Raw genomic sequence first — 69,879 nt, forward strand, 5'->3', positions numbered from 1 at the left:
CCTACTGGGAGGTGGTACTGGGTGTTACTGGGAGTCACTGGGCATTACTGGGAGGTAGGTATTGGGTGTTACTGGTAGCTACTGGGCTTTAGTGTGAGCTACTGGTCATTACTGGGAGGTGGCACTTGGGCCTTACTGGGAACTATTTGACCTTACTGGGAGGTGGCACTGGGCCTTACTGGTAGCTACTGGGCCTTAATGGGAGGTGTCAGTGGGACTTAGTGGTAGATACTGGCCCCCCCCCCCACCTGCAGGACCCGCCTGGACTGTGAGGCAAAGCAGTGGCGGTGAGTCCCCGCCCCCCCCCCCTTCCCCGCGGCCCCGCCCCCCCCTTCCCCGCGGCCCCGCCCCCCCCTTCCCCGCGGCCCCGCCCCCCCCTTCCCCGCGGCCCCGCCCCCCCCCTTCCCCGCGGCCCCGCCCCCCCCTTCCCCGCGGCCCCGCCCCCCCTTCCCCGCGGCCCCCGCCCCCCCCTTCCCCGCGGCCCCGCCCCCCCTTCCCCGCGGCCCCGCCCCCCCTTCCCCGCGGCCCCGCCCCCCCTTCCCCGCGGCCCCCGCCCCCCCTTCCCCGCGGCCCCGCCCCCCCTTCCCCGCGGCCCCGCCCCCCCTTCCCCGCGGCCCCGCCCCCCCCTTCCCCGCGGCCCCCGCCCCCCCCTTCCCCGCGGCCCCGCCCCCCCTTCCCCGCGGCCCCGCCCCCCCCTTCCCCGCGGCCCCGCCCCCCCTTCCCCGCCGGCCCCGCCCCCCCTTCCCCGCGGCCCCGCCCCCCCTTCCCCGCGGCCCCGCCCCCCCCTTCCCGCGGCCCCGCCCCCCCCTTCCCCGCGGCCCCGCCCCCCCTTCCCCGCGGCCCCGCCCCCCCTTCCCCGCGGCCCCGCCCCCCCCTTCCCCGCGGCCCCGCCCCCCCCTTCCCCGCGGCCCCGCCCCCCCTTCCCCGCGGCCCCGCCCCCCCCTTCCCCGCGGCCCCCGCCCCCCCCTTCCCCGCGGCCCCGCCCCCCCCTTCCCCGCGGCCCCGCCCCCCCCTTCCCCGCGGGCCCCGCCCCCCCCCCTTCCCCGCGGCCCCGCCCCCCCCTTCCCCGCGGCCCCGCCCCCCCCTTCCCCGCGGGCCCCGCCCCCCCCTTCCCCGCGGCCCCGCCCCCCCCTTCCCCGCGGCCCCGCCCCCCCCTTCCCCGCGGCCCCGCCCCCCCCTTCCCCGCGGCCCGCCCCCCCCTTCCCGCGGCCCCGCCCCCCCCTTCCCCGCGGCCCCGCCCCCCCCTTCCCCGCGGCCCGCCCCCCCCCTTCCCCGCGGCCCCGCCCCCCCCTTCCCCGCGGCCCCGCCCCCCCCCTTCCCCGCGGCCCCGCCCCCCCCCTTCCCCGCGGCCCCGCCCCCCCCCTTCCCCGCGGCCCCGCCCCCCCTTCCCCGCGGCCCCGCCCCCCCTTCCCCGCGGCCCCGCCCCCCCTTCCCCGCGGCCCCGCCCCCCCCTTCCCCGCGGCCCCGCCCCCCCTCACGTGCGTGGCCCCGCCCAGGCTGGCTGCTGACGTGCTCAATGACTTGGCGCTGGTGCTGGAGCTGCTGGCGCCTGCCTGGCCCCCCATCGGCCCCGCCCTCCTGACGCTGGCGGCTGCTGTCAAGGTAATGCCCCGCCCCCCTTCCCCGCCCCCAGCGGATGGGGGAGGCGCTGGGGGACACGGGGTGGTGCTGGCGGGTACTTGGAGGCATTTAAGTGACAGTGTGGGAGCACTGGGAAGTGCTGGGGGGGATACTGGGGGCCACAGGATGATGCTGGGGGATACTGGGAGGCATTTGGATGGTACTGTGGGAATACTGGGAGCTGCTGAGGGGATACTGAAAGGCACTGGGGGACACTGGGGTGATGTTGGGGGCTACTGTGAGGTACTTGAGTGACTGTGGGAATACTGGGAGCTGCTGAGGGGATACTGGAAGGCACTGGGGGACACTGGGGTGATGTTGGGGGATACTGCGAGGCAATTGGGTGGTACTTGTGGAGTACTGGGAGCTGCTGGGGGGATACTGGGGAATACGGGAAGGCATTTGTGTGATACTGCCAGAATACTGGGAGGTGCTGGGGGGATACTGGGGGACATTGGGGTGATGCTGGGAGATACTGGGAGGAGTTTGTGTGATTGTGCAGGAGTAGTGGGAGGTGCTGGGGGGATACTAGAGGGTGCTGGGGAGATACCGGGGGACACAGGGTGATGCTGGGGAATACTGGGAGGCATTTGGGTGGTACTGTGAGAATACTGGGAAGTGCTAGGGAGATACTGGGGGATACTGGAAGGCACTAGAGGACATAGGGGTGATGCTGGGGGTTACTGGGAGGCACTGGGTATGCTGCTGAGGGTATTACTGGGAGGTGCTGGGAATATACTGGTGGATACTGGAGGGCACAGAGTGATGCTGAGGGGTACAGGGAGACACTTGTGGATACTGGCAGGCACTGGGGTGATACTGGGAGGTACTGGTGGGATACTGGGGTGCTGCTGGGGATAATGGGAGGCAGTGTGGGGATTTTGGGGTGATGCTAGGGGATATTGGGAGACAGGTGATACTTGGGGATACTGGGAGGCACCGGGGGGATCCTGGGGTGATGCTGGAGGACACTGGAATGCACTGGGGGGATACTGGCAGACACTGGGAGGCAGTGGGTGACGCAGGTGCCCCTGCCGCAGTGCATTGTGGGAGTGGCAGGTGGGGCGACGCGGGCAGCACTGGCTGTGCACCAGGCGCGGAGGGACAACATGGCCGACGTGGCCGCCAAGGACAGCAGCCAGGTGGGCACTGGGAGGGACTGGGAGGGGAACTTGGTGGGACCGGGCCATCACTGGGGGGGACTGGGAGAGACTGGGACAGTACTGGAAGAGACTGATCGGGGACTGGGACATCTTTGCGAGGGACTGGAAGGGGCTGGGAGGGGAATGGGGGGCACTGGGAAGAACTGAGGGTAATGGGGTGGGACTGGGAGGGCAACTGGGTGTTACTGGGAGCACTGGGGAGGGACTGGCAGGGGATTGGGGGCAATTGGGAGGGACTGAGAGGGCAGCTGTGTTGTACTGGGAGCACTGGGAGGGACTGCAAGGGGATAGCGGGCAATTGGGAGGGCAACTGCTGTACTGGGAGCACTGGGAGGGTCTGGGATAGGGGCAGTGGGGAGGGACTGGGAGGGCAACTGGGCTGTACTGGGGGCAGTGGGAGGCAGGAGGTGGGGTTACTGGTGTTACTGGTGTGTACTGGTGGGACTGGGCAGGAGACGCTGGTGAACGGGGCGGGGCTGCTGCTGGCACTGCTGCTGCTGCCACTGCTGGAGGGGCGGCCATGGTGAGCCCCGGGGCATGCTGGGAAGAGGGAGTGGCCTCTGGGAAAGGGGGCGGGGCCTCTGGGATGCTCAGGGAGAGAATTAGTGCTTCATGGGGAGGCAGGGCTTAAAGAGAGGGGGTGGGGCCTCGGGGTTTCCAGGAGGGGATTAGTGCTTCATGGGGAGGTGGGGCTCAAAGAGAGGGGGCGGGGCTTAGCGAGAGGGGGCGGGGTTTGGGTGTGGGCTCCTGGGCAAGTTTGAAGCCCCCCCAGGGGCTGATGGGACATTTTGACACGCTGCTACCCAGGGGGCTGATGGGATTTTGGGGATGCCCCAGGGGCTGAAGGGATATTTTGGGGTCCTCTAAAGGCTCATGGGAGTTTTTGCCCTGCCCCCCGCCCCCCCTGCCGAGGGGCTGATGGGACATTTTGGGCCATCCCCCAGGGCTGATGGGAGACTTTTCTCCCTCCCGCTTCAGGGCTGATGGGATTTTGCTCGCCCCCCAGGGGCTGATGGGAGTTTTTGCCCCCCCCCAGGGGCTGATGGGATGTTGGGGCTCCCCCAGGGGCTGATGGGATTTTGGGATCCTCTAAAGGCTCATGGAACATTGTGCCCCACCCCCCCGGGGTTGATGGGACATTTTGCACCCCCAGGGGCTGATGGGATGTTGGGGCTCCCCCAGGGGCTGATGGGAGGTGTTTCTCCTCCCCCAGGACCTCTTGGGAGTTTTTGGGGCCCCCCCAGGGGCTCATGGGAGGTTTTGCACCCCTGCCCCCAGGGCTGATGGGAGTTCCCCCCCCCCCCCCCCCCGGGTGATGGGATTTTGGGGGTGCCCCATGTGCTAATGGGATTCCCCCCCCTCCCGCAAGGACTGATAGGATTTTGGGGGGTGCCCCAGGGGCTGATGGGAGTTTTTGGGGCCCAGGCTGACCGGGCTGGTGGTGACGCTGCTGCTGGTGACCCACCTGGGTGCCAACGTGGGGGCGGTGGGGGCCCTGTGCCTGCCCACCCTCAACCGGCCCCGCCTGCGCTTCGCCCTGGGCGGGGCCTTGAGGGGTGTGGTCCGGGGGGGTGGGGGCTTTGGCCCACCGCCCCATTTGGGAGGACGGAGGCGTCATCAACGTCCCCAGCCCCGAGGATGTCAACCCCCGTGAGCCCCCTGCTGCCCGGTGAGTCACAGGCACCTTGGGGTCACCCCCTGTGTCACTCACCCCCACATGTCACCCACCCCTGGCACCCACCAGGTGTCACCCCCTGCCCCTGTGTCACACCCCTCTCCCCCAGTGTCACCCCTTGGTGTCACCCCCCCCGGTGTCATCGCTTGGTGTTACCCACCACTGTGTCACCCCCAGATGTCACCCCCTTGCCACTGTGTCAACGCCCCTCCCACAGTATTACCCCTTGGTGTCACCCACACTGGTGTCACCCTCATGTGTTGCGTTTCCCCTCAGTGTCACCTTGCTATGTCACCCACCTCTGACACCCACTAGGTGGCACACACACCCCCCTCCGCCCCACCCCCCCCCACCCCCCTCCCCTGTGTTACCCCTTGGTGTCACGCACGCTCGTGTCATCCTTCAGTGTCACCCACTGTTGTGTCACCGTCGTGTCACCGTCGTGTCACGTTCTCCCCTTGTGTCACATTCCCCCTCGATGTCACCTCCCCATGTCACCCACCTCTTGACAGCCACCAGGTGTCACCCCACCATCATCCCTCACTGTTGTTCTGTTCCGTGCCCCCCTCCTCTTGGTGTCACCCACCCTTTGTCACTGTCCACCGCCCTGGTGTCACACATCCTTGTATCCTAGTGTCACCCCCCTTGTGGGTCACCCATCCCTGCTAACCCCCAGGTGTCACCTGATGTCACCCCATGTCACACAATGTCACCCCATGTAATTCGTTGTCACCCCCATGTCACCCCACATGTTCTCCAGTGTAACCACTGGGTCACCCTTGTGTCACCCGGTGTTACCCCACATCACCCAGTGTTACTCTCAGTCATCTGATGTCACCCTCTGTGTCACCCAGTGTCACCTGCTGCCATCCCCGCCATCACTTGGTGTTACCCTGTGTCACCTCTATGTCACCCAGCATCACTGTCGCCAAGTGTCACCTGGTGTCACCCCATGTCACTTCCTGTGTCAGTTGGTGTCACTTTGTCACCTAGCATCAGCCAAATGTTGCTTGGTGTCACCCTCATGTCACACAGCACCCCCTGGTGTCACCCAGCTGTCCATGTCACTCAGCATCACCCATGTGTCACCTTTGTGTTACCCCACGCCCCCAGTATCACTCCTGTGTCATATAGCATTGTCCAGTGGTGCCTGGTGTCACCCAGTGTCACCTTGCATGTGACCCAGCAACCCCCAGTGTCACCCTTGTCACCCAGCGTTGTTCAGTGTCACCCCCACATCATCTGGTGTCATCTCTGCGTCACCCAGTGTCAGCATTATGTGACCCAGCACCCCATGGTATCATTCCAGTGTCACCTGGTGTCACCTCCATGTGACCCAGCAACCCCCAGTGTCGCTCCACTGTCACCCAGTGTTGTCCAGTGTTACTCTTAAGTCAGCCAGCGTCACCTGTTGTCACCCCACTATGCCACCTGGTGCCACCCAGTGCTCCCTGATGTCCCCTACTGCCACCCAGTGTCACCCCCATGTCACCCAGCATCACCAGGTGTCACCAGTGTCATCTGGTCTCGCCTGGTGTCATCCCCCCATATCACTTTGTGTACACCCCCATTTGTGTCCGTGTCTGGTGTCACCCTGTGACATCACCCTGATGTCACTCTGATGTCACCCGCTGTCCCCGCAGGCTTCAGCACCCGCCTGAACCTCCATTTGGGTGCCCCCTTGCACCGGCTGGTCAAGAGGTGAGGGGACCCCAGTGTCCAGGGGGGGACAACCTCAGCGTCTGAAGGGGGGGACCCCGGTGTCCGAGTCTCCCCTCTTTCCCGCCCCCCACTCCCCCGCAGCGAAGCAGAGTTCAAGAAGGCGCTGGAATGTGGCACCGAGGATTACATCATTGTGCTGCGGCCCTCCCAAGGTGGGACCCCCCCTGCATGCTGGGTGGGTGGGGGGTCCCAGAGACCCAGGTGTCTGGGGGGCTCCCAGGTGTCCCCGGGGTGGGTGGGGGTCCCAGGACCCAGGTGTCCAGCCGGGACCCAGGTGCCCCGGGGGGGGGTGGGGGTCCCGGGGACCCAGGGATCCGAGGGAAACTCAGGTGTCCCCAGGGTGGGTGGGGGTCCCGGGGACCCAGGCATCCAGGGGTGACCCAGGTGGGTGGGTGAGGTCCCTGGATGTGTGGCATGGGTGGGGGGGGTCCCGGGGACCCAGGCTTCTGGGGGGTACCCAGGTAGGTTGGGTGGGGGTCCCAGGGCGTGTCGTATGGGTGTGGGGGGTCACAGGGACACAGGCTCCTGGGGTTGGTTGGGTGGGGGCATCCCAGAGACGCAGATGTTCAGGTTTGGGTGGAGGGGGGTCCCAGTGGCCCAGGTGGGTGAACGGGAGTCACAGGGATCCAGGCTTCTGGGGTTGGGTGGAGGGTGTCCCAGTGACCTAGGTGGGTGGTTGGGGGGTCCCAGGGACCCGGGGTTCAGTAGAGGATGCCCTAGGTGGGTGGGGGGCTCCCAGGGACCCAGGAGTCTGAGTTTGCGAGAGGGGTGGGGTCCCAGGGCTCCAGGTGTCTGGGGTTGATTGGGGGGCATCCCAGGGACCCAGGTGGGTGGGGGTGGGTCTCAGCTCCCCAGGTGGGTGGGTGGGTTCCCAGGTACCCAGGCATCTGGGGTTTGGGGTATCCTAGGGGACCCCAGGGAGGGGCTGGTCACAGGGACCCATGTGCCTGGGAGGGACCCAGGAAGGGACCTAGCCATCCAGGTGACCCCCACCCCCTACTAGGGTGGGTGGGGGTGGGGTTACGGCAGGGGGCCCCCCCTGACACCCCCCTGCGAGCCTGTGCCCAGGCCCTGCTGCTGGAGGAGCTGCTGGGCCCTGACCTGCCCCTGGGGGCACCCATGGGTGCTGCCCTGCGCCCGCTCCAACGCCGCCTGCGCCACTGCCGTGAGTTGTCTGGGGGGTGCCCTGGGGGATCTGGGGTCCCTAGGGGGGGAGTGTGGGGACCCTGGGATGCTTTGGGGGGGCCATGGAGGGGTTTGGGGGGACCGTAGGTAGAGTTTAGGGGGTTTCTGGGGTGGGGTTTGGGGGTCCCTAGGGTGTCTGAGGGGGGCTAGCGTGGTTTGGGGGGTCCTAGGGGGGACTTTGGGGGAGCCTCTGGGATTATTATCATTTTGGGGGGTCCTGGGGTTGGTTTGAGGGAGGGCTGGAGGGGTTTTTGGGTGCCTAGGAGGGTCCCTGGGGTGGTTTGGAGGGTCCTGGGGGTTCTGGGAGGGGGGGTTGGGGGTCACTAGAGGGGTTTTTGGGGACCCTGGGATGCTTTGAGGGGATCCCTAGGAACTGTTTAGGGGGTTCCTGGGGGTGTCTGGAGTCATTAGGAGGATTTTGGGGTTGCCTGGAGGGGTTTAAGGGTCTTGCGGGGGTGGGTTAGGGGGACCCAGGATGGGTTTTGGGGTCCCTGGAAGTGTTTGGGGGGTCTCTGGGGTCAGTTTAGGGGTGTTTAGGGGGGAGCTGGGGGGCCCTGAGGTGGTTTGGGGGTGTCAGGGGTTGGTTTGGGCAGTCCCCGGTGGGGTTTTGGGGTCTAGGGGATTTGGGGAGACCCTGGGATGCTTTGGGGTGGCCCTAGAGGGGTCTTGGGGTCCCCAGGAGGATCTGGGTGGTCCCTGGGGTGGTTTGGAGGGTTTTTGGGTGTCTTGGGGAGGGGTTTGGGGTCCCTAGAGGAGTTTGGGGGGTACCCTGGGGTGCTTTTGGGAGTCCCCTAGGAACGGTTTAGAGGGTTTCTTGGGGGGGAGTCTGGGATCCCTAGGAGGGGTTTGGGGGTCCCTGGAGGGTTTTGGGGGGGTTGGGGGGACCCTGGGTGGATTTTGGGGTTCCTGGAAGTGTTTGGGGGTCTCTGGGGTGGTTTGGGGGTGTCTGGTCTCAGTTTGGAGGGTCTCCGCAGGGGTTTTGGGGGCCCTGGGGTGGTTTGGGGGCACAGTGGGGGGTGTTGGCATTTGGGGGTACACTAGGGACCGTTTAAGGGGTTCCTTGGGGGTTCTGTGGTCCCTGGGGGAGTTTCAGGGGGTCTTGGAGGGATTTGGGGGGACCCTGGGAGGTTTTGGGGTCCATGGGGCAGTAACGGGGTGTCCCTCCCCCGCAGCGCCGGGAATGGTGCCGTGGGGAGTCGTGGCTGAGAGCTCCCGCCTGTGGCGCACGCTTGGCCCCGCCTTCCTGCGTGGTACGTGTCATCACGCGTGTCATCATTGCGTGTCATCACATGTCATCACTGTGTTGCTTGTCATGACATGTGGCAGCGTGCATCCTTGTGATGTCACACATTGTCACCTCTGCTATCATCACATGTCACTATCTGGGTCCCACCTGTCGTTGGATGCCCTTGTGACATCATGCGTGTGACCTCCAAGCCCCCCCCCAGTGACATCACGTCATGTGTGTCATGTGCCACCACCCTGTGTCATCACATGTCACCCCGTGACCCTGCTGTGCCTGTTGCTACGTGTCACCATGTGACCTCACACCTGGTGGCGTGTGGTGGCACATGTGTCATCCTGTGACGTCATTGTCCCGCAGGGCTGACGGCCGCTGGCTGGGAGACGCACCGGCACCTCCTGGCCCCCGATGAATGGCAGCTCGAGTGGGCAGGGTCAGAGGGTGGGGCCTCAGGCAAGCCCTGCCCCTCACCCCACCCTCAGTAAACCGGCTCCACCCAGCTCCGGATTTACCCAAAATCGGCCCAAAATGGGGCAGGGGAAGGGCCAAAATGCATATTTTTGACAATGGGTCCAAAAAACCATTTTTCCATTATTTGTAAAAATGTACATTCTGCTGATGAGGCGTTTCCCAGCGGTTTGGGGCCAGGTGGGGGGTTCTGGTGTGATTTGGGGGGGATTTTGAGACATTTTGGGGGATTTTGAGGCATTTTGAGGGGAATTTGGGGATTTTGAGGCATTTGGGGGACTTTGGAGGCATTTGAGGGGAATTTGGAGGATTTTGAGGCATTTTGGTGGTATTTGGGGGATTTTGAGGCATTTTGGTGGAATTCAGGGCAATTTGGGGGATTATGAGGGGTACTTGGGGGATTTTGAAGCATTTTTGGTGGAATTTGGGGCATTTGAAGGATATTTGGGGACAATTTGGGTTTTTTTGAAGCATTTTTGGTGGACTTCGGGGCATTTGAGGGATATTTGGGGATTTGGGGACAATCTGGGGTTTTTTGAAGCATTTTTGGTGGAATTTGGGGCATTTGAGGGACATTTGGGAATTTCAAGACAATTTTGGGAATTTTGAGGCATTTGAGGGGAATTTGGGGGATTTTGAGGCATTTTTGGTGGTATTTGGGGCATTTGAGGGGAATTTGGAGATTCTGGGGCAACTTTGGGGATTTTGAGACATTTTGGTGGAATTTGGTGGTTCTGAGACGTTTTGGTGCCTTTTCAAGAAACTTGGGCTCTTTTGGGTCCTTTTTGGGCTCCTTTGAGGGTTTTTTGGGGCTCATGTGGGGGCATTTCTTGCTCATTTTGGGGGGTTCATTTTTGGGGTGTTTTTGGCTCATTTTGGGGCATTTCAAGCTCGTCTGGGGCCATTTTGGGATTATTTGGGGTGTTTTGGTATTTTGTGGGTTTGGGGTTCGTTTTGGGGCATTTTGGTGTCATTTTATGGCTGATTTGGGGGTTGGAGCATATTTTGGTGTGTTTGAGGGCTGTTTGGGGCTCGTTTGGGGGCATTTTAGTCTTTGGAACCAGTTTTGACTTGTTTTGGAGTGTTTTGACTCCAAAATCCCCATTTTGGGGGGTTTCAGGCTCATTTGGGGCAGTTTTGAGGCAGTTTGGTCTTATTTTGAGGCATTCTAGTCTTGTTTTGGGCAGTGTTGGGGTTGTTCTGGGCTCATTTTTGGGCGTTTCAGTGCATTTCGCGCATGTTGGATGAAGTACCCCTGGAGGAAGTTGGCGATGGCCATATAGATCAGGGTGTTGATGTCCACCATGTGGTTCCCTACTGGGTCCTCACAGGGTGGGGCTGGAGACTGGGTCAAGATGGGGCTTATTAGGGAAGAAGACATGGTGACCATCCTGGGCGACCACCTTGGGTTGGCCAAGGAAGGCCCATGGGCACCAGGGTGGCCATAGGGTAGCTGTGGAGGTAGTTCTGGGTCAAGATCAGTTTCCCAAGGGAAGAAGACATGGTGGCCACCTTGGGTTGGCCAAGGAAGGCCCATGGGCACCAGGGTGGCCATGGGGTAGCTGTGGAGGTAGCTCTGGGTGACAATCAGTCTTCCAAGGGAAGAAGACATGGTGGCCATCTTGGGCGACCATCTTGGGTTGGCCAAGGAAGACCCGTGGGCACCAGGGTGGCCATAGGGTAGCTGTGGAGGTAGCTCTGGGTGACGATCAGTCTTCCAGGGGAAGAAGACATGGTAGTTGTCTTGGGCAACCATCTTGGGTTGGCCAAGGTGGGCCCGTGGGGACCAGAGTGGCCATGGGGAAGCTGTGGAGGTAGTTCTGGGTGACAGTCGGTCTTCCAGGGGAAGAAGACATGGTGGCCATCTTGGGTGACCATCATGGGCTGGCCAAGGTGGGCCCGTGGGCACCAGAGTGGCCATGGGGTAGCTGTGGAGGTAGTTTTGGGTGACAGTCGGTCTCCCAGGGGAAGAAGACGCAGTGGCCACCTTGGGCAGGTCAGGGTGGGTGTGGGGTGATGCCGGGGTGGGTGACCAGGCGAGGGGATGAGGGTGGCCATGCCGGGCAGCACCGTGAGGAGCTTGGGAAGCACCTTGAGGTGCCACAGGCAACGCAGCCATGTGGCTGCTGCGCCATCACCTGTTGGGGGGATTTGGGGGGATTGCTGTGGCAACGGGGGGGCAGAGTCCCCCTATTCGCTCGCAGTGTACCCTCCCCAGTGCTCCCAGTGCCACCCTGGTGTGTCCCAGTTATGCTGCACTGCCTCCCAGTCCATTTCCAATCCCTCTCAGTGCCCTCCCAGTCACGTCCCAGTCCCTCCTTATGGCCCCCAGTCCGCTCCCAACACCTCATGTTCCACTCCCAGTCCTTCCCAGTGCCCCTTAATTTCCCCCCATTGCCCTCCTTGTGTTTCCCAGTACTTCCCAGCAGCATCCCCACCCTTTCCCAGTTTCTCCCAGTGCCTCCCAGCTCCCCTTGGTCCCCTCCCAGTGCCCCTCAATACCTTATCGGTGCCTCCCAGTCCCCTTCCAGTGTCTCCCAGCATCCCCCAATCCCCTCCCAACTGCCCTCAGTCCCTCCCAGTGCCTCCCAGTTCCTTCCTCGTGTCTTCCAGTCCCACCTGGTCTGTACACCAGTACCAGGAGATGATGCCTGTTCCTGGGGGCAGGCTGGGCCATGGCAGGTCGCTGGTACTGGGGTGCTGCAGGAGGTGGGGGGTGCTGGGGCAGGGACCTGTGATGTTGGGGGGCAGCACCGGGGGGTAACGCTCCACCAGCCCCTTGTAGCCCCCAGTGGCACCTAGTGCTGCGTGGTCCCCAGTAAGGACCAGCATGTGTGTGTGTGAGGTATAGCGTGCCTTCCCAGGGCTCCTGCTGTCTCCTCCCAGTAGAGCCCAGTACCTCCTCCAGCGCTCGCCCGGAAGGCCCAGGACCAGTGTAGACCAGTATCAATCAGTACAGACCAATATGGCACTAAAGTGCCGCCTCCCAGTCTCCCTCCAATGCACCTCAATCCTTCCCAGTGCTTTCCACAGCCCCTCCATGCAACCCCAGTGCCCTCCCAGTCCCTCCCAGTGTTGCCCAGTCCCCTCCCAGTGCCACCAGCTGCCTCCCAGTATCTCCCATCCCCTCCCAGTGTTCCCTAGTCGCCTCCCATTCTCCCTCAGTCTTCTCCCAGTTCCCTCCCAATGCTCCCAGTCCTACTGTAGGGGGCCAGGATGGAGGCCTCTGTGATGATGATAAGGGTCTGCACTATGTCCGTCAGTGCTGCCAGCCCCCCTGTGGGCCACGCCCCCAGTATCAGACCACACCCCCTTTCCTTCAGGCCACGCCCCCAGACCTTATCCCCACCCACCTGCACTGGGTTCCACCAGGTCCCATCAGCATGGGACCCCACCCCCTTGGCCACACCCTGTCATGCCATACCCCCATCAGACCATGCTCACATCAGGCCACACCCACTCCCCTTAGCCCTGCCCCTACTCCATTAGCACCACATGGTCCCACCCCCACATAACCCCATTGGCCCCACCCACATGAGCCCCACCCTGTGACCATGCCCACCAGCTCAGGACATGTCCCATCGCCTTAGCCCTGCCCCCTGGCCTGGGTGCCACCAGCATGCCAACCCCCCTGGGCCCCTCCCCCGTCAGACCACACCCCCTTTGCCCCTCTTTTTGACAGATGCCCACACAGGCCCCACCCACACAAGCCACGCCCCTCCTCTGTGACCCTCCCCTGGGCACCACCCTTAAGCCCTGCCTACCTTTTGCCCTACCCACACAAGGCACGCCCTTCTTTGGCCACGCCCCCTGCTTTGAGCACCCCCAGCTCCCACTTAACACGAGCCCCTTAGGCCGCCCCTGCCCCCCCCCGCTCTGCCCCCGCCTCCTGTGGCTCCGCCCCCTCTGCCCCCATCCTGGTGGTGACAGCCAGCAGGGCCCCATGGTAGTGGAGAGGTCCCAGCCCAGTGCCTCGTGGATGAAGATGGTCTCCAAGTACATGTCCACCTGTGGGGGGTGTCACCTATAGGGTCTCTTCCATCCCTATAGGGACCCACAAACCCAAAAGGGACCCCAAGGCCCCATAGGGACCCTCCAAACCAATAGGGACCCCTCCATCCCTATAGAGACCCCCCCGACCATATAGGGAGTTGCCGAACCACATAGAGACCCCAAGACCCCGTAAGAACCTTCAAACCCCTATAAGGACCTCTAGACACTATAGGGACTCACAAAGCCCATAGGAACCTCTCCATCCCTATAGGGACACCTTAGCACCTATAGGGACCCACAAAGCCCATAGGAACCTCTCCATCCCTATAGGGACCCCATAGTACCTATAGAAATCTACAGACCCTATTGAGATTTTCCAAACATCACAGAACCTCCAGACACCAGAGGGACCCCTCCGTCCTTACAGGGACCGCAGACCCCACAGAGACCCCTCAAACTCCATGAAGATGTCTCCAAAACCATAGAACCCCCCATCCCTATAGGGACCCTATACAGGAGCCCTGCTCCATTACAGTAAGAGCATGTGGGACCCTGAGGGGACCGTTTGGCTCAAAACACAACAGCAGAAGGTGCCAGGAAGGAATTCAGTGGCTAGCCTGCCCCTTCCCTTGGTAGCCATGGAAGTGTCACCACTAAACTTAGGCTACCTGCTCTCTGAGCCGAGAAACCGGTTCCCCTCCTTGCTCCTGCACTCTACTGGAGCCCAAATACACGTTGGGAACATCCAGCCAGTGCTCCCATGGAGAAGGCACCAGGAAGGAATTCTGTGGCTAGCCCTCCCCTCCCCTCGGTAGCCATGTAACCAACACAACAAAACTTGGGCTACTTCCTTTCAGAGCCAAGGAACCAGTCGCCGTCCTCGCTCCTGCACTCTACCAGAGCCCAAACACATTGGGAACATCCATCCACTGCTCCCATGGAGAAGGCACTGGGAAGGAATTCTGTGGCTAGCCCTCCTCTTCCCTTGGTAGCCATGGAAGTGTCACCACAAAACTTGGGCTACCTCCTTTCTGAGCCAAGAAAAAACATCTCAAAATAACCAAATCCAACATTTTCTTGGTCGTAAAACACGTTGGACAAGTGTGGGTTCAATGTTGTCCATGTTTGGAGGTCAGTCTCGTTCCAGTTAGTGTGTCTTGGGGTCACCCACAAGTTATTCCAATTAGTCCGGAATGGGATGGAGATACCAGCTGGAGGAATCCCCTTACGAATTCATAAATATTCATTTTATGAATATCTGATAATAGATGAATATCAAACATATTCAGGGAAATGGGTACATACCCAACGCTGGCTCTTATTAATGACCTTCATTGATCTTTCCACCCTCGCCACCTTTCCACCTTTCCATTTTCAAACCAATATTCCATCTCCATGAGCCCTCCTGATCCCACTGAATTTGAGAATTTATCCTACCACCTAACGGGCAGAATTCTATAGGTCTGTACAACATTGTACACAATCCCATCCTCTATGGGGTCTTATTTGAGTCATTAACTTTCCTGCTGCCTGGCGATATTGCAACGGACCCAACCGAGAACTTCAAGATCTTTGAGTTGGCTTCAAGCGTTAAGGTCCTTCTTGACATTCTGGCGCTGTGGCTGGCTTCACCCTGCTGTGATGTATCCATGGAGGAAATCCTACAAGCCTGGCAGCAGCGTAGGCGGTGAGTAACATCTGGAAAGGCCCTTTCCAACTTCTCTTTCCACAGTTCATCTGACCATGGTCTCAGATACATCCAGTCTCTGTCTTGGTATTGATGGACGGGCACGTCCGGGGATAGTGATGCGCTTGCTGTGGAGAGGTGACAGGACCTTTCCTAGCAAAATAACATACTTTTAGGGAATGTCTCCCTACGATTTTGGGATTTGCTCCTGTTTCACAGGGTAAGTTTTGCTGCGCATAATTTCCAAAGAACTCTTTAATTTTAGGCTGGGTGTTACTTGTAGCCATGCTGAGGGTAAAGCATCTGGTCGCTTTATCTGAGCTTCTTGGCAATTTTTACTTGTCTATTTAGGCTTTGATTCATTCTTTCTACTTTCCTGCTTGATCAAGGTCTCCATGGGGTATGGAGATCTCGTTTGACCCCTCGTATTTTAGCTAAAATTTGGATTACTGCTATAAAGTGCGGGCTCCTCTCCAAGGAGAGTCCTATGGGTACCCCAAATCTTGGAATTATTTCCTTAAGTAATACTTCTGTTCCTGCTTTTGCCTTATTGGTGTGGCACGGGAAAGCTTCCAGCCAGCCTGAAAAGGTATCTGTCGTTACTAAAAGATACCAATATTCATTTTGCCATGGTAATTCAGAAAAATCTATTTGCCAATAATCTCCCGGGCTGTTGCCTCTCTTTGTCACCCCTGGTAAAAGTCTTTGGGGTGTGTGAGGATTATTTTTCATGCCTAATTTGCTTTTCTTCACTACGCTTTTAGCTATCCTAGTCATTTGTACACTTAGTATGTGCCCTTCCAATGCTTCTGTCATCTTCTCGATTTCCTGGTGAGTGTCTTGGTGTTTACTATTAACCAGTTCACCATAATTTCTGTTGTAACTATTGCCTGATGTGAAGGAGTCACCCACCATTCTTCTTGTTTTTTGATTGCCTTTAGTGGATCAGCCAACTGATCATCTTCTGTTGTATATTGTGGGCTCTTGTGTCCTAATTCCTGGATTGTATCTGGCAGGACCAGCAATATTTGATTTTCATCTGCTTCTTTTGCTGTTTTATCTGCATTCATTCCTGTACGTGCTGGACTATCTCCATATCGATGCGCTTTACAATGCGCAATTGCCACCAGTCTAGGTAAATTTTTACCGGTAGCAATCATTGGATCATTGGCCTGTATTTGACTGGGGATCCTTGAGGGGTCAAGAGTCCTCTTTCTCCAAACGGCTCCATGAGCACGGACCACGCCAAAAGCAAATTTCGAATCTGTTCGTATATTAACTGCTGTATCTTTTGACAGCTCCAACGCTTTTAGACAGACGATGAGCTCTGCCTTTTGGGCCGATGTGTTGGACGGTGGGGCTTTGGTTTCTATGGTCTTTTTGATAGTTAACACTGCATAACCTCCTCCTCCTTGGGTCCCACTTCACACAACGCTACTGCCATCTACAAACCAGTTCCAGTCCATGTTTTCTACTGGTGTCTTCCAAGTCCACTCAACTAGAGTATGTCTGTTCCATCATCTGTGAACAACCATGAGTTAGTTCTTCTTTTCCACTGGGATCAGTAGTGTTCCTCACTGAGGGAATCAGGATTGCAGTCACTTTCAGTTCCACATTATCTTGTTGTAAAAGGATGGCTTGAAACTTCAGCATTCAGCTTCGGGACAACCAGTGTCTTCCCTTCTGTTCCAGAACTGCCATAACTGCGTGGGGTACAAGTACAGGTAATTTTTGCCCAAATATCCATTTCCAGGCTTCTTGGATGAGTAGCACTGTAGTTGCCACTGTTCAGAGACAGGTTGGCTGTCCTTTACTGACATTGTCTAGTTGTTTTGAAATGTACCCCATGGGTCTTTTCCATGATCCCAGTCTCTGGGCCAACACTCCTAAGGCAATGTGTAGCCTTCCATGCATGAACAGTTCAGATGGTTTTCCTAAATTTGGGAAATCTAGAGCTGGAGCCCTCATTGAAGGCCGTTTCAATTTAGTAAATGCATCTCTGCGTTCCTGAGTCCAGGCAAAGAGGTTTCTGTTTCCTCATGCAGCTTCATATCAAGGCTTGGCAATAGGTCTGAAATTCATTATCCATAAGGAACACCACCTGGCCATCCCAAGGGATGCTCTAAGCTCTTGTTTTGATTTGGGTTCTGCGACTTGGCAGAGATCCTCTTTCCTTTTGGTTCTGAGACTACGCTGGCCCTGGGAAATTGTAAATCCCAAATACGTTGGGTGATCTGTGCCTTTTTCCTGCACGCTTTGTACCCCCTAGCCCCAGAAAATTGAGGAGGTTTACTGTCATTTGTATGGATCCTTCTTTATGACGGGTTGCTAGCAGTGTATCACCTACATGTTGTAGCAAGGTGACGTTTTCATACACCCTTTCCTTTGGCTAATTGATTTCCATAGACTGTAGGAATCTACTTCTAAATCCTTGGGGTAACACGGTCCAACACAAGTGGGTTTTTCTGCCAGTCTTAGGGCTTTCCCATCCTAAAGCAAACAATTCTTGGCTTGTGGCCACTAGCAGAAGGCAAAAGAATACATCTTTTAAATCTAATACACTAAACCATTTATCTGTTTCCTTCAGGGCTGTCAAGAGGTTACACAGGTTTGCCATCACCAGGTGGACATCTTTCACAGTTTGATTTATCACTCTTAAATCTTGGACCGGTCTATATTCTTCTGAATTCAGCTTCCTGACTGGTAATATTGGAGCGTTATATTCTGACTGGCATTCTCTTAGTAACCCAAAATTTAGGAATTGTTCCATTAATGGATCTAATCCTTTCCTGACTTCTAATTTAACTGATTACTGTTTTCATCTTACCGGTCTGGCATTTGGTTTCAACTGGATGGTTACTGGTTCCGCTGCTGGGGATTGCCCTGGTGTTCCTGAACCCCATACAAGAGGTGTTACAGCGCTTTCGGTTTCTCCTGGTATCTTCTCTAACTTGGCTTCCTTCTGTAGCGTAAAAACTTGGGCATCCAAAGCTTTTATTTTCAGGAATTTGGATCTGGATTCTCCCTTTTTCAAATGAAATTTGTGCATTCAATTTACTTCGTATGTCCCATCCTAATAGCGGCACAGGGCAATCTGGTATGTAGGGAAATTGATGGGTTAACACCCTTTTTTTCTAATTCCAAACTTCAAAGGCTGGAAAAACAGTTGATTTTCTTTCTGCCGTGTGGCACCAATAATTGACGTGCTTTGTTTGCTCAAATTACCCTGCATGTATTCAATAATGAATAGGTAAGCTCCTGTGTCTACTAAAAAAAAATCTATTTTCTCATTCCCTGATTTTACTGTAACCAGGGGTGCTGCAGGGTTAAGTTCTAATTCTTCCCCCAGTCCCCTTCAGTCCGACTCTACTGTCATCATGTCATCAGCCCACTTCAGTATTTCCTCAAGGTCCTGCCAACCTACCTGTGGGCATTCCCTCTTCCAGTGCCCTTTCTGCTTGCAGAATGCATAGCACTCCACCAGGAAACCTTCTCCCTCTTGGGCTCAGCCCTCTAACCCTACTCATTTCCTGGGCTATGCCTGCTGCCACGATCTTACTTCAACTTTTCATTTTTCTGTTTTTTCTCTTCCACCTTTTCTCCATTATTATATACTTCCCAGGTTCTAACATTTTGCCCAATGAGTGGGCATCTGCCCCCTCTGGCCTCTGTAACTTTGATTTGATGTCTGTGCTAGATTGTCCCACAAATATGTGAACTAATGGGACAGAATCCACCTCATTTTCTGGATTCAAATCAGTATATTTTCTTGCAGCCTCCATTATTTTTATTTTTTATTTTTTATTTTTTATTTTTTATTTTTTATTTTTTATTTTTAAAAAAGAGGGATTCTCGTTCTTTCCTCAGACGACTTGCTGTCATTTAGACCAATTCTTTGATTTTGGAACAGCATTCCGAATGAATCTATGAAAATCAATCGTTGGTACTTTGAGTATGGATGTTGGGATCCCAGTTAGGGTTGTTGAAGGGAAAATGACCCCTATCCATCCTGCTTGTGCAGCTTGGATGTGCATTTGCTCTGCACCCTCTTTACTTTTAGCTATAATAATTGTTCTTTCTTCATAAGACAAGAAGTTGTTTAAAATAACTTGCTGATCTTTCCAGTCCAGATTCTGATTTTCAACTACAGCTTCCAAAACCTTCACGACTCTTCGGGGTCCTCTCAATGTACACCTGCCATCTCCTTCCAGGCTTTTAAATCTGATACTGAAAATAGCACTTTTACCGAGATTTCTGGTCCTGCTGCTTGCCTGAGGGGTGCTTATATGTTCTGAGCGTTTCCCCTAGTCCTACTTGCCACTGCACTGATGCCTTCTTCCTCACTGGAATCCTCTTGCTCATTTCTCCTTGCCTCATTGCCCCTTCCTGGGCTGACCAACATGTCAACATCCTACTCTTCTTCCTCTACCAACCTCTCTTTGTACTTGTTGCATCGCTTACTGATGCTATGCGCCGAACAACACCACTTAGGTGGTTTCCTATTTCCAGCAATCAAGCCACACTCCTTACATATATCATAATTATCCCCTAATGCAAAGAACAAATTCACATATGGCATCTCATCCCATTTTCCTTTGCGTCTACAAAATAATGTTAATTGCAATACTTTATTACAGCTTATACTTCTGTTCTTGGGCCATTTCTCCTGATCATCTATGGTATAAAAGGGCCACCAGTGATTAAAATATTGTGCTAATTTTTTTCTGAGTGGTTTAATTTCAAATTTGCTCCAATATCTTAATGTACAGCCCAGCGGAGAACCCCCTCCCAGCAGAACAGCCAGTCCCCATGTTACAAAGTTTTCAAAATCACAAATACCCAACACTTCAACAAAATCCAACAGAGACAAAAATCCAGCAAACAAAATCAGATAGAATAGTGGTTTTCATCAGAGCTAGAGCTGAGCTAAGCAAGGTGACGGAATGGTTGTTACTAAGACTGATGAGAAGCCACCCAGCCATTTCAGCCAGGACAGAACAACACCTACGTGTACGTTCCTCTGTGTTTTATCATTTTTTGAATGTCTCTTCCATACATTGGTCTTAACATTTTACAGGTTTTCAGCTCTGTTGTGTCACTCACATGCAGGCAACAGTAAAACCTATAGGCATCTGTATGGTGCATTTTGAATTTAGTGTCATTTGCAACTGGACTTAAACCGTTTAATGTTATGTTGATGTGTGGTAGTTCCATCAGAAGAATGTGAAGCAAAAGAAGATGGTGAAGACACTTGAAAGGGTTACAACCTTCAACAGAGGAAGACTGTTGAGCGCTATCAAGCTCCCTGGGAAAGTAGATTCTGTGCACAGTTTCTCTGAAGAGCTACTTTCTTGCACGTAAGTGTGGGGTTTTTTTGAAAGAAACCACACACACACACAACTTCTATTTAACTTTCTTACCTTCATTCTGCAAGTTTTCAACTGTCCTTGTTAAAAAACAGGTGTGTGGTTTTTCACTTCTACTGTGTACTGATGTAAACAACAAAAATAAACAAAAAAAATTTATTTATTTAAAATTAAATTAAAATTTAATTTTAAAATAAACTTGAAATCACTCCTTTTCAAATTAGAGATGAGTGAAAGACATCACGTCTTCTGCCTCCTTGACTCTCCTGCTTTGTCTTTAACTTGTCTGTAACATTATTCTATTTTTTTTTTTTTTGTCCATGGAAACCATAAGAGAGACTTTTTGGGCTGATCTTCACCTGTCAGACAGGGAGATTGATGCATAAGTGCTTAGCCACGAGGCTCTTGCTGCAGACGAGCCGACACGTTGGTGTGTGGTTAGTGATAGTTGTTATTTATCAATATTGCTGTCTGTCATGACACTGAATGCTTTCAAGGGGTTTTGGATTGGTGGCAATTACAGATGAATAGTATGATGATTGCCGTGGTAGTCTGAGGGTATAAAGGAAACAAATATTTGGGGGGACACACTGTACTTTGTATTAGTCATTAGCTTTTTTAAACTGCAGTATTTGGGGTCACTGATAAGATGATGATGAAGGTTGTGTATGAGATTTCCTCTGGAACTGAAGCCAGAATCTCCCTCTGAAAATCTCACACTTTTTGTCATTGAAGGGTACCAATTATTTTTTTACACCTGGAGATAATTCAGTTAGAGGGAGAGCCTGTATGGAAGTTTCAATGGGTTTTTATTTTAATCACTCAAATGGTGATTCTGGTTTCCCTCTGGAATCAATGTTTCTTTATGAAACTACCCTTAAACGGGAGAAAAGCTAAATGAAATGTTAACTGATGGATTGCAATAATAGTGATACTTCGATGTAATTTTTTAATGTAAGATTCTACTGCTCCTGTGCTTTACAGTAGTTTTGTCAGAAAGGAAACACCCATAACAGAAAATGTTATAAACAGAGGAAATTATGGAGGTTTTGTTACTTAACAAATGCTGTAGAAAAACTGTTTTAATAACCAAGCAAGTTTTCAACCCAACTCTTCTTTCAGAGACGTGTGTCTTCTGGCACACACATACCAAAGTCCTCGGGAAGGAGCAGCAGTGGTGGGCAGCCTTTATAACATTAATCCCCACTGAAAGAAGTGTCCCCTTGGGCTGTAACTTGTTGAATGGAGAAGGAAAAAAAAAATTTGAAAGATGTCAGTGTGTTTTGGGGGATTCTTCCATCACACAAATCAGGGTCAGTTCATAGTCTCCACTTATGGAAGGACTTGTTCCAAGTTTGCATTCATATGTGTGCTGCGTGGACTGGCATTAAGTGCTCGGGGTTGTTTAAGTCTTTAACTCAGTTTAATGTCTGGAGCCACCCCCTTCCTTTATTTACTCATGGACATTAAATGTAAACCAACTTGAATGAATATTTAACTCTTCAGGAAGTTTATGCTCATTTTTAAGTCTTCTGCATTTGCTCACTATCATTAGAAAAGCAAAAACCTTCTGGCTGCATCTGAAGTTGGAAAGCCCTTTTCTCTTTCTCCTTCATTCAAATCAGGTGTCTTCCACTAAACATTCAGACAGGTGAAATGAAATTCTTAGAGATTTGGTGGCTTTATATATTCTGGTCAGCAAAACTCAATCATGGTATGTCGAAATAGGACTTTATATTCCTTGCTTTCAGTAACGTTAAAAGTATTACAACTAATGAAAAGAAAATCTTTCCATGTTTTGCTGTTTTATTCATGGAAATTCATTTGGAAACAGCAGCGCATTGGCTTTTCTAGTTGATGGCTATATTTATCTGGAAATGCAGAATACCTTCCCAGCTTTAGGCTTCCTCCTCGTTTATCATGGGCAATGGGAGACCAGATCCAGTAACTTCAAGCTTTTGAAAGGGAGAATTAAATGCTTTACTATCAAATCTTGCCTTTTGTGAAAACAAGAATAAATATGCAGGGTTATCACTGAAAAAGGAACTGGTGGTTCCTGTGTTAGCCCAGCCTTGGATTCTGCGCTGACGTTTGTTCTTGTTTGGCTCTGCTGTGCTGTAAGCACCCCTGCCAGTTTGTCAGCAGTTTTGGATATTTATATATATAAAGCACCTATCACCATATTGATAACATTTTTTGGAACCACTCTTGACAGTTTTGGAAGTGTCCTTCTGGGACATGACAAGGTTTTCTCAAGGTTTTGCACATCTGCGTCGTCCCTTTTGTTTGCTGCCTTGTTGAATTGTGCAGCAACACCAAACTTCCATCTCTTCTGACTTTTCTCACACGTGAGTTGTTACCACTCTCTTCCACATGAAGCGTTTGGTTTAGGAGAGAAGAGTGGTGTGTCTAGGGATGGGGGTTGTCATAGGTACTTTTCCAGGATTTTTTTTTTCTTGTGAGACTCTTTGAATTGCAGAGGCTGGCTGTTCTATGGACCACCAAGGACTGGAAAGACGCTGGTTGCTCCTGCACTTGCTAGTGAATGTAGCCAAGGTGCCAAGAGAATTGCCTTTTTCATGAGAAAAGGTACTGACTGCCTGAATGAGTGGGCAGGGGAATCTGAACGTCAGCTTCGTTTATTATTTGATCAGGTAAAGTTGAAACATGCCATGTGTTCTGTCCGAATTGTAACTGTGATTTTCTGCGGTCAGTATTTTTAAGAAGAACTCACTCTTGGTTTTTGCTATTTTGTCAGTTTCTTCCACTGAAACGGGATTGCCAGTGTTTCCTTTTTCAGCAGATTGTTTAGGGGCTTGACATCTTGAGATGGGTTGGGAAAGATTAGTAAAACAAATGAGAAAAAGTTGCAAAGCAAACCCCATCACCAACTCAAAACAAAACCCCAAACAGCCACAAAAAAGGTTTCAGGAGGCAAGAACCAGTGGCTTTAGATGAGAGGGAAGGAGATGCAGGCTGAAAGCATGGTCATTTAAATTCTCAATGCAAGCTTGCCTCCAGAACCAGTAATTGAATGCCTGATGCTAGTCTGAAAACTTGAGTTCCAGTAACTTTCCAACCATAATGTTTTTCGTGCATTTTCACTTTAAAATAGTGCTGGTTTACTTCTGTCAACATACCTGTGTTTTCATTCTAGGCCTACCAGATGCAACCTTCACTTATGTTCCTGGATGAGAGAGATGGTATTGCTCCCGTGCGATCCAGTGAACAAGACCAAATTCACAGGTAGTACATTCTCTTGTATCTACGTAGAGGTTACTTGATCTTTGTGAAAAGATCACAAACTTCAAGTGATTTTTAAACAACAGTTGAAAACAATTCCCTACGCTTGATATCAGCACAAGGTCTGTGTTACCTTCTCTGTTTCTTTATGTCTTAAAGTGAATGTTTCACTAAGCGGCATCTCATGAATAAAAGCTTGTCCTGTTTGAGCGATCATTGGAGAAGGTCATGTGGAATGTAACACAGTGTTCTAAACCAGTGAATGACAATTACTTTTTTTCTGTTAGCTCGATCATATCTATGTTCCTGGCACATATAGATGGCGTAGGGAGCAGAGGAGACACTGTGGTCATTGGGGCCACCGATGGGCTGGATGCTGTAGATCCTGCTTTACGAAAACCCGGGCACTTTGATCAAGAGCTCCTCTTTGTTTTGCCAGATGAAGAGGTCAGAACTTAAACCCCACTTTCATGCTAACGTGGCAAAGTCCGTCTTTACAACCAAACGATGTATCAACACAGTATCACGGAGCAGTTCAAGTTGAAATTGGTATTCTACAATAGGGCAAAATCTGGAGAGATTGCATTGTACTGGGGAGGGCAGTTGTGGTGCTGAACAGATATGATGAGGATGATTTTAACAGGTGGTTCTAGAATTAGTTGTGATTTCACAGTGACCATCCCAGAAAATGGCATGCTGCTAGTCACAGAGGTGTTGAAGAAAGAATGAGTGTGTGAATATTCATGAAAGTTCACGTTTGCTTCTTCTTGAAGTGCTCTTGCTCTCAGTTCTTGGTTCAGGAATGGGCAGTGGAAGTGTCTGTGTTGGACCGTTCCCAGGCTGGGAATCCCAAGGGATGCCTCTAAGTTTTTTGGGATCTGACATTATTACTGGAACTTATTAACAGGGACTTGCACACTGCACAGGTGCAGGGCTCGGGAAGCTGTTGGTTCAATGGCAATAGCTAAGAAATGAAAAAAACAGGTATATAACAACCTGTAACCACCAAAAAATATTGGGGTAGGGGATGGGTGGGGTAGAGTGGTGATGGTGGGGAGATAGCACGCAGAACAGGAACCCTGCTTTTGTGTTTTTTCTCTGGCTATGACTGATATTTCTTTTTCTTTTTGGAAAAAGGGTGAAATGCTTGGATTGGATTGAAGGTGAAAGTGCACTGAAGAGTGTATCTGACATAAATGATGGTTGTCTCCAGTTTTGATCTGCTTTCAGCAACAGGAGAGGCAGATCTAACACTGATTCCTTACTGGGGAAGAATTCTAGAAATCTGCCATCGTTAACCTGTGTGCCAGGAAATACCGAACTGAAAGTCTTGCTAAGTCAGAGGTGAGGATGGGCAGTGTTCAGCATTTTGCTAAATAGGAGAGAATTTTCTCTGACGAAAAATATCTGGTTACAGATAAGTTGTTTTCCGTAAGTTTTTTCAGCTACATCTTGTTCCTCATTAGGTCTAATCCTTGTTTTATGGAATCTATAAATGCCTTTTCTCACACTGCAGCCCCCCAGAAAGAGTTTAATGTAACAAGTTGGGAATGATTGTGTTTCCTGCTTCAAAAAGCAAAGAGCATCTCAACTGAACTTTCAAATACTGACAAGTTTAGCAGATAAGAAAAGTGTTTGTATTAGTGTGAGGGTTTGGGGTGGGGGTTGTAATTTTTTTTTTTTAATTTTGTTTTAAAGAGAACTCTTGGGACGGGCTAAAATGCAACCACTTTGCGGGCTAGGAAAGGGATTTTCAAGATTCACACCCGAGACTGGACCCCTAAGCCACCAGTCACATTTCTGGATGCAGAAGCTGAACAATGTGTTGGTAAGTTGGAAAACAGAGTGGGAAACAGAAAACTGCACGTGACTGAGTCCTAAAGCATCTGGTCTTGCTCCAGGCAGTTCCTAAGCTCTTGTGCCTTGCTGCAGAGGGAGGCAGGGAGGCAGCTGGCACATCTTGGGAGAAAGGAAAATTTGATGCTTCTTTTCAGTTTCTTTTCATCTCTCAGGACGTCAGGTGGGGTTTGGGCATCTTCCTCGGCAGCCAAGTTTTAACTGGGAGGCTGCTTCGTAAGTGCAGGATGTCAGGCTGCGAGCCATGTAACAAAACTGCTCTGCAGTGCCGTAACTCTTTTTCAGTTCTCTCTTATCCTGTTAAATTTTTGGTTGCGTGCAAAATCTTTCAGTGCTGTACTTTAGAAACCTTGGCCTCGACTTCTGTGTTGCCTAAGATGGACCTAACATTTGATTCTTGGTTTGTTTTTTAGGAATATGGTCGGTGCTGTTATTAAATCCTTATGTGCTGAAGCTGCGAGCTGTGCTTTGCCTCACCACTATCCTCAGATATACAAAACCAGGGAGAAACTGCAGTTGGATATTGCTTCTGTTAACGTAACAGCAAAGAGTTTTGTCCTGGCTGTGCAGAAAACTGTTCCAGATTCACAGAGGGCTGTGGTTTCACCTGGGCGAGCGTGGTCACCTGTTGTAAACCCACTGCTTGAGAAGACACCAGCAAGAATTTTGCAGGCCTTGCAGGGAGTCTTTCCCCACGCCGAGCTTGTGCTAAAGAAGGACCAACGGCAAGGTACAACACCACCACGGACTTCCTTAAAATTCTGCCAAAGCAAAACCTTTGGATTTGTGCAATCAACACACTCAGACTTCTCAGCCCTAGTGACAGTAGGATTTTATAACGTACGTGTACAGCGCTGGCTGGAAGCTGAGAGTGACCCGCAGTACGCAGTAGGGAGCTCTGCATTCTCTACTTGAGCACCCTGTTTTGGACAGTAGCTAACATCGTATTTATCATTGGTAGAGGTGGATCTAAGGTTGAATGTATGAGGCACCTCAATACTGAAATGGGGGGAGAAGGGTGTTTTTACATCAGTGCTTCTAATTGCTGCCTGAAGCCTGTCAGGACCACAGCACAAGTGGCTGAAGCTAAATCCTGGCTTAGCTATTGTGACTTTTAACCATAGTCTCTGAATTGATGTGTTTGTGGATCACACTGCACACTTGCACATGAGATCTGAATGTTTTAGGAGTGTATCGTTCGGGACTGGGCTTGCACAGCATATGTGAGCTCACGCTCCTGACTGCGGCAGCCCTTCCAAGACTGAATCTGTCATTTGTTGAGAACAAATTAATGGAGCAGCTCACTCAATTCCTGATTAATGGAGGTCCGTAAATAGTTATGGTGCTAATCTCTGAAGAATATCCTACCAGTATTACTCCCAGCAGAACTGGTAGATGGTTTGTGTTGGTAAAACAGAGGCAGAAAGCCACCACCAACATAAAAGCAGGGACACTGGGGGACTGCTCATTTCACCCCCTCTCTTTTTCCCATTATCTCTTCCTGTGGTGATCTTTGAGGAGCCTGATCTAGAAGATGTGTTGGTCTGTGTATTTTTGACTCACTAGTCCTAGACTACTGCTGTGTTTTTCTTAACTGGGAACATTAAACCTAAACAGATTTAGTGGTGTTTTCCTTTTTGCTTTTAGGCAGGAAATCCATTTTGTTGCTTGGCATCCCTCTATTAACATATTTTGACCTTAAGCAGCAGCATTTGAGAGCTGTACACAAGTAAGCACAGGCACATGACACGACTGAAGGCACATTTGTCACATAGGAGGGACAATTCCTTTTTTGTGATGTGGTGGTTGCGTCTATGGTTGTATACCTGCCACGTCTAGTCACTGCCCACATATCCCACATGAGCATCCCTTCTTGTGACAGGAACTCTCTGGATCTTGATAATCTGGAAGGGTGCACGGAGAGATTTGTCATGTGAAAGGACTGTTGCCACTTCCCTCATGCAGTAGATGCACGTTGTCTTCTGCGATTGAGGCAATGGCTTGTGGTCTTCCAAAGCATGTCATCTGGTCTGATGGATCCTCTGGTAACGAGAGGCTGGGAGTGACTCAGCTCTTCAGGCAGGCTAAAGACTGGTCATCTCTTCTGAAATGTCCTGGAAATTATGAATTGTGACCAGGTTTCTTTTACAACATCAGCCCTCCTCTTTCCACATAGGTCTTTCTTTGTGCAGGCTGTGCTCCAGGCTGACTTGGCTATGTGTCCCCTCTGAACTGAAAATGGTGGAGTTTCAGTCGTGTAGCCATTTATCCAGACCAATAATGCATCTTGCTGAAGGGTTAGTCTCGTTTTTCCAGGCACAACACTACACCGGCTGAATTGTGAGGCTTTTTAGGAGGTACCTTGCACCTAAGTGGTTTGGAAATGAAGAGAGATTCAGGTCTACTTCTGCCTGCATAGAAATGTCTGTATTGGAGCCAGAGTGAAAATGTTACCTTATTGTGAAGGAGTTGTTCTTTTGTTGGTTTGGTTTGATCTTTTGGCTTCACATGCTTGTTTTCCGTAAGGTAGTTTGACCGATACGTAATTCTTTCTTAGCCTCTTCTACATGGTCTGGTTTTCCTCCCCAAGCTTTCATGTTCCCAGTTGGTGCGAGAAGCTCAAATGACAGCACCAAGTATAATTTATATCCCACATATCCATTTGTGGTGGGAGGCTGTTGGAGCTCCATTGAAAGCTGCTTTTACAATGCTACTGTGGAACATTTCGGCATTTGCTCCAGTTTTGCTGCTTGCAACATCTGGTGTGTGTCACGCAGATCTCCCAGAAGAGGTATTTCTCTCAATACTTTTCTTACTTTTTTATACGATTCCTGTTAATTTACCGATCCTTTAAGCATTGGAGTACTGTGCACTCTGAAGCAAATTCCTACTGTTATTCCTCAGGCACCCTAGCTTAGACAAAACAACGCTGAAAACATTTGGCTCAAGTGTTTTCCGAGGCAACAGACTGATTTTGTCCCAACTTGTTCTCCCTCGCCACACACTCATGCTGCTTAGACGGCTGTATAAACTTACTTCAGGCAGTCATTCCAGTGACTTCAAGATGGTTAGGTGTGTACTTCATTAAGAATATACGGTGCTTGAAATGTAAATGGGAAAAAAGAGACTTTTACTGGAAAAGGAAGGTGATCACACTGTTAGTGATGCAATGTAGTTACAAATTTAAATTCTTTAATAAAAATTTTAATTTCTTTCTCCATAGAGGTGAAAACTTTATAAATTCCATTTAAGTAACTTGGAAATGAATTTTACCTTGTATTCCTTAACAACACTCAGTAAGAGTACATGCCTAGCTTTCTAGGCATCTGAGAGTGTGCATTTAAGGAAGGTGTTCAAAACCCGAAGTTGCTGCTCTGATTATTTTTTGTCAGTTACTGCGGGGGAGGAGAAGGGGCTTACCTAGATGCATTTATCAACTGCTTTGAAAGAGCTTAACATTCTACAGAGGTTTTTAGATTGTTAATAAGTTCCTTCTAAAATAAGTACTAAAATTCCTTCCGTCCCTTTTGGTAGTACAGATTGATAAAACAAAGCAAACCTTGGAATTCTGCAACTTCAGGCACCTCATGCGAATTAATAAAACATGAAAACAAATGCCAAATGACCACCTTAACAAAAAGCCTGCCCTTGACTGCTGAACTCTGCTTGTTCCCTCTATAGCTGCCATAAAGCTTCAAACTGAAGGACAGAAAGCTGGGTAAATAACAGATAAGTAATCTTGGAGGTGGTGAATGCCACCACTTTATCAGTGTATCACACGGTCCCTCCACTGAGCTTTAAATCTAGAGGTGTTCCTTAGAGAAGGTAATTTAATTTGCTGTGCTAACCTGGGAACACCTAGCCTTTTAAGGACAAGAAGACAACTTTTAACAGTCTGTCTTACCAGATGGTTCTTGAGTTGAATTTGGAGAGGTGCTCATCTTTTCGGAATAGAATATAAATTTCTGTGGCCTTACAGCTGGTGTGTCTTTTCTCCTCATGTTTCAGGTAGAAGAATTCTTTGTTGACTATTATGATACAGTTTTCAAAATCCAGTTGCCTAATAAGGAAGAAAGAAGGAATTTTTTTGAGGCCTTAGTTGTAAATCAAGCTGTTCAACCTCCTGCGCCAAAAGAGAAAGCAGGTGAGGATAACCTCCTCTACATCGAAAACTTTGCTAACTGTAAGAGAACAGCTATCCAGAGTTTGCTTTGGTGGCCATTTTCTATCAAGAATTTCTCATATGCTTGTGCCTGAGTGCCATACATTGAAAGTTTCTGATTAAACGAAGCTTGGTGGCCCTTGGAAGTACTGCCTGTCGCCCTGCTGCCTGAGCCTTGACAGCGGACTGAGGAAGAAATAAGAGCGCCAGAGGAGCAGGAGGGGGATACGTTGCGTGGAGTTAGGATTTTCTAAAGGGATGTGACCGTTAGACTTGTCGTTGAGAGGCATTTCAGAGCATTTGCAAAGGCTGCTGGCCCAGAGGAGGTCAATGTCGATCTCTAAGACCATTTTATCTGTGGGCCTTCATAATTTCCCTCTGTGTCTATTTCTCAGGGTTTGTGTGCTTTTCGTAGGAAGCTTTCTCTTGGCTTTTAGCACCAGGAAGTGAATTTGCTTTTACTTTTGGCGATTCCTAGAGGCTCTCAAATGTGTGTTGCTTGAGTATTCACTGAAAGCCCCAGGTTCCTTCTGAAAACATTTATTGAATGTTTATTGTGTGAAACGTGGGAATATTCCAGTTGGAAGGGACCTACAGCGATCCTCTCGTTCCGCTGCCAGTTAGACCAAATGCCAGCACCGCTGGCTCATGGCAAGGCCTTGACGTGTAGGCATGTGGCAGGCCCGAAAAGCAGAGAGATCTCTCTTTCTAATTAGAAACGGTATCTCTAGGATTGTTCTCATAAAGCCTAGAGCTCTTGAGTTGACTGACAATGGTTTCTGTGAGAAGAGGAGTAGAAGCAGCAGTTGTCAACGTAAATGTTAAGAGTCTATTCTCTGTTTCACCGGGGGCTGCTCCTCAGCATAAGATCAGCCATAAGGCCTGTGTGCTTTCTTCCTTGTCCCGTACACTTTGGATGTCTCCTTTTCTCATTTAATGTATGGAATAAGCCTAAGCCAGGGCCGTGTACTTCAGTCAGCTGAAATGTTGATAGAGCTTTGCAGTTCAGCAAAGTCCTGCTCCCCTCAGCGTCCACTGACTTGTCTTTCCCTTTACTTCCACTTTCTGAGGCGGGAATAATCTAGAGAAGCAGAGATGTCCTCATCTGAACCAGCCATGAGGCTCCTTTCACGGTCCGAGTAAAGAAACTGGCACCTCTGGCTCCAGCTACCTCACCTCATTCATGTTGGCCATGGAAGATGTGTTTCCCGACCTAAATGACTTTGGAGTTTGACCGTGCAGTGCTGTAATCGCAACGGGACTGTATTCTTTTCCTGCTGTTGCCCTCCTGTTTTCTCGAGTGCTTCTTGTGTGTGTGTGTGTTGGGGTGTGTGTGTGTGCGCCTGAGTTTCTGATTTTTAGGGAGCTGTGACTTTTCCCAGGAAGAAAGAAAGTCAAAGCAAACATTTCTCAGTCAAAAAAATAACAGCAACAGTTGTGTCTCTGTCATGGCAAAGAGAGACCGTGTTACAGGTACAGGAGACTTCACTGATCCTGTACTCCAGAGAAACAGAACCCCTGACTTCAGAAATGTGTGTCATTCCAGGTTGGTGGGGACACTGTATGGCTCGCGCATGACGTTCTCGGGTAGAAGAGCAACAGCGGATGGGTGTGGAGAAAGCAATGGGGATTCTCACACAGCCAGTGATTGTGGATTCCTATGGGGTCAAGGTAAGTCCAATTTCAATTTTGTTAATCCTGAAGTAGGCTGTTTTCTTGCTACAGGTACAGTTGTCAATGGAGCCAGACGTTAAGCAATGCCAACTAAAACTGGGAAGGATACGTAGCTTGTGAAAGAATTCCACCCGGGGTGGACTAGGTTGTGTTTCCACACCTGGTGTAGACTGCTGTTCTTGCTTTTGGTGAACTAAACTTGAGGAGGCTGCGTTCTCTTCCTAATTTCCAGTTGAAAAGGGCTTGTTGAATTCTCAAATAGCCCACTCACAACCTGCCAGTACTGTTGGCAGGTAATGTCCTAACAGTTCCTATGACGGATTTGGGGAGGGGTGTTTGCATTGACACGCATGTGTTCACATCATCGCTTTGCCATTTATTGCCACTTCAAATGAGCCCATCCTCTGTGCGTGAGTGGGTAGAGCCCTGCTCCTTTGTGGCTCATTCCTAACGCAATGACTGGGGATGTGGTACGTACCGAAGCATTGTGGATAGTCAGAGGCCATGTTGCTGATGGAGTCGCAGGTGAACCTGAACAAATACCACCAGGACAGGAATTTCTTTTCAAGTTCAATTGCATTATCCCAGATTTCCTTTCAAATTGCAGTGGGCAAGGACCTTTCACCACCTTCTCTGGTAACTGCAGCTGTCATCGGTTGTATCCACACTTGAGCTTGGGTACAACAAAGAGTGAAAGAAGCATTACCTTGGACTACACCAAGTGCATCTACCATCAACTGCTGGTCTTTTTGATCAGTTCCCTCCCACTGAGGCAACAGGTCCGACAAAAGCCATTGATTAGTTCCTAAAGCAAAAAGGGAAGATCATAAAGGATGTTATAAATTTGTGCAAATCACTGGTTACTGTAACTAATTTGTTCATGAAGACTTCTGAGTCTGTGCTATTTAGAACTCCCAATGCTGTTCCCAGGATACCAGTCCCATCTCTTTTTGCTTGTTTTGGGGGGAAGAGGGTTTGTTTATGCAGCCGTGCCATCCATCACTTTTAAGAGCACTTCAGGAATGGTGCACGAGCTATTCTATGGACTGCAGAAATGTTAGTTAGCATTGATAATTCTACTCTTTTGAGGGACCATGGTGGGTTAAACAACAGCCGCTGTTGGCCTGTGTACTGGATCATATATAGTCCAATGTTAGATATTGGTGGAGACAAAATGTCTTTCGCTGGTAAAACGACATCACAGATCTACCTTTCAAGGGTGATATCCTTTGAACCTAAGGCTGCAAATGATCAAATACAACAAAAATGTGTTATGGTCACGATGAGCGACAGGCTGCTTCATCCATCCATGTGCGGTTTATCCCGAGTTCCTGTAAAAAAGGACAGAAAAGGAAATGTGCTCGGTTGGAAGTACAAACGGCAGAATTAATTAAGAGGAGGAAGAAACCCACTGAGTAGTGATTCGGGGTCTTTTTCCTGAGCAATCTCTTGCTTCCCTGGCGTAGAGATTTTTAGGCATGACTAGTACCATTGGTCATATTTCAGTTTGGGACATCTTTACTGACACCGGTTGTCCAGCATCAAACCCAGTACGTTGATTTACGTTGCCTCTCAGACTCTTCTTCAAGCACAGATGGCACGTTCTCCACTCAAGAAGTGAAGTATAGACACATTACTCTCTTTTTAATTACTCTGGATTAATTTTTTTCCTTTCCTCCAAATTTCTGACAATTCCATCCAGAAGAGTGATGAAGAGAGGTTACCTTTATGGGGTGCTGTGCATTTATCAAGGTGTGTGTATTTGAATTCACGATGTCAAGTTGAGCTTTGTATGTAAATGCAAATTACACAGTGCAGCAGGGCAGAACTAAACCTCAGAGAATGATGATGACCGAAATGCATCATAAGGGCTGACATGATTTTCAGAAGGAAAGACTACGGAAACTGTTCTTGAGTTAAACATACGATTCCTAAAACCACGGCACGTGATAGCTCGTGTCTACATTCATGCCGCAAGTATTGGACAAAATGCATGCAGAAAAGGCTGGGGTAAGGAATATATTTTAAGCTAAAGGTGTTACACTATGCATAATACAGATTGTGGTCAAGAACGCGTAATACATAAATCGCAATTAAGCATTAAATTTGTCTCAGAAAATAATATGCTCTTTCATGTCGCAACAAAATTACTACATTAAAACACACATTATTCCTCTTCAACTGAGCAAATCCTGATGGTTGATTCTCTGTGTGAGTTTTTAAAGAATGGATAAACTGCTTCGGAGAATGCACAGTCTTGAAACGTGAACATCACAGACATGTTGGTGACATTGAAAAAAGTCAGAGTTTTCTCTTCACAGTTAAGGAAAACCCCAACTTTCCTGGGATTTTCCTGCACCTCTAACTGTGTCCATGGATCGGTTCTTGCCCAGCAAAATTTAACACTTAAGCCCAGAGCCCAGAATCCTTCTTTAGGTGACAGAGTTATTCTTCCTTTCCTTGGGGCGGATTTCCTGGCTACTCCCAGGTCCCAGTCACTGCATTTTCCCACATCCACCTCCCAGTAATGCTTGCCGGAGGAGAAACCTTCTGAGCCCAGCACGCAGACAGAGGAATCAAAACTGCCCTCATGGAGAGTCACTTTCTGGACCTGTGATTGATACGTGAAACTCTTCTTGTCCCCAGCAATAGACAAGTATGGATGGGCTGTGTCCCAATCAACCACGATGTCATCTGTAAAAAACAGGTATTTGGGGCTTTCTAAACACTTTTCTAAAGAGAAGAGAAGGAAAGGGTGCTGCACTGCAATTCATTCTGAAAATCTGCCTACAACGTCATTCTGAAAATCTGCCTGTAATGGTCTGGAAAGACCTCTTACCCCCAGGGAAGGACTGCTCTCAGGCATACGCATTACACTTTCACTCTCAACTATGTCACAGCCCAGTGAAATACCTATGCACCACTGCAATAAAAGGCATTTGTAGACTCACGGTCCAGCCCATGCTCAGCACTGCTTCTGCAGTAGTCACAGATGTCACGCCATTGAGTACAGACATGAGTAAGTGCAGCGTTTTACCTGTATAGCCACGAGCCTTTATGAATTCTGAAAGCAAATAGGAGAGACAAAAAGGAAAAAAACCAAGGGTGAGAGAAAGCAAATTCAAAACATTGACTGGAAAAAATTTCCAACTCCAAGCTGAGACATCCCAGGCTGAGACTAAACTCTGCAGGTTAACGGATGCTCAGATTCCCTCTTGCCCTCTCCAGCGCTGTGATTACCTGTGGGGGCTGGAGAAGGATCTGAGGCTGGGCTGAGTTTCCCGCCTGGGGACTACTTTCTCTCTCAGGTCCCACTCTGCCGCCTTGCCAGTGTTTTGGGTGGATGTCCCACCTGCCACGCTGCACATTTCACAGCATGTGAGACCCCTGGTCAGCACCCCGGAATGTCCAGAGACACAGAAAGGGACCAGTCCCCTTTGTGACACTCCGCGGAATAAATGTCAGCCACTTCTTGTGGATTTCTCGGGTGGGGTTGGATACAAAGGAAGAGCTTGGGGGAATTGTCAGTAACCCTCTGAAGAGAGGAGGCACTGCGCTTCCCAGAGAGTTTCTGGGTACGTGCAGCCGTGGCAGCTTTGTACCTGAGAGGGTGGGCAGGGAAGGAAGGCAGGGGAGATGTGGCAGGCAGAGAGTCTGCTCTACAAACCAAGCTGCTGAGAAGTCAGATCGGACCCAGTAAACGTTAAATAATCGAAAGAGCCGAATCAGCTGAGCTTGTGCATTTCTGTATGGATGTGAAAAGACGACCCAGCAGGGCAGGATCGTGAAGTCCTGACACGTGAGCTTAAGGGGTTAGCTCCAAGGCAGGCATTGATGCTCCCTAAAGTTGCATCTGACATGCTTCTGATTCTGGCAGGGATGTCTTCCCTACCCCATCATCATGCACCATCCGTGAGCCCCCACGTCTGGTTGGTGGCCCAGGCTCTGCAGCCCCATCAGCCCCATCACAGCCTTCCCTCAAGGTACCCTTCCCTCACTCTCCGACCAACACCAAAGGCTCCACCAGCCACAACACCACAAGCAACACCCTGTGAAAACCCCTTAAATGGCAGAATTGGGTAGCGTGCAAGGCTGCTGTGCACGTGAGGGCTTGGCAGAACGAAGGGAGAGCAATCAGGGCTTCCCAGGCACGAGCTGCTGCCAGGCGTGGGGACAGGGGCTCCCTTGCTTCTAGACACAGCAGCACCCAGTGCCTGAACAGGTTCAGGTCCACTGTCCTCTGTCAGGGGAGACCTAATAAGGTTTTCCAAGCCAGTCCTGTCTGGATGTCTCCATACCAAGAAATGATGAAAAATTCCTCTGGCATGCGGGATAGTTCATGATCATTTGGAGATACTCATCATGTGGCCATGACTGGGATTTTTGCCACCAGCCATAAACGTCCACTTTCCTTCAATGGAGCCCAGCCAGTAACAGGCCCCCCTAGACCCTGGAATATACTGCCAGCCCTGCAAATGTATGTAGGGTATGAAGAGTCAGGGTCCTCCTGTATAGGAGAAACATTGCACTGTCAAGTCCCTGTTAATGAGCTCATGTCACAGGCAGGGAAGATCTCTAAATCCTGATATTTCACACTTCAATATTCTTCCTTAGGTTTGCTTAAATGCAAAGACACCTGAAACAGTAACCCCACTGCAGCTGTTGTGTGACTTGCACACAAAGTGTGAAGAGGCGAAGTGCAGCCCACCACTAGCTCTGGAAATGAATCTTCACTGCCAAGAAGGACTGGTTCGTGGGATCTCTGGCAGGGGGAAGTAGCTCACCTCCTAAAATAAGGAGGAAAAGATGGTCGGGAACCCAGAAGACGTTACTTTTTTTTCTGAAAAATGGAGAAAAATAATTAAAAAAGCACATGCATACATGGCCTTGGAGTCACATAATCTGCAGCATTTGAATATAGCTAGCAAAACAACACTTTCAGCCAAATAATTCATCTGGAAATGTGATGAGGAACACAATTATTACAAAAGGAAGATAAAAGGAGACATTTATAGTTGCATTCTGCCTGAAAGGTGATGTTGAGCAGCAAGGCTAAGGCTGAGATGCCCTCCAAAATTTCTTCTCAATGAAAGCTTCGAAGGTCAGTTTGTCTTAAGCTAAAGTATTTTTACAGTACCACTTAGAAAAATATTGCTTACTTCAGAGCTGTTAGCCTCTTGAATAAATTTAGAGACCAAGTGCAAAGCCAAAAATCAGTTTAAAAGTTCCCAAGAAAAAAAACCAATCCCAAACTTCCCGGTTTATGCCAAATCTGGTTTTCAGTGTGTGTCCATGGAAATCTCTTAGACACCATGCAGTGAATTTAAATGATAAGGGGTAATGCTTTTAGACTAAATGAGGCTAGATTCAGATTAGATATAAGGAAGAAATGTTTGATGGTGATGGTAGTGAAACACTGAAACAGGTTGCCGTGTTGGTAGGAGGTGGTCGATGCCCCATCCCTGGTAATGTTGAAGGTCAGGTGTGATGGGGCTCTGAGCAACCTGATCTAGTTGAAGATGTCCCTGCCCACTGCAGGGGGGGTTGACTAGATCACATTTAAAGGTCCCCTCCAACTGAAACTATTCATAAAACGCTAACCTCTGCTTCCTTTCTGTAGATTTCTGGGAAGCCAGATGCCACCCAGGTAAGCAGGCAGGAGGAGGGCGGTGAAAATGCAATGGCCAGATGTCCAAGCTACCTTGAAACGGCAACACCAGTCACCCTGAAATTACAATGGCATGATGTTAGAGATACACCAACTAAGCTGGAGTCACAGGAACATGCTGGGCTTGGTTAACAGGAAAAGAGGCTGTAATGCAGCTCTTGGGAAGACCGAGAAAAGGAGTTGCTGATAGGTATCGGATGCGGGGGTGGGATGTGGACACAGTTCTGGAGAGGACGCAGCAATGCATGGAGCAGAGGAGATTTATTGTAAAGTGTGTGGACTTGCACCCCAGAAGAGGACATGGCTGTGAGAGCTCCAAGGTGACTCTCGGTTCACCAGTGATTGCATGACCTGTTCCAGGGAATGTATAAATTACTTGTTGAATCATGCCAGGACTGCTCAGAGCCTGGAACGCTTCAGCCCATAACCCCATGTGGAGAGAGGTCCCTGAGCCATGCTGCTCATCAGATGATTCCCATTTCCCCTCCAGTTCCTGTTATGGTGAATCCTGATGGCCGAGTCCTGGAGCTGCGAGTGCCTGTGGCTCCAGGTATGCAGAGGGAGATGTCTGAACTCTGTACTCTGTGGAGACCTGTTGCTACAGGTCCTCCTAAAAAGCCTGTCCCCATCTTTCTTAGAAGCCCCCTTTAAGTACTGAAAGGCTGCAATAAGGTTTCCCTGGAGCCTTCTCCAGGCTGAACAACCCCAACTTTCAGCCTGTCTTCACAGGAGATGTCTTCCACCCCCCTGATCATTTTTGTGGCCTCCTCTGGACCTGCTGCAACAGGTCCATGTGTTTCCTTTGCTGAGGACTCCAGGGCTGGATGCAGTACTGTGGCAAATGCTCTCATTAGCATTTCCTGTAGGAAACTGGAGTGCACACAGAGATGTGAATGCAAGGAAAAGGAGCTATCCTAATCTGGTACAAATCAGTAAATTAGAAAATGCTCTGAACTGCGACGAGCGAGGGGAAGCACACGGCCGACTCAATATGAGTGATAAAGCAAGCTTCGATTTATTACGGCGCGATTATGTCTTATATACAGTTCCAGTTAATTATGCCTACTAGTCATCTGCTGATTGGCTAAGCTCTAAAGGGTTACATTTTCATACGTCCTCCTACTTGCGGTTTCTGCGGATAGCTAGCTACATATTTTTTTTTCCTCTCTTGTCTACGCGAATTCCTCAAAGTTATTTACAACATTAGGCACAAGGTCAGTGTTTTTCTCAGCTTCCTTATCAGCATGCCTCAGCATAGCTGCAAGGCCTGCTTCAGCTAACTTATGTTAACTTTGTTTCACAAAGATCTTTAAGGGAGTCATGGCCATGATCACACAGCCATTCTGCAACACTCAACCAGGATGTTCTTTCAAGAGCAAGTTCCATAACCTCCCACTGCAAAGGCTGGTTTACCAGGCAGAGACTGATGGGAAAAGAGGGCTGGAGAGGGAGATAGCCTGAAACAGTAATCTGTTCACATCTCTGTAGGTCCATACGAGCAAGCATGTGCAAGCAGTTTTGTAACTAGAGGCCTCTCACATCTTCTGCCATCCTTCCCCCCTACCACTTCTCCTAAGAATGTAGTGTAACTTCAGGGACATGCTGCTGAAAATCCTGCACTCAGTTGAAAAATTACTCCAAAACAGAGAAAGGAAGCAGCCGCTTGCCCACTCCTCACCACCGCGTTAGGATGGGGCAGAGGATTGTTAGTGTAAAAGCGACAAAAGTTGTGGGCTGAGGTAAAGACAGTTTAATGGGTAAAGCAAAAGCTGCACACGCAAGCAAAGCAGCTCAAGGAATCCATTCACTACTTCCCATCAGCCGGCAGGTGCCCAGCCATCGCCGGGAAAGCAGGGCTCCGCCACCGCTATCGGCCTCGTGGCTCAGAACTTGCTGCTGCCTGGGCAGGAGGAGGGAAACAGTTTAGGGTCTGTGTCCCACCTGTGATCTGAACTTCCTCTCTCCCTCTCCCCCCAACCTAAATAAGCCTGGGGGAATTGAATCGTAAGGCTTTGCACTTTGAAGTTCTAAAGTGCGCAATTTCTAAATTTCCTGCTGCAGCTGTGTCCCGTATATTCCTGCTTGTAACTTCAAATCATCCTGGTGAGTAACAGGCTCATGCAACACCCCGATTTGGTTTCTCTACCTCCCGTTCATGCTGTTGTCTCAATTCCAGGTCGTTGTCAGAAAGCCACACTCAAAAATGAGCTGCAGTGCTCAGGTGCAGAAGGGCTTGAAACATAATCTTCTCACTGTACCTTGGATCTAGGCGTGCCGGCAATTCAGGCCCTTGGGTTGTTCCTGCTACAGGGGTTGGTACCTGCAGGCACAGGCTGGACTATTGCACTCAAGAGCAAACAGTTGCTCCTGGTGAACGTTCAGGTTTCAGCGCCTGTAAGCTTCCATCAGGAAAGGAGCGAGGTCAACTCCCTTACCTCCGGGTAATACAAGCCAAAAGCTCCTCACTTCCATAATCCACGCCGAAATTCAAAGGGGTTCTTTGGGTCCTGCTCTTCAGGTAAGGAATTAAAGCCTGGCTGAAAGAGAATTGTGCGTGATGAGGTTTTTGGAGGGGTTTGCCTGATTATTGAGCTGGTAGTTTGCTATTGACAGCCACCAGAGCATGATTCCAGCCTGGAATTAAAAAGGCTTCTTTCTTTGCTTCCTTAAGCGTGAAGAATGAAGTGTAAATCTGATGGATGATTTGGATTTGGAATCAGAGGCTATCCGCCAGCAATTTTATTAAAGAAAGAGGTCACTGAAATGCTAATGGTTATTTGCGAGGTTGCTCCACAGAGAGAGTTTGCTGAAAATGTTGTGATGCGTGGGGCTGGTTGGAGGACTGCAATGTGCTGGTTCTGAAACACATTCCCGCTTTGGAAAGCAAATGCATGTGCTCCCTTTGTGTCAGAAATACAGGCTTGCTCTGGGTTAGCCTGCTAGGTATATACCAATATGACGTCTATATACACCCCATGACATAGATAATCTGAACTGATCAAGTCTAACTGGGGTATAAATTTATTCTGCAGATAACGAATAGGAAGGATACAGAGTTTTTACACTCGTGTGTACAAGCAGTACACCTTTGCTAGTTTTTCCAGCTGGTGAATCATGCAAACCTGTGGCATTTGTTTTGTCTTTCCATTTTGAAAAACAGGTTGTGGCCTGTGCCTGAGAGCTTGTAGCTTTACATGGGGAAGCGTGAACAGGAAAAAAAAGAAAATCAAACCAACCAAGGCTCTGTAACTTTGCTGCAGCTTTTAACATTCTTTTTATTCTTCCTTCCTTCTTTCTACATGTTGGAAAAGCTGACGGCATTGGGGAGAGTAGTTAATCATTCCACAGAAAGATCAATAAGTGAGTGCAGGCTGGGACAAGGGTCTTGGCATTCTGCAGCATCCATCTCTAGTTTCCCTTTCTACCCTACAGCTTCTCTGGGCAACCTGTGCCAGTGCCTCACCACCCTCAGAGTGAACCATTTCTGTCCAATATCTAATCTAAATCTACCACCCTCTTTCAAATTAAAGCTATTTGCCCTTTTCCTGTCACTACGTGCCCTTGTAAGAAGTCCCTCTCCACCTTTCTGGTGGGTGCCTTTAGGTACTGGAAGCCTCCTCTAGGTTCTCCCCAGAGCCTTCTGTCCAGGCTGAACAACCCCAACTCTCCCAGCCTGCCTTCACAGGAGACGTGCTCCAGCCCTCTGTTCATCTTTGTGGTCCTCCTCTGGGCTCACTGCAAAGGGTCCATGTCCTTCTTATGCTGGGGGCCCCAGAGATGAATGCAGCACTGCACGTGGGGTCTCCCAACATTAATGAGTTAGTTAATCATGAACCGTGCTGAGATTTGTACCATAGTTTTAGTTACATCATACCCATGATCTGGGAAGTTCTTGACATAGAATGTTCTTCCAATGTGGCTGATTAAAAATGTACCATCCTCTGCTTTGGAATGGTAAACATCTATTAAAATGGTCTCTTTAATACAGGTATAAATATTTAGCATAGCAGGGAATTAAGGGCCGTAGACGAAGAATGCAAAAAAATCTACAAACCGGGTCCAGCCAGACCCATGTTTTTCTGTTTTTGTTCATTCACCCCGTGGAATGGTTGAGACATCAATGTTAAAACTCTGCCCCTCAAATAGACTGTGTTGAAAAGATGTTGTAAATAACCGTTGGTACTCAGAACGTGAGTAGTTTTTCATTTTGACACGTAGTTGAGCTTTTGTGCCAAGCATCTCAGTGTGACTCAGGGAGGGGTCTCTCCTGGGGATGCCTTATTGCACTCTACCTACCTTTGAGGGGATGAGTGTGATGTCTGTGTTCTCCTGAACGGTGCTTGCATTGCCTCCATCTTCATCCTCTGTGCCTCTAGAGCAAGCGCTTGACCCTCACATGCCATGGTGTATTCCCCCGGTGCTTCCTCAGAGCACTGACGGTTCCTCCAGTGTTGCGACGGAGGGAAGACACAGTCGCTCAATATGAGTGATCAGCAGACTTCGTTTATTGTACCTTACAGTCACCTTTTATGCCTTCTTATAATTAGCTCATACATATTACAAAAGTTAAGCTCATTATTGGTTAGTTGCCTAAATACCAAGCCCGCCCCTTGTTTCTCTTCTGTAGTTATCTGTTCCCACCTGCAACATTCTTTTCCCACCAAAATCTTCCTGTTACTGTGTAACAAGAACAGCCAAAGACAGTGTATTTTGCTTTACTTCAGATAAGCTGAGAGTGATGTGCATTTTTGTCCAGCCAGCTGGACTATGTCTATGTGACCCTTTTCAGCTAGCCAGTTATCCACACTCCAGGTTTGCTGTCGCGACAAACAACACATCCTCTGCCCTTCAGCAGTTCACCAACGTTTTCTGCTAAGCGAGGACAAGAGTACAAGGGTGTTGGAAGTTAAAAGAGAGATTGCAGGTGTGAGATAATGCAGCCGTCGAGAGAGGGAACGGGCTGAGCTGATTGATTTAGCCAGGCTGCACGAGGGACTGTAAAAGGCAGAAGAGAGTGGCTGGTGGGAGTGAAGTCACAACTGACTGGGCACAGGTGAGCTGCAGTGTCGCCTCTCTCTGGGGTACACGGCTTTCCTCAAGCCTTCCGAGACGGGACCCTAGAAAAGCTTCCAAGGAGACTGTGGGAGAAGCAGACCAGGCAGTTGCTCCCAATCTGTCTCCTTCAGGCATGAAGGACCACAGCTGCTCATCTGCAGTGAAGCAAAAGCAGCAGAATTTTCTGTGATTCCCTCTCACATCCTTTTCCAGGGCAGTGTTCTTAGCCAGGGTACACATTGCTGCAGAATCCAAGTAGGCTGGCAAGTGTGAAGCACAGCCCAGTTTCCCAGACACATCCAGCAAGAGAGTCATTGCGTGAGACCTAGTGACATGTGTACGGGGCTGGCGGTGGGCACCCTGGACTTCGTGCCTGCCCTCCAAATCGGTTTGGTCAGACAATTCTGTGCCCGAGAACAGGCACGGTCAGGGAACGGGAACGAGCAACTTCTCCTTCAGAGAAAAGAAGCGGGAGCTGTGGGGGACTCCACTAACGCGACGCAGTCCCGCAGGGTCTGAGGACAGCAGGCAGAGCCAGGTGCTGACTTTGTGCCTCTGCCTTTAGCAAGATCCATTACTTTCCATTCACTCCTCCCTCTCGGGAATTCCTTCTCATTTTCACAGCACATCATCCATTTCCAGGGGCAATACAAGCAATTTGACTTTACCCACATGATGGTTCTGGAGGATTTATGGAGGAAGTGTTCAAAATGAAGCTCATACTGCTCTTGTCCTTTGCTCTTCTAATATATATTTTAATTACAAGGTGGCTTACAGGTAAGAGACTCCTTACTGTACCCGGCTAGCCGGTTACCCTAAGATATCATGCCTGCGCTTCATTTCATAGACCCTGGAGGAACAAACACACTGTAGATCGTATGTGGTGTCTGACACCTCCAAGTTCAAGTATGGGACAACACCAGCCATCCTGATGACGTGAGACACCCCAGCCCTGCTGTTTCAGGGAAGGTGTCAGCGACTTCAGGGAAGCGCCGCAGGTGTGTTATCCTACTACAGACATGAGGGCGGCACGTTCAGTCTCTGCTGGGACAGAACCAGGGCCTGTGGGGGGCAGGAGCCTGTGCAGATTGCTTTGCGGGCTGTAGATCTGCAGAGTGCATAGCTCTTTGTACAGCTCTTTGCACATCACGTGTGGTAACTTGCTCGTAGCTCAGCGAGCTTTGGTTTGCAGTACTTGCACCAGTGTACCTATTGTCTTCCTGAATAAATCACTGCCCATAATGCCCACGAGTATGGTCCATGAGTCTGTAACACAGCTGGCGTATATAAGCCATGACATCTGGTAACTGTAAGGCATGTCTGTGCCTGGAGGAGGTGCTAGCAACGACTCAAGACCCTGACCTCCCTATTCTATGGGACTGTGAGACTAACTTTGAGCTCGGCTTTCTGCTTTGGATTCAGCTAACACATGTAGCTTTCTTCTCTCTATGGAAAGATTACACTTGCAGGGAAAAGCAGTGCATTTGCTCCCACCTCTTCCTTTCAGGCGAAGTGCTTGTCACCGTCAGCAGTGAACCGTCAGTTGTCTCTGTTGGAGAGCAAGTGACTCTGTCCTGCCAGCTGACAGACAGTGTCCCCTTTAACACGAGTGTGCTTTGGTACAAACTGGAAAAGGGGAAGGATGCTCCACTGTGTGCTTCATCCAGCCTGGGTGGGGTGGTGGATCAGTGCCAGGATGAAGAACGGAAGAGGATGGCGTGTCACTGGAAGAGAAGAGCACTTCTCCTGGTTATCCAGGCAGTGCAAGTAGCTGAGGAGGGGACATATGTTTGCGCAGTGAACGGCAGCGTTGTCACAAAGGCTACTATGCACCTTGATGTTACAGGTAAGCAGGGAGATTTTCACAGTGAAATGCGACTTGCTATGACCATGCTGAGTTCAGTTCCCATTGTGGCTCTGTGGCTCTGCCTATTCCTTGCTGGACAGCTGAGACCTTGTCAAGGTTTAGCCCCAGCAGGCAGCTAAGCATCACACAGCCGCTGTTAGCTCCCTGCCCTGGTGGGATGGAGGGGAAAATCAGAAGGGTAAAAGTGAGAAAAGATTGGGTCGAGATAAAGACCGTTGAATAGGTAAAGCAAAAGCCATGCACGCAAGAAAATCAAACCAAGGAATTCCTTCCCTGCTTCCCATGGGCAGGCAGGTGCTCAGCCATCTGCAGGGAAGCAGGGATCCATCACATGTAGCAGTTTCTTGGAGATATGGAGAAATGAGCAAAGATGCGGGAAGCAGCTGGAACGACTTGCTTTGATTCTGAGTATCTAAAGATGCTCAGTGGGAAAGGTCACGTGGCTTGTCAAGGGGGTAGATAGTGTAACAGGGAACTGCATTAAGATGCTGAATATCATCATGTAGGTGCTCAATATCCCCATATAAATAAACTAGAGTTTGTTTAAGGGGTGTTTTATTTTAAATAATTTGTTTAAATCCTCTTCTGGGATTATGAATGTTCAGCTTCTCCAGTTAGGGCTGGTTTGCCTTGTAAGAAGAAAAAAATAGTTACTCAGAGCTATTAGGGAGGGTATTCACCAACGTGCCGTGCACCTAATGATATGGTAAAGGCCCCTTCTCCCTCCTCTTTAGAAATCCCCCATCTCAGTTGACCTGTCTGAAATGCAAACCTAGAAGTACTTGCAAAAAGCACCTTACCAGATCTGATCTGCTGATGGACAAGTCACACTCTGGAGCTTCATTTGAGGGCATGGAAACATCTAGCTTCCACAAATCTGGTGTCAGTCTATTCTGCAGGCCAATGCTATGTGTGAAGGCCCTTTTCACCTCTTTTCTTTTGAACTGATCATGTGCTAGGCTGACTTGATGCCTCCTGTTTTGGTGTGGGACAAGACAGGCAACAATTCTTTGCTCTTCTTCCCCTCCACACCACTCCTTTTTTATGGACCTGTATCACCCCCCTCAGTCACGTAGAGAGTGCTCATCTCTTTTGCAAACTCCCAGATGCTCTTCCTGACCTTTGATCATCCAGGCTTGCTGGGGTTCACTGTGACTCTGGGGTGAGATGCCCTAGTGTTCAGTGTTGCTGTAGTCCAGGTAACCGGCCCATCTGATCTGACCAGCTGTGGCTGTTTTTATGAGCTATGAATTTCTAGCGCAACATACTGAGGCCTTCTGAGTTGTGTTGGTTCAATTTGCTGTGACTGTAGTGGTGTTGCAGTAACTCTAACCCTGCCTTGTACTCATTGACTAACTCCGTTACAGCAATTGGTACCAAGCCAACTTTGTACAGGGATCAGCAAGAGGAGAATATGTGTCGCTACACGTGTAAGTCAAAAAACTGGTACCCAAAGCCTGAAGTTATTTGGACGAACTATGGAGGAGACATGGCAGATGTGGAGGCCAACACCAATGTAACGTGGAGTGAGAGAGACCATTTCACGGTGCAAAGCATCATCACAGTGCCTTGTGATAAAGTAGATGTGGTGTGTGTAGTCCAACTCAACAAAACCAAGGCAAGCCAATCAGGTAGGCCACAGTTTTTCCCCTGCATCTGCTTTGTTGGAGGAATCAGAGCCCTCCATTATTGCTAGAAGAGCTGCAATGGGGCAGGTCTCAGCACCTTCCTTGAAGACCAAGCATCCTGCAGAGCCTGCCCATGCAGGAGAAATTTTTTCTGTTGGGTGGTAGACATTTGAGTTGGCCTTGTGGCGTCTTCAGGGCAACACCATGGAATGATGATCCAGGGAAGTGCTGAGAGCAATCTTCCTACTGCCCTGCCTCTTTGGGCTGCGTTCAGCCATAGCTTACCTGTATTTTTAATGGTCTGAACCTGAGTATTGTTATCTCTTTGGCATAATTTCTGGGTTTTACCTTCTCACCTGGAATGACAGGCTGTATCATTCATGGTTTGGGAAGAGCTTCTTGCACACAATTCTGCCTCTTTTTGTTTATTTCAGCAGTCTCACTCTTACACACAGAAAGCTCATAGGATGCTTTCAAGTGTAGAATTACTGAAAATGAAATGCTCAAAAGCAGATGCTTTTGATTAGAGATGAAACAACAACAAAAGTGCAGGTGTTCCATGAGATCTCTTTCATGGCATACTTGGTGATTCTGTGTTGTGCCGGATGTGGTGGTGTTAAATTGCCTCTTTTCCAGGTTCCTTGAATGACATGACTGTGGGAGGCACTTGTGCGTACAAGGGCAGAATAACAGGTTCGTTTGTAAAGCCCAAAGTGATGTGGATTAATTCCCAAGGAGAAGACCTATCTTCACTGGCCCTGACAAGCATTCTACAGGAGACGGACAATAGTGTTGCAATAGAAAGCTCCATTGAGATACCCTGTGGACAACCACCACCTTCGTTTGTGACCGCTGAAAGGGAACACAGTCTACAGGTGCCTCAACAGTCAGGTAAGCAGCAATTAAGACTCATGTACCTTGGCATCCTCTGAGCAAGCAAAGCTACTCTCTCCTCACTCGCATACTGCATCATCCTCCACTAAGTGAGAAGGTGGGGCCAAACGCTGTGGATTATTTCACTGAGTTTCCCACCACACGCCATAGTTACATCCATTGAGAGTGTTACGAAAACTCACAGCTGGCCCGTGCTGACCAAGGAGAGAGGCTAGGATGCAAAGGGTAGAATTGCAAGATCAAGTATTCTATTCATGTGCAGGAGGTGTCTCAGCCAGACGGGGTAACCCACGTGTGGTGTTACACATGGTTCTTACACCTTTCAAGCGTTCAGTTACAACACGATTTGACTCATTGCTACTTAACACACACACAGAGACTACGGTTTGCAACGAAAAGACAATGCCATGGTGTCATCATCCACCTGACTCTTTGATGATCTAGACGTCCCTGGAGTCCATCTTCCTACGGTTGCTTATGTATGACACCAGGCAATGGGAGGGTTTGACAGAGGTGTTGGGGGGGCTAGGATGCTTGCAATGTCTCCATAGTCCAGGCATATCCTTTATCCTTCCTGGACAGCTTTCAGATTCTCAGAAACAAAGGTCCTTACCTCCAGATGGAGCTGCCCTGCTCCTTGCAGTGAGCTGGGCTCCTTCAGTCATACTTACTTAAGCAGGACTGTTCAGTATACAATGCAGACCACATACCTCTGAAGAAAGTTGAGACAATCTCATACTATATAGACTAAACGGGTACAAGAGTTCGGGAACGGGGTTTTGCCTAAGAACAGTCTATTGCTCAGTGCTTTGAGGAAGTCACTGAACCCAACTGCCAGGAGTGTGGCCGCAATGAGAAGAGCGTCTGCTGACCCCAGGAAAGCCAGGAAGACAGTGGGCCCATGAGATAAGTGCACACTAGCCTGTCTCCCAGCATGAATCTCTGTTTTTTGATGCTGCAGAGAAGTTTTTGTGAGAGCTCTTCAGGTTGCCAGCTGCTGAGAGTTGTACCGAGAAGGAAAGACTTTGGCATGAGGCTACTAGGGGGCGATTCTGCCTGAAAGGCGATGTTAAGGCCGAGCTGTCCTCTGAAATTTCTTCTGAGTGAAAGCTTTGGAGGACAACTTGTCGTAAGCTAATGTATTTTGATGGTATCACTCAGAACGATATTGCTCCCTTCAGAGACAGTGGCCTCGAATAGAATGAGAGACTAGAGACCAACTGCAAAAGCAAAAGACAGTAAGAAACTTCCCACGGAAAAAGACAAATAGTTGCCAGTTTATGTCGAGTGTGGTTTTCAGCGTGTGTCTGTGGAAGACTCTTGGACACAAGGCAGTGAATATAAAATGCAACTATCAATGCTCATTTCAGCTTTCTTTGAGAACTTCTTTGTTCCTCTTCACATTTCCTGAGGAATGATTTGGCTGAAAGTGTTCTTCTGCTAGCCATGTTCAAATGCTGCAGATCATGTGAATATACAGCCACTGTGTGTACGCGTGTGCTATACCGCAAGAAAGCCGATTCATTTTTTCTATTGCTTGTTCTCCTTTTTTCAGAAAGCGGTGATTTCTTCTGGGTTCCCTGCCTCCTTGTCCTCCTTATTTTAGCAGGTAAGCTATTTCCCCCTGCCAGAGATCACATGAGCCAGTCCCTCTTGGCAGTGAAGATTCATTTCCAGAGCCAGTGATGGGCTGCACTTTGGCTCTTCGTACTGTGTGTGGGCTACACAGTAGTTGTGGTGGAGTTACTAATTCTGGTGGTTTTGCCTTTCAGCAACGCCTTGCATGAAGATTGGTAAGTGTGAAAATTCACAGTTTAGAGTCCTTCCCTGCCCGTTTCGTGAGCTTATTAGCAGAGACTTGACAGTGCAATGCTTGTCCTGTTGATGGGGTCCCTGGCTCTTCAGGCCCAGCATGCATTTGGCAGGGCTGTTGTATGTTATAATGAATGGGGGACTCTCCAGCTGACTGGGCTCCACTGAAGTAATGGGAGTGTTTGTGGCTGGTGGAAAAAATCCCAGTCAGGGCCAGGTGATGAGTAGCTCCAAGGGAGCATGAACTGTCCCCCATACCAGTGGAGTTCATCATTCCCTGGACTGTAAGGACCTTGTGGGTATTACCGTGATGTATGTCTTCTTCTGTTACTAAGGTAACTCAGGAGAAAAACTGTGTGTGAGCAACGGTGAGTATTCTGCTTATGCATACTCTGTCCTTGCCTGGCTTAGAGCCCTGGGGTGGGATACGAGGGATGCTCCAGCAATAGCAACAGCTCCAAGAGTGTTGTGCTGAGAGACCCTGACAATGTTTAAGGCTCAACTTGGCAGCTGGGGCTCCCTGGCTTTGGCTGTGCAAGGGTAGTGCCCCATGGCCAGTTGTGGGGTGCATTTTGAGTCTTCCTTTTTGTCATGGGACTACCAATACCTGCATGGAATGAGTATTTACAGAGTTTTTTCCTTTCAGCACAGTTTTAGTGGTGGATTAGTAAAGGTGAATGTTCAGGGTTTAGTGCGCTTACCTGCCCATGCTGCAAGCTCTTTCATGGAGCCTTGACAGTGGCAGGGTCTGTCTAATGCCATGGTCCTTGGACACTCTCCTGGCCTACAAAGCATTTGGCAGAGCTGGTGGTATGTTGACATGATCACGGAACTTATTGCTGCCGCGTACCAACTGTGAAAGCTCTGTGTTCTTTGCTATTCAGCCAAGGGGAGAAGCGGTGGCCTAAGAGAGAGGCCTCATCCCAGGGACAGGGAATGCTGTCCCCTGGGAAGGAGGAAAGTGCCAGCCTGAATTCCCTGTGTGATCCAGACAGAAGGGGCAAGTGGTGGGGCTACTCCATCATCTGGCTTGCTGGGTGCTGGGTGAGGGGAGGTGCCATATCCCTCAGCAGCTGACAAGGACCCAGTGCATTTGTCCTAACTTCATGTCTTTTTCTCCTGTGACCACGGTGACTTGGCAGTGGAACTGAATGGAAAGAATGGTGAGTCTTCCTGCTTGCTCGAACACCTTCCCTCTTGGGATAGAGCTCTCGGGCGGGTGAGGAGGGATGCCCCAGCAATGCCAGCTGTTCCCCGAGTGCCACGCTGACGGAGCCTGCCAATGTGCAAGGCTCAACCTGGCAGCTGGCGCTCCCTGGCTCTGGCTTTTGCAAGGCAGTACCAGATGCCCAGCTGTGAATAGGTACTGGCTCTTCCTTTTGATCGGGGGCCTCCCAATACCTGCTGCGGAATTAGTATTTATGGAGTCTTCACCTTTCAGCACTTTTCCAGTGTCAGATTAGTCAGGGAGAATGTTGAGGGTGTAGTGTGCTTACCTACCCATGGTGCGGGCCCTTACACGGAGCCTTGACAGTGGCAGAAGGGCCCTAATCCCGTGGTCCCTGGCCATTCTCCTAGTCCAGCACACTTTTGGCATGACTGATGGGATGTTCTTGTGCCTGGGAATCCTATTATGGACTTCAGTCCATTGTGAAAGTTCTGTGTTCTTTGCTATTCACTTAAGGAGAGAAGTAGTGTCCCAGAAAGAGGAACCATCCTCAGGGGAAGTGAATACCGTCCCCTGTGTAGCAGGAAGGTGCCAGGCTGAATTTCCTGTGTGAGCCAGAAAAAGGGGCAAGGGTGTTGTGGTGGGGCTACTCCAGTTTATGCCTTGCTGGGTGCTGCTCGAGGGGAGGTGCCCTTTTCCCTCAGCACCTGACAAGTACCTTTTGTGTCCTATCCTAACTTCATGTCTTCTTCTCCTGTCACCATGGTGACTTGACAGAGCATCTGCGTGCATGGAACGGTGAGATTTTGTGCTTGCCCAAATACCTTCCACACTGGTTGGGAGCCTTGGGGAGGGTGAGGAGGGATGCTCCAGCAGTGCCACATGCTCCCCGAGCGTCACTTTGGGTGGCCCTGCCAATGTGCAAGATTCACCTGGGCATCTGGTGCTCCCTGGCTACGGCTTTGCCTAGTGGGTGCCCCATGGCCATTGCTAGGGGGGGTCTTGACTTTTCCTTTTTTGCTTGTGCCTCTCAATAACTGCTGTGGCATTACGTTCTACACAGTCTTTGCCCTTCAGCACAGTCTCAAAGTCAGATTTGTAAGGGTACAAGTATAAGAATTTTGTGCGCTTACCTACACATTATGCAAGCTTATTAGTGAAGCCATGACAGTGGCAGGGTGGTCATAATCCCATTGTCCTTGGCCATTTTCCTGGCCCAGAAAACATTTGGCATGACTGATGGGATGTTTTTGCACCTTGGAGGCCCTGTTGCAGACTTTTCACCAAGATAAAGTCTCTGTGTTCTATACAATTCAGTCAAGTGGAGAAGCGAATGCCCAAGAGAAATGATCCATCCCCAGGGAAAGGGAAAACCATCCCCTGGGAAGCAGGAATCTGCCAGGCTGAATTCCCTGTGTGAGCCAGACAGAAGGGGCAGGGTGGTTGTGGTGGGGCTGCTCTGGCTTCTGGCTTGCTGGGTCTTGATCGTGGGAGCTGCCCATTACAAGGACATTATGGGTCTTCTGCTGATTTCATGTCTTCTCCTGTGTCCACGGAGACTCAACAGAGGAACACCATGCAAAGAATGGTGAGTCTTTCTGCTTCCCAAATGCCTTCCCTATGGGTATAAGGCCTTGAATCAGGTGTGGAGTGATGCTCCAGCAATGCCACCTTCATCCCGAGTGCCACATTGAGAGAGCCTGCCAGTGTGCAAGGCTCAACCTCGCAGCTGGTGCTCCCTGTTCTTGGGCTTTACCAACATGTTCCCTAATGGCCAGTGGTGGGGTGGTTTTTGACTCTTCATTTTATGTTGTGAGCCTGTGATTAGCTTTTGGGGAATTAGTATTTATGGACTCTGCCTTTCAGCTCATTTCCAGTGGAAGATTAATAAAAGTGAATGTTTAGTGTGTTGTGATGGTGCAAGCTCTTTCATAGAGCCTTCACATCAGCAGAGCAGTTTTAATACCAGGCTCCTTGGCAATTCTCCTGACCCAGCATGTATTTCGCACGATTGCTGGGTTGTTCTTGTCCCTGCGGGTCCTATTATGAATTTCTTTACATTCTGAAGTCCCTGTGTTCCTTGCTATCCAGTCAAGGGGAGAAGCGGTGGCCCAAGAGAGAGGACCCATCCCCAGGGAAAGGGAATACTGTTGTCCTGGGAAGCAAGAAACTGATAGCTGAATTCCCTGTGTGAGCCAGAAAGAAGGGGCAGGGTGGTGGGGCTACTCCTACAGCAAGTTTCTGGCTTGCTGGGTGCTGGTTGAGGGGAGGTGCTGTGTCCCTCAGCACCTGACATGTGAATGGGGTCCTGTGGTTGTGATGCTGGTGGAGGTGGCAGCCAGTGAGGGTGTCTGTGGCAGGCAGGGGCAGTGCTGTGAGCGGTGGGGAGTGGGTGGGAGGACAGTGGGTGTCATCCTGTGCAGGTATTGGGTGCTGCTGTGTCCAGAGCAAGGGAGCCCCTGCCCCCACGGCTGGCAGCAGCTCGTGCCTGGGAAGCCCTGATTGCTCTCCCTTCGTTCTGCCAAGCCCTCACGTGCAGAGCAGCCTCAGCTGCAAGCAGGGGCAGCCCTGGGTGCTGAGAAGGGGGACTGCGGGCAATGCGCTGCCACCACGGCTCCGTGCCCGGGGGAGCTCTGGCTGCATGTGGGTTTGGAGGAGAAGGGATCTGCTTTGCTGAACGTGTCCCAGGATTTACAGCCATCTTCACTGGAGGTTGGGTGCTAATCAGTGTGTCCTCTTTTCACCCTTTCTTCTTGCAGAGCTACTGAAGAAGGAGATTGGTGAGTGTCGCTGACTCCCTGGGGCCTGTGTGTGTGAGCAGTTTGTGGGATGGGGCGCCAGGGTGGGAGAGTGGAGGACAAGTCAGCCCTCACCCCATGGGACAGCCAGGAGAGCCTGCACCGTGGAGCGTGACCGGTGTCAGGAATGCTGAGAGACACCTGGCTTGGAGGCCATCTCTGCTGGCTTTCCCTCCCCTTCCTGTCACCAACTGTCCCTGGGGAAAGGGCCTCTAAAGGCACCCATGGCCCTTGCCACAAGGCAGATGGGTTGCTGTGGCGGGTGGCTGGTGATGCCCAGGCTGTGGGAGGCTCTGTTGGAGGCAGGATCATGAGGGAAGGAGATGCTGAGGGGAGGCCACAGTGTGTGTGATGGGGCAGAGAGCCCATGTCCCTGAGGAACCCTGGCTACTTAAAGGGATTTGGGTCTGTGCCGTCGTTGGTAAAAATGCTTCTGAGGGCCACATGATGAGGAGCTCCAAAGGAGCATGAACTCTCCTGCATGCCAGATTTGTTGTTCATCATTCCCTGGGGTGGACAGTCCCGGAGGGAGATGGCTTGTAAGGATCTTGTGGGTCCTGTCCTGACTTCATGTCTTCTTCTCCTGTGACCATGGTGACTTGCAGATGAACTGCGTGCAACGAATGGTGAGAGTTTCCGCTTGTGCAAACGCTGTCCTTGCCTGAGTTAGTGCCCTGGGCTGGGAGGGGAGGGATGCTCCAGCAATGCCAGCAGCTCCCCGAGTGCCACGCTGAGAGACTTTGCCAATGTGCAAGGCTCAACCTGGCAGCTGGTGCTCCGTGGCTCTGGCTCTGCAGGGGCGGTGCCCATGGCCAGCTGTGAATTGTTTGGACTCTTCCTTTTTGTGGGGGATCTTGCAATCGCTTCTGCGGCATTGCCATTTCCAGAGCCTTTGCCTGTCAGCACAGTCTCAGAGGCAGCTCAGCAAGGATGCAAATTCAGGGTGTCGTGTGCTTTACCTGCCCATAGTGCAGCTCATTAGTGATGCCTTGAACAATGTCCGGACTGTGTTAATCCCATGGTCCTTGGCCGTTCTCCTGGACCAGCACGCATTTGGCATGAGAGATTGGATGTCCTTGTGCCTGGGGGTCCTATTATGGACTTATGACCATTGTGAAGGCTCTGAGTTCTTTGCTATCCGGTCAAGGATAGAAGCAGTGGCCCAAGAGAGAGGACCCATCCCCAGGGAAAGGGAATACTGTTGTCCTGGGAAGCAAGAAACTGATAGCTGAATTCCCTGTGTGAGCCGGAAAGAAGGGGCAGGGTGGTGGGGCTACTCCTACAGCAAGTTTCTGGCTTGCTGGGTGCTGGTTGAGGGGAGGTGCTGTGTCCCTCAGCACCTGACATGTGAATGGGGTCCTGTGGTTGTGATGCTGGTGGAGGTGGCAGCCAGTGAGGGTGTCTGTGGCAGGCAGGGGCAGTGCTGTGAGCGGTGGGGAGTGGGTGGGAGGACAGTGGGTGTCATCCTGTGCAGGTATTGGGTGCTGCTGTGTCCAGAGCAAGGGAGCCCCTGCCCCCACGGCTGGCAGCAGCTCGTGCCTGGGAAGCCCTGATTGCTCTCCCTTCGTTCTGCCAAGCCCTCACGTGCAGAGCAGCCTCAGCTGCAAGCAGGGGCAGCCCTGGGTGCTGAGAAGGGGGACTGCGGGCAATGCGCTGCCACCACGGCTCCGTGCCTGGGGGAGCTCTGGCTGCATGTGGGTTTGGAGGAGAAGGGATCTGCTTTGCTGAACGTGTCCCAGGATTTACAGCCATCTTCACTGGAGGCTGGGTGCTAATCAGTGTGTCCTCTTTTCACCCTTTCTTCTTGCAGAGCTACTGAAGAAGGAGATTGGTGAGTGTCGCTGACTCCCTGGGGCCTGTGTGTGTGAGCAGTTTGTGGGATGGGGCGCCAGGGTGGGAGAGTGGAGGACAAGTCAGCCCTCACCCCATGGGACAGCCAGGAGAGCCTGCACCGTGGAGCGTGACCGGTGTCAGGAATGCTGAGAGACACCTGGCTTGGAGGCCATCTCTGCTGGCTTTCCCTCCCCTTCCTGTCACCAACTGTCCCTGGGGAAAGGGCCTCTAAAGGCACCCATGGCCCTTGCCACAAGGCAGATGGGTTGCCGTGGCGGGTGGCTGGTGATGCCCAGGCTGTGGGAGGCTTTGTTGGAGGCAGGATCATGAGGGAAGGAGATGCTGAGGGGAGGCCACAGTGTGTGTGATGGGGCAGAGAGCCCATGTCCCTGAGGAACCCTGGCTACTTAAAGGGATTTGGGTCTGTGCCGTCGTTGGTAAAAATGCTTCTGAGGGCCACATGATGAGGAGCTCCAAAGGAGCATGAACTATCCTGCATGCCAGATTTGTTGTTCATCATTCCCTGGGGTGGACAGTCCCAGAGGGAAATGGCTTGTAAGGATCTTGTGGGTCCTGTCCTGACTTCATGTCTTCTTCTCCTGTGACCATGGTGACTTGCAGATGAACTGCGTGCAACGAATGGTGAGTGTTTCCGCTTGTGCAAACGCTGTCCTTGCCTGAGTTAGTGCCCTGGGCTGGGAGGGGAGGGATGCTCCAGCAATGCCAGCAGCTCCCCGAGTGCCACGCTGAGAGACTTTGCCAATGTGCAAGGCTCAACCTGGCAGCTGGTGCTCCGTGGCTCTGGCTCTGCAGGGGCGGTGCCCATGGCCAGCTGTGAATTGTTTGGACTCTTCCTTTTTGTGGGGGATCTTGCAATCGCTTCTGCGGCATTGCCATTTCCAGAGCCTTTGCCTGTCAGCACAGTCTCAGAGGCAGCTCAGCAAGGATGCAAATTCAGGGTGTCGTGCGCTTTACCTGCCCATAGTGCAGCTCATTAGTGATGCCTTGAACAATGTCCGGTCTGTGTTAATCCCATGGTCCTTGGCCGTTCTCCTGGACCAGCACGCATTTGGCATGACTGATTAGATGACCTTCCTACTGGGGACCCTGTTACTGTGTCCATTGTGCAAGCTCTGTATTCTTTGCAGTTCAGTCAAGGGGAGAAGTGTTGGCCCAAGTCATAGGTTCCGTCCCCAGGGAAAGGGAAAACCATCCCCTGGGAAGCAGGAATCTGCCAGGCTGAATTCCCTGTGTGAGCCAGACAGAAGGGGCAGGGTGGTTGTGGTGGGGCTACCTCAGCTTCTGGCTTGCTGGGTGCTGGTCAGGGGAGGTGCCGTGTCCCTCAGCCTCTGTTGATTTCATGTCTCTTCTCCTGTGACCACGGTGACTCAACAGAGGACCTCCATGCAAGGAACGGTGAGTGTTTCTGTTTCTTAAATGCCTTTAGCACAGTGATAGGGCCATGAATCAGGTGAAGAGAGATGCTCCAGCAATGCCAAATACTCCCTGTGTGCCACATTGAGAGAGCACGAGGCTCAACCTGTCAGCAAGTACTCCCTGACTTTGGCTTTACCAAGAAAGATCTTCCCCAATGGCCAGTGGTGGGGTGGACATTGACTCTTCCATTTTGTGGTCGGCCTGCCATTGGCTTTTTGGGAATTAGTATTTTTGGACTCTTTGCCTTTCAGCACAGTTCAAGTGGAAGATTAATAAAAGCAAATGTTTAGTGTGTTGTGGTGGTGCAAGCTCTTTCATAGAGCCTTGGCACTGGCAGAGAAGTACTAATTATGGTCCTTGGCCATTCTCCTACTCCAGCACACATTTGGCATGACTGATGGGGTGTTCTTGTGCCTGGGGGTCCTATTATGAACTTCTTCCCATTGGAAAGGCACTGTGTTCTTTGCTATTCAGTCAAGGGGAGAAGCGATGGACTAAGACAGAGGATCTATGCCCAGGGAGAGGGAAAACCATCCCCTGGGAAGCAGGAATCTGCCAGGCTGAATTCCCTTTGTAAGCCAGACAGAAGGGGCAGGGTGGTTGTGGTGGAGCTACTCCAGCTTCTGGCTTGCTTGATGCTGGTCAAGGGAGGTGCCGTGTCCCTCAGCCCACTACAAGGACGTTATCTGTCTTCTCTGATTTCATGTGTCTTCTCCTGTGACCACGGTGACTCAACAGAGGACCTCCATGCAAGAAACGGTGAGTGTTTCTGTTTCTTAAATGCCTTTGGCACAGTGATAGGGCCTTGAGGCAGATGAGGAGGGATGCTCCAGCAATGCCAACTGCTCGCCAAGTGCCACACTGACGGACCCTGCCAATGTGCAAGGCTCAACCTGGTAGCTGGTGCTCCCTGCATTTGGCTGTACCAAGGTCTTCCCCGAAGGCCAGTGCCTGGGTGGGTTTTGACTCTTTTTATTCTGTCGTGGGACACCCAATAGATACTGTGGCATCACTGTTTACGGATTCTTCTCCTTTCAACACATTTCAGCGACAGATTAGTGAGGGTGAATGGAAGGGTGCAGTGCGCTTCCCTGCCCATGGTGCAAGCTCTTTCACGGACCATTGACAGTGGCAGGACAGCCCTAATCCCATGGTCCTTGGCCATTCTCCTGGACCAGCACGCATTTGACATGAGTGATTGGATGTCCTTGTGCCTGGGGGTCCTATTATGGACTTATGACCATTGTGAAGGCTCTGAGTTCTTTGCTATCCGGTCAAGGATAGAAGCAGTGGCCCAAGAGAGAGGACCCATCCCCAGGGAAAGGGAATACTGTTGTCCTGGGAAGCAAGAAACTGATAGCTGAATTCCCTGTGTGAGCCGGAAAGAAGGGGCAGGGTGGTGGGGCTACTCCTACAGCAAGTTTCTGGCTTGCTGGGTGCTGGTTGAGGGGAGGTGCTGTGTCCCTCAGCACCTGACATGCGAATGGGGTCCTGTGGTTGTGATGCTGGTGGAGGTGGCAGCCAGTGAGGGTGTCTGTGGCAGGCAGGGGCAGTGCTGTGAGCGGTGGGGAGTGGGTGGGAGGACAGTGGGTGTCATCCTGTGCAGGTATTGGGTGCTGCTGTGTCTAGAAGCAAGGGAGCCCCTGCCCCCACGGCTGGCAGCAGCTCGTGCCTGGGAAGCCCTGATTGCTCTCCCTTCGTTCTGCCAAGCCCTCACGTGCAGAGCAGCCTCAGCTGCAAGCAGGGGCAGCCCTGGGTGCTGAGAAGGGGGACTGCGGGCAATGCGCTGCCACCACGGCTCCGTGCCTGGGGGAGCTCTGGCTGGGGACATGTCCTGATGGATGACATGTCAGCCTTCCTAAAGGAGGTGTACACATGCTGTTTGCCATGTATCCCACGGAGTCATGGCACTAATCAAGGTGTTTTCTCTTCCCTCTCTAATCTTGCAGGGAACCAGAAGAAGCGGATCGGTGAGTGCTGCTGAATCCCTGCGGGCCATGTGAGCAAGACAATCATGGGAGGTGATTCCAGGGTGGGATAGCGGAGGTGAAGTCACCCCTGACCGCACAATAGTGTGAGCCATCTACCATGCCAGAGGAGCTTTTCCTCCATTCGTGGGTTGGACTATTCCAGAACGGACTGGCTTTTGGAGGCAGAATAATAAGTGCAGATGTGCAGGTTCAGTTTCCTTCCCTGCCTGTGCTGTAGGCTCAGTAATGGGGAGTTGACTTTGGTAGGGTTGTGCTATTCCTGGGCCCCTTGGAATGTCTTTTCCCCCAGCGGGCATTCAGAAGGGCTGGTGGGATGTTCTTGTGACTGGGGTGCTCCAGTGTTCCTTTGATTCAAGGTGCTAAGCAAGGTGTTCTCCCTCTCTTCTTGCAGAGCAGCAGAAGAACGAGATTGGTGAGTTCCGCTGCCTCCCTGGAGGCCTTGCGTGCCACCCAGTTGTGGCATTTAAGGGGTTTTCACAGGGTGTTGCTTGTGGTGTTGTGGCTGGTGGAGCCTTTGGTGTTGGTCGGAGAGTGAAGGAAGGGTACATTGAGGGAAGGCTGTGATGGGGCTGATGGGGCTGCAGAGCCTGGGCCACCAACCAGACGTGGGGGCTGGACGGATGGTGCGTGATGATGGGGTAGGGAAGACATCCCTGCCAGAATCAGAAGCATGTCAGATGCAACTTCAGGGAGCATCAATGCCTGCCTTGGAGCTAACCCCTTAAGCTCACGTGTCAGGACTTCACGATCCTGCCCTGCTGGGTCGCCTTTTCACATCCATACAGAAATGCACAAGCTCGGCTGATTCGGCTCTTTCGATTATTTAACGTTTACTGGGTCCGATCTGACTTCTCAGCAGCTTGGTTTGTAGAGCAGACTCTCTGCCTGCCACATCTCCCCTGCCTTCCTTCCCTGCCCACCCTCTCAGGTACAAAGCTGCCACGGCTACACGTACCCAGAAACTCTCTGGGAAGCGCAGTGCCTCCTCTCTTCAGAGGGTTACTGACAATTCCCCCAAGCTCTTCCTTTGTATCCAACCCCACCCGAGAAATCCACAAGAAGTGGCTGACATTTATTCCGCGGAGTGTCACAAAGGGGACTGGTCCCTTTCTGTGTCTCTGGACATTCCGGGGTGCTGACCAGGGGTCTCACATGCTGTGAAATGTGCAGTGTGGCAGGTGGGACATCCACCCAAAACACTGGCAAGGCGGCAGAGTGGGACCTGAGAGAGAAAGTAGTCCCCAGGCGGGAAACTCAGCCCAGCCTCAGATCCTTCTCCAGCCCCCACAGGTAATCACAGCGCTGGAGAGGGCAAGAGGGAATCTGAGCATCCGTTAACCTGCAGAGTTTAGTCTCAGCCTGGGATGTCTCAGCTTGGAGTTGGAAATTTTTTCCAGTCAATGTTTTGAATTTGCTTTCTCTCACCCTTGGTTTTTTTCCTTTTTGTCTCTCCTATTTGCTTTCAGAATTCATAAAGGCTCGTGGCTATACAGGTAAAACACTGCACTTACTCATGTCTGTACTCAATGGCGTGACATCTGTGACTACTGCAGAAGCAGTGCTGAGCATGGGCTGGACCGTGAGTCTACAAATGCCTTTTATTGCAGTGGTGCATAGGTATTTCACTGGGCTGTGACATAGTTGAGAGTGAAAGTGTAATGCGTATGCCTGAGAGCAGTCCTTCCCTGGGGGTAAGAGGTCTTTCCAGACCGTTACAGGCAGATTTTCAGAATGACGTTGTAGGCAGATTTTCAGAATGAATTGCAGTGCAGCACCCTTTCCTTCTCTTCTCTTTAGAAAAGTGTTTAGAAAGCCCCAAATACCTGTTTTTTACAGATGACATCGTGGTTGATTGGGACACAGCCCATCCAAACTTGTCTATTGCTGGGGACAAGAAGAGTTTCACGTATCAATCACAGGTCCAGAAAGTGACTCTCCATGAGGGCAGTTTTGATTCCTCTGTCTGCGTGCTGGGCTCAGAAGGTTTCTCCTCCGGCAAGCATTACTGGGAGGTGGACGTGGGAAAATGCAGTGACTGGGACCTGGGAGTAGCCAGGAAATCCGCCCCAAGGAAAGGAAGAATAACTCTGTCACCTAAAGAAGGATTCTGGGCTCTGGGCTTAAGTGTTAAATTTTGCTGGGCAAGAACCGATCCATGGACACAGTTAGAGGTGCAGGAAAATCCCAGGAAAGTTGGGGTTTTCCTTAACTGTGAAGAGAAAACTCTGACTTTTTTCAATGTCACCAACATGTCTGTGATGTTCACGTTTCAAGACTGTGCATTCTCCGAAGCAGTTTATCCATTCTTTAAAAACTCACACAGAGAATCAACCATCAGGATTTGCTCAGTTGAGGAATAATGTGTGTTTTAATGTAGTAATTTTGTTGCGACATGAAAGAGCATATTATTTTCTGAGACAAATTTAATGCTTAATTGCGATTTATGTATTACGCGTTCTTGACCACAATCTGTATTATGCATAGTGTAACACCTTTAGCTTAAAATATATTCCTTACCCCAGCCTTTTCTGCATGCATTTTGTCCAATACTTGCGGCATGAATGTAGACACGAGCTATCACGTGCTGTGGTTTTAGGAATTGTATGTTTAACTCAAGAACAATTTCCGTAGTCTTTCCTTCTGAAAATCATGTCAGCCCTTATGATGCATTTCGGTCATCATCATTCTCTGAGGTTTAGTTCTGCCCTGCTGCACTGTGTAATTTGCATTTACATACAAAGCTCAACTTGACATCGTGAATTCAAATACACACACCTTGATAAATGCACAGCACCCCATAAAGGTAACCTCTCTTCATCACTCTTCTGGATGGAATTGTCAGTAATTTGGAGGAAAGGAAAAAAATTAATCCAGAGTAATTAAAAAGAGAGTAATGTGTCTATACTTCACTTCTTGAGTGGAGAACGTGCCATCTGTGCTTGAAGAAGAGTCTGAGAGGGAATGTAAATCAGCGTACTGGGTTTGATGCTGGACAGCCTGTGTCAGTAAAGATGTCCCAAACTGAAATATGACCAATGGTACTAGTCATGCCTAAAAATCTCTACGCCAGGGAAGCAAGAGATTGCTCAGGAAAAAGACCCCGAATCACTACTCAGTGGGTTTCTTCCTCCTCTTAATTAATTCTGCCGTTTGTACTTCCAACCGAGCACATTTCCTTTTCTGTCCTTTTTTACAGGAATTCGGGATGAACCGCACATGGATGGATGAAGCAGCCTGTCGCTCATCGTGACCATAACACATTTTTGTTGTATTTGACCATTTGCAGCCTTAGGTTCAAAGGATATCACCCTTGAAAGGTAGATCTGTGATGTCATTTTACCAGCGAAAGACATTTTGTCTCCACCAATATCTAACATTGGACTATATATGATCCAGTACACAGGCCAACAGGGGCTGTTGTTTAACCCACCATGGTCCCTCAAAAGAGTAGAATTATCAATGCTAACTAACATTTCTGCAGTCCATAGAATAGCTCGTGCACCATTCCTGAAGTGCTCTTAAAAGTGATGGATGGCACGGCTGCATAAACAAACCCTCTTCCCCCCAAAACAAGCAAAAAGAGATGGGACTGGTATCCTGGGAACAGCATTGGGAGTTCTAAATAGCACAGACTCAGAAGTCTTCATGAACAAATTAGTTACAGTAACCAGTGATTTGCACAAATTTATAACATCCTTTATGATCTTCCCTTTTTGCTTTAGGAACTAATCAATGGCTTTTGTCGGACCTGTTGCCTCAGTGGGAGGGAACTGATCAAAAAGACCAGCAGTTGATGGTAGATGCACTTGGTGTAGTCCAAGGTAATGCTTCTTTCACTCTTTGTTGTACCCAAGCTCAAGTGTGGATACAACCGATGACAGCTGCAGTTACCAGAGAAGGTGGTGAAAGGTCCTTGCCCACTGCAATTTGAAAGGAAATCTGGGATAATGCAATTGAACTTGAAAAGAAATTCCTGTCCTGGTGGTATTTGTTCAGGTTCACCTGCGACTCCAGCAGCAACATGGCCTCTGACTATCCACAATGCTTCGGTACGTACCACATCCCCAGTCATTGCGTTAGGAATGAGCCACAAAGGAGCAGGGCTCTACCCACTCACGCACAGAGGATGGGCTCATTTGAAGTGGCAATAAATGGCAAAGCGATGATGTGAACACATGCGTGTCAATGCAAACACCCCTCCCCAAATCCGTCATAGGAACTGTTAGGACATTACCTGCCAACAGTACTGGCAGGTTGTGAGTGGGCTATTTGAGAATTCAACAAGCCCTTTTCAACTGGAAATTAGGAAGAGAACGCAGCCTCCTCAAGTTTAGTTCACCAAAAGCAAGAACAGCAGTCTACACCAGGTGTGGAAACACAACCTAGTCCACCCCGGGTGGAATTCTTTCACAAGCTACGTATCCTTCCCAGTTTTAGTTGGCATTGCTTAACGTCTGACTCCATTGACAACTGTACCTGTAGCAAGAAAACAGCCTACTTCAGGATTAACAAAATTGAAATTGGACTTACCTTGACCCCATAGGAATCCACAATCACTGGCTGTGTGAGAATCCCCATTGCTTTCTCCACACCCATCCGCTGTTGCTCTTCTACCCGAGAACGTCTTGCGCGAGCCATACAGTGTCCCCACCAACCTGGAATGACACACATTTCTGAAGTCAGGGGTTCTGTTTCTCTGGAGTACAGGATCAGTGAAGTCTCCTGTACCTGTAACACGGTCTCTCTTTGCCATGACAGAGACACAACTGTTGCTGTTATTTTTTTGACTGAGAAATGTTTGCTTTGACTTTCTTTCTTCCTGGGAAAAGTCACAGCTCCCTAAAAATCAGAAACTCAGGTGCACACACACCGCCCCCAACACACACACACACAAGAAGCACTCGAGAAAACAGGAGGGCAACAGCAGGAAAAGAATACAGTCCCGTTGCGATTACAGCACTGCACGGTCAAACTCCAAAGTCATTTAGGTCAGGAAACACATCTTCCATGGCCCACATGAATGAGGTGAGGTAGCTGGAGCCAGAGGTGCCAGTTTCCTTGCTCGGACCGTGAAAGGAGCCTCATGGCTGGTTCAGATGAGGACATCTCTGCTTCTCTAGATTATTCCCGCCTCAGAAAGTGGAAGTAAAGGGAAAGACAAGTCAGTGGACGCTGAGGGGAGCAGGACTTTGCTGAACTGCAAAGCTCTATCAACATTTCAGCTGACTGAAGTACACGGCCCTGGCTTAGGCTTATTCCATACATTAAATGAGAAAAGGAGACATCCAAAGTGTACGGGACAAGGAAGAAAGCACACAGGCCTTATGGCTGATCTTACGCTGAGGAGCAGCCCCCGGTGAAACAGAGAATAGACTTAACATTTACGTTGACAACTGCTGCTTCTACTCCTCTTCTCACAGAAACCATTGTCAGTCAACTCAAGAGCTCTAGGCTTTATGAGAACAATCCTAGAGATACCGTTTCTAATTAGAAAGAGAGATCTCTCTGCTTTTCGGGCCTGCCACATGCCTACACGTCAAGGCCTTGCCATGAGCCAGCGGTGCTGGCATTTGGTCTAACTGGCAGCGGAACGAGAGGATCGCTGTAGGTCCCTTCCAACTGGAATATTCCCACGTTTCACACAATAAACATTCAATAAATGTTTTCAGAAGGAGCCTGGGGCTTTCAGTGAATACTCAAGTAACACACGTTCGAGAGCCTCTAGGAATCGCCAAAAGTAAAAGCAAAATTCACTTCCTGGTGCTAAAAGCCAAGAGAAAGCTTCCTACGAAAAGCACACAAACCCTGAGAAATAGACACAGAGGGAAATTATGAAGGCCCACAGATAAAATGGTCTTAGAGATCGACATTGACCTCCTCTGGGCCAGCAGCCTTTGCAAATGCTCTGAAACGCCTCTCAACGACAAGTCTAACGGTCACATCCCTTTAGAAAATCCTAACTCCACGCAACGTATCCCCCTCCTGCTCCTCTGGCGCTCTTATTTCTTCCTCAGTCCGCTGTCAAGGCTCAGGCAGCAGGGTGACAGGCAGTACTTCCAAGGGCCACTGTTGCGATGGAGGGAAGACACAGTCACTCAATATGAGTGATCAGCAGACTTCGTTTATTGTACCTTACAGTCACCTTTTATGCCTTGTTATAATTAGCTCATACATATTACAAAAGTTAAGCTCATTATTGGTTAGTTACCTAAATACCAAGCCCGCCCCTTGTTTCTCTTCTGTAGTTATCTGTTCCCACCTGCAACATTCTTTTCCCACCAAAATCTTCCTGTTATTGTGTAACAAGGACAGCCAAAGACAGTGTATTTTGCTTTACTTCAGATAAGCTGAGAGCGATGTGCATTTTTGTCCAGCCAGCTGGACTATGTCTATGTGACCCTTTTCAGCTAGCCAGTTATCCACAGGCCACCAAGCTTCGTTTAATCAGAAACTTTCAGTCAATGTATGGCACTCAGGCACAAGCATATGATAAATTCTTGATAGAAAATGGCCACCAAAGCACATTCTGGATAGCTGTTCTCTTACAGTTAGCAAAGTTTTCGATGTAGAGGAGGTTATCCTCACCTGCTTTCTCTTTTGGCGCAGGAGGTTGAACAGCTTGATTTACAACTAAGGCCTCAAAAAAATTCCTTCTTTCTTCCTTATTAGGCAACTGGATTTTGAAAACTGTATCATAACCACCAACAAAGAATTCTTCTACTTGATAGGAGTTTGCTAGTTTGAATTTATAGCTGTTATTGCTGGTTTGCTACTAATCAGTAGGTTTCTGCGCCTCCCATGGGGCTTGCTTTCCTCACTGTCTATTAGAGTCTAGTGCTCATTAGTGGCTGCTTCTTCCTTTCACTGCTTGCTGTACTGCTTATCACCTTCCTGTGCTGCCCAGGAACATTTTAACGAGCCATGGTGGTGCGCCTGGGCTGGCAGATGGCTAGGGCACGGCTGCTGTTTCTGTGCTGCTGCACTGGAAAGGCTGGAACTCCGGTGTGAGCTCAAGTTGAAGGGATTGTGACCTGTGGGTGAATCCAAATGGGAGCAGGGCAGCCCAAAGCATCGGTGGCCATGAATAAGTCCATGCCAGAGCAGGTATATATCACAGCATCTGTGGCCGTGGTTATGTCCATGCCGCAGCAGGTATTGTGGCCCAAGACAAGTCCATGCTGGAGAGGGTACACCTCGAAGCATCTGCAGCTGTGGGTAAGTCCATGTTGCACCAGGTACACCTGGAAGCATCAGTGCTGTGCATGAGGTCATGTTGGAGCACCTCAAAACGTGTGGTCATAGATAAGCCCATGACAGAGCAGGACAGCCCTGGAGAGACAGCAGCCAGCGATAAGGCCATGCTGGAGCTTTTTTATTTCTGAAGGGACTGTGGCTGTGGGTAAGGCCACGCTGGAGCAGGTCTATGGTCATGGCCCATGCATAAGGCCATGCTGGAGCAGGTGCACCTCAAAGCAACTGCGGCTGTGGGTAAGTCCATGCTGCAGCAGGCATACCCCTGCAGGGGCTGTGGCTCGTAGCTGAGGCTCCACTTGGAGCAGGTACAACCCTAAGGGACGGCAGTCTGTGGGTAAGTACAAGCTGGAGCAGGGGCAAGGGGAGGACTTCATTGCAATGTTAAACCCTACAGGCTGGTCCAAAGGGAACGGGGTGGACATTGTAATGGCTATACCTTTCAATTGTTGTAAGCCATGGTTTGAGTTGCATGTTCTAGAAATTACTATAGCAGGAACCTCCTGAACCATTGGAGGACAAGCCTTACAATAGCACGGCAAGTGCAGTAGTGACCCGACCGGAGCTGGCCCAGTAACCCCACACAACACACAAACTCTCCTCTCCTGAGTGACCAGCATAACAGATCATCTTCATGGACTGAATGAACACAATGGACATTTTCTGGACATTTTTACAGTGGTGGTCCATAGACTAGGGCAGGGGTCCTCAAACTTTTTAAACAGGGGGCCGGCGCGCGGATTAAGCGGCAGGAAGTCACCTTTGGCTGCTTGGTTTCCCCCCCCAACCCCTGGCGGGGGTGGGGTGGGTGGGGGTGGATCTGTAAATACGGGGGTCTGGATTGAGGACCCTGGGGGGCCATATCCGGCCCACGGGCCGTAGTTTGAGGACCCCTGGACTAGGGGAATGATATCTATGTATTATATCAAAGGATGGGAAGGGTGGTGGTGGTGAATGTGGTTGCATTGGGAAGTGTGGCATGATGTAAATGGAATGGAACAAGGGGTGGATAGTGCCCTGGTTTCAGCTGGGATGGAGTTAGTGTCCTTAGTAGCTGGCACAGTGCTGTGGTTTGGGTTTGGTGTAAGACCAGTGTCGATAGCACACTGATGGTTGTGGTTGTTGCTGGGTAATGTTTATGCTAAGTCAAGGACTTTTCAGTTCCTTGGGCCCTGCCAGTGAGAGGGCTGGAGGGGCACGGGAAACCAGGAGGGGACACAGCCAGGACAGCTGACCTGAACTAGCTGAAAGGCTGTTCCATACAATATGGCGTCATGCTGGTTATAGAGCTGGAAGAAGAAGAAGAAGGAAGGGGAGGAGCACTGGGCATTATGGCATTTGTCTTCCCAAGTAGCTGTTACACATGATGGATCCCTGCTTCCCTGCAGATGGCTGAGCACCTGCCTGCCCCTGGGAAGCAGGGAAGGAATTCCTTGGTTTGATTTTCTTGCGTGCACGGCTTTTGCTTTACCTATTCAACGGTCTTTATCTCGACCCAATCTTTTCTCACTTTTACCCTTCTGATTTTCCCCTCCATCCCACCAGGGCAGGGAGCTAACAGAGGCTGTGTGATGCTTAGCTGCCTGCTGGGGCTAAACCTTGACAAGGTTGTGGTGACGCAAGTCGAGGAGGACTGAAAAAACCACTATGTCTGCGTTGCTGGGTTCGGACAAAATGGCCTTTATTCTTTATACAAACTATTTATATATCTTAGACAGTGCAGGTGTTAGACCCTGATAGGTTTTTGTGTCCTTCTTCTTGCTTGCTATTTGCTGTTGCTGTAGGTGCCTGTATGCTGCGGCTCTAAGTTCCGATCCTTCACATCCTGTTTACATACCTGACAATTTGTGGCTGTCTTAAAGGTACACGGCTAAGTCTTTGAAGTCAACTAACTTGTCTGCAGACCCGCTGCAGACCCTAACAATTCCCCCTTGTTGTTTTTTGAACAGCTAGTACCAGGTTTGTCATGTTCTGCAGGGCCCTTGCAAACATGACGGCAACCAAGGCAACAGCAAACAAACAATACTGCCAATTGAGTGAATTGATGCCCAAAAGGATGACATTTTCTCAGATTCTGATAACGTGTTGCTGCAATGGGGCGCCTAAAATCCATAGCAGCACATACCATCACAATTCTCACAGCCATGTCCTTGAGCCAACAACAAAAGGGCAATAGTTGCTCTGTTTTGTACGTCATAGTGGCAAATTTGACTCACATTCTTAACTGCCTAACAAACAAGGTGATTTAACTCTTGAATGCTTTCCCTGCGGTTGCGCCGGATAAGAGAAGAACCACTGCAATACGTTCCCATCAGTTCCATTAATCAACTACATCGTTACATGCTTCATCCAAAGTTATATTGCGTTTGAGCACATTATGCTTATCAACATGTTCACGTGTTGATTTATGCGGGTGTCATGGTCCCATCATGGCCTCCTACTACATTAGCATCTCCATAAAAACAACTATCGACATTCAAAGTGCAAACAATATCAACTTCTTTTGGATTAACGTTAGACAGAGGTAATCATCCCAAATATCAAGGCTTTCAGTAACATTCTTCATTCCCCACATTCTTTGTCAAAATCGTACATTCACTTTTTTGCAACAATGTCTGCGAGTCAGTTTTGAGGAAGGGCACACCAAACAAGACTGGTTCAGTAAGGAGACCACACATTAGTTGTTGCGTTGACTGGCGGCAGCAGTGCTCCCACGGTCTGGCACGCACACAGCGAGCAGGTATCCATCGTGGACCTTCAACTGTAGAAACACAAGCATAACTCTCCCCCAAGTTAACAATTCACGCGGTCCCAACCAATGCCCGGTACGAGGGTCTTTCATGCATACTAAGACGCCTTCGTGCTTTTGCTGCTTGTCACCAATTGACACCAAGTGCCAAACAAGAATGGGAGGCACCACACGGTCAGCAGAGATTTTCAGAAAGTGCAAAACATAACATGCTTTCTCTAATCATGCCTCTGGGGTCATTCCCTTCATTCCCCTTTTTTGTTTTTCAAGCTGGCATTTAAGAGTACCATTCATGCGTTCAGCGATGGCTTTGGAATTTGGAATTTGGAATGGAATTTGGATGGATGGTATTTGGAATACCAAATTTGTGGGAGATCCCCCATTGGGAAAGGAACTGACTGACGGGCCTGGAACTATAGGCAGGTCCACCGTCCGTTTTGATTTCAAGAGGGACACCGAGCAGAGAAAAAGCACGTTGCCAGTGCCAAATGACGTCACAACTGGTCTCACCTGTGTGGGCAGTAGCAATCATTGCAGTAGAATATGTATCTGTTGTAACATGGACATATTTTTGTCTGCCAAACTCATTGTAATGAGTTACATCTGTTTGCCAAAGCTGTAAAGCTTGAAGGCCTCTAGGATTAACTCCATAATTTGGCACAGAAGTAACATTTTGACAGTCTGGACAGGCTGCAACAATACTGCGTGCAGCAGCCTGAGAGAGACCCTTCTGGCCAAACTGATGATACAAGGATCGCCAATTCTGATGATAGAACTGGTGGGCTAACACGGCTTGCTGATGGACATCAGGAACAGGCACCGACAGAGCCACAGAAACTAGAGCATCAACTCTAGCATTGCCTTCAATTACAAAACCCGGTAGGGAAGTATGGCTATTAACATGCATAACATAATACGGAGAATGGCGTTTCCGAATCTCTTCCCAAACTAAAGTCAAAATTGCAAAAAGCTCGGGAATGTTGACATGGCCAAGGACAGCCGTGCCTAACTAGGGAAGGAGGGCTGCCACATATGCCGAATCAGTAACAAGATTAAGAAGGCCTGGAAAATACTGAAATGCCAAAGCCGCAGCCTGTAACTCTACGACTTGCGGGGATCCTTCCTGATATACAGTTCGGGAATGTCATTGCCCATTTTTTTTCCAAGCGACTGCAGCTTTTCCCATTTTTCCAGACCCACCTGTAAATACTGTGTCACCTTTGACTGGTCGTCTCCGACTTCGTTGCCGTGGCCGTAAAGTTAGATTTACAGTCATTTTCAAAAGTGGGTGAGGTGGATGGTGGTACTGAACTTGCCCTTGAAAACTGGCAAGAGCCACTTGAAGGGCAGTAGAGTTTAATAGCGCCCATTCAACATAGAATTGTTGTACAGGGATAATTACAGTTGCTGGATTAACTCCAGTCAACTCTAAACATCTTTTTCAGATTTTTATGATCACATCGACAACAAGTTTGTACAATTCGACAGCGCTTTTCTTAGGCTGCAAAGGCAGAAACAACCATTCAAGTACATGCAGTGGATCTTGCCAAGCCTGGTTCCACTGGGCCAACATAGCATAAGGGGAAGATTGGTCCATTAAAATAAAACCACTTAAAGGAAGCGTGATGTCTAGACGCCACGCATGCCGTGAAGAGATCAACTGTTTGACTTCTTTCACAAGTGCCAAGGCTGCAGGCATTAAATACCTTGGGGCTAAAAGATCTGCGTCTCCTTTTAAAAGCTGCAAAAGAGGATGCATTTGTTCATTAGTAAAGGCCTAAATAAGGCCGTAGCCAATTTAGCATTCCTGCAAGTTTTTGGACATCGTTCAAAGTCTTTACATCCAGTTTCAATTTGATAGGTTGTGGAGACACAGTTCCCTTCAGCACATTCATGGCCAGATATTTCCAGGGCCCTTGCCTCTGAACTTCTTCAGGAGCTACATGCAATCCAAACTCTGCTAAACTGTGCCTGGCACCCTTCTCAACTGTCTCCCGCAGCTCTTTGGACGGTGCTGCTAGCAAAATGCCATCCGTGTCATGATAACAGTAAACATCTTGGTATTTGTCTCTCGCTGAGCTCAGGGCTTGGGCTACAAACAAACCATTGACAAATGGTTGGTGAGTTTCTCATGCCCTGAGGCAGCACGGGCCAGTGGTACCTTTTTGTGGGTTCAGAGTTAGTTCTAGTTGGTACTGTAAAAGCAAACTTTGCTTTGTCTTTTGGATCTAAAGGAATGGTAAAAACCCCAGTCTTTCAGATTGATAACTAAGATGTCCCATTCCGTTGGTATCATGGTGGCAGGTAGCAGTCCTGGCCGTAAGGCCCCCATAGGGGCCATCACTGCATTGACTTTACGCAGGTCACGCAACAATCGCCATTTACCAGACTTCTTTTTTATCACAACTACAGGGGTGTTCCACGGGCTATGTGATTCTTCAATGTGGCCTGCGTCTAACTGTTCCTTACACCAATTCATGCAGGGCACACAGCTTTTCCTGGGGCAGGGGCCACTGCTCTCCCCGTACTGGTTTGTTGACGCGGATGTCTCTCGGACACAACTTACACGGCCAATGTGATCAAGTTAGCGCTGATTTATTAAAAGGCTTACAGCAATTTATACTCTTAACAAAAGATACACACGCCACGCATGCGTTGTTATTCAGAGGT

The 69,879-nt window shown here is 50.1% G+C and overlaps 3 protein-coding genes and 1 long non-coding RNA gene across 9 annotated transcripts in view; all 4 read left to right on the plus strand.

The window, feature by feature from the left end:
* RUSF1 (RUS family member 1) overlaps positions 1-9,227 on the plus strand; it is a 16,200-nt gene extending 6,973 nt beyond the window's left edge. The window contains 11 exon segments of the mRNA XM_055711987.1: positions 255-287; positions 1,497-1,602; positions 2,661-2,762; positions 3,236-3,306; positions 4,209-4,389; positions 4,392-4,452; positions 6,102-6,159; positions 6,262-6,332; positions 7,184-7,345; positions 8,538-8,615; positions 8,969-9,227. Of these exon segments, the coding sequence (XP_055567962.1) occupies positions 255-287; positions 1,497-1,602; positions 2,661-2,762; positions 3,236-3,306; positions 4,209-4,389; positions 4,392-4,452; positions 6,102-6,159; positions 6,262-6,332; positions 7,184-7,345; positions 8,538-8,615; positions 8,969-9,093 (1,048 nt within the window). The 3' untranslated portion in view covers positions 9,094-9,227.
* A 9,361-nt stretch (positions 9,228-18,588) lies between these two features.
* LOC102050490 (uncharacterized) lies at positions 18,589-29,691 on the plus strand. 6 transcript variants are annotated; one of them, XR_008732561.1, is made up of 8 exons: positions 18,589-20,113; positions 20,457-22,711; positions 23,280-23,368; positions 23,525-23,602; positions 23,685-23,914; positions 24,503-24,709; positions 25,064-25,193; positions 25,636-29,691. It is a non-coding gene; the product is annotated as an uncharacterized LOC102050490 (long non-coding RNA). The 6 variants fall into 6 exon arrangements; XR_008732560.1 differs by lacking the exon at positions 23,525-23,602 and having other exon boundaries at positions 23,805-23,914; positions 25,636-28,013; positions 28,757-29,690; XR_008732559.1 differs by lacking the exon at positions 23,525-23,602 and having other exon boundaries at positions 20,457-20,559; positions 22,602-22,711; positions 23,805-23,914; positions 25,636-29,687.
* A 9,376-nt stretch (positions 29,692-39,067) lies between these two features.
* Positions 39,068-50,681, plus strand: LOC129736243 (CD276 antigen homolog). The gene is made up of 9 exons (XM_055712488.1): positions 39,068-39,244; positions 42,406-42,558; positions 43,289-43,627; positions 45,016-45,279; positions 45,913-46,167; positions 47,726-47,779; positions 47,943-47,963; positions 48,318-48,350; positions 49,125-50,681. The coding sequence occupies exons 2-9, from the start codon at positions 42,474-42,476 to the stop codon at positions 49,250-49,252; spliced, it is 1,179 nt and encodes a 392-aa protein (XP_055568463.1). The 5' UTR covers positions 39,068-39,244; positions 42,406-42,473; the 3' UTR covers positions 49,253-50,681.
* Positions 50,681-59,730, plus strand: LOC114014368 (butyrophilin subfamily 1 member A1-like; the record flags this gene model as incomplete). The annotated part of the gene is made up of 9 exons (XM_055712494.1): positions 50,681-50,738; positions 51,910-51,930; positions 52,554-52,574; positions 53,759-53,779; positions 54,403-54,423; positions 57,168-57,188; positions 57,601-57,621; positions 58,676-58,702; positions 59,046-59,730. Coding segments are annotated over 9 exons (735 nt in total), but the record flags the coding sequence as incomplete, so codon positions are not given.
* Positions 59,731-69,879: the final 10,149 nt, after the last annotated feature.

This window comes from Falco cherrug, chromosome 5, assembly GCF_023634085.1.
Source record: "Falco cherrug isolate bFalChe1 chromosome 5, bFalChe1.pri, whole genome shotgun sequence".
Taxonomy (NCBI): Eukaryota; Metazoa; Chordata; class Aves; order Falconiformes; family Falconidae; genus Falco; species Falco cherrug.

Coding starts and splice junctions, on each gene's coding strand:
- LOC129736243 (XM_055712488.1), top strand. CDS start 42,474: ATGGAGGAAGTGTTCAAAATGAAGCTCATACTGCTCTTGTCCTTTGCT. Junction 45,280..45,912: donor AACCAAGGCAAGCCAATCAG/GTAGGCCACAGT, acceptor CCTCTTTTCCAG/GTTCCTTGAATGACATGACT. Junction 47,964..48,317: donor AACGCCTTGCATGAAGATTG/GTAAGTGTGAAA, acceptor TCTGTTACTAAG/GTAACTCAGGAGAAAAACTG.